A 71,450-nucleotide genomic window follows, 5' to 3' on the forward strand; every position below is an offset into this window, starting at 1 on the left:
AGTTGCATTCCTATAGGGCAAAAGTGTGGTGGGCTATAACAAGAAAAGAATTAACTCAAGCGTCCAAGGTTACAAACATTAAAGCTACTACTTACATTTCTATATACCAACTATATTAATCAATACACTCCCAGGGACACAGTAGGTAAGGGATATGGAAACTTGGCAGCAAGCATTAGCTCAACAAAGAAATCCTCTACTAGTTCTATTCTAACAATTTTAACTCTCTGAGAAGCTCTGCATTGTTAGACTATCTTAAGCTTCCCGTGCCTCTCGAGGTTGGGAGGCTGTGAACAATCACATGTGCAGCTGCAGGAATCTGAACAAACCTGTCAGGCAAGCTAGAAAGTCATCAGAATTGAATTGAATTGAATTGAATTGAAACACTCCTATTATGAAACAGTGAATTGAAACACTCCTATTATGCCCAGGAGACTTATTAACCAGAATTTTAAGTTGATTTTCTTACAGAGAAAGGTGGTCGGGGATAGCCCTCTGTTAATGTCAGAAGAGTTGGTGAAAGTTGTGAAATAGTAAAACAGACAGATTTTGGTTTTGGGGTAGATGCTCAGGCAGGTCCAGGGGGCCTCTCAAGCCCCGACTTGCCTTGCCCGTCAGGGCTCTCCCACATGACCTTGTCATGGGTAGGAACTCCCATGCTGGCTCCCGGCAGGAGACACTGCCACACCCAGCTCACTGCGATGGCAGAGATGGCAGAGATGGATCTGGACATGAAGGTGTGGAAGCGAGTGTTCCAGGAATTAATTCAGGAGGTGAAGCCATGTCACACATGGCAACTCACACTGGACAAAAGCCTTCTTCCTAACATCCTGAAGCCAGGGTGGGCACAATACCAGCAGCGGACCTTCGCCCGGTGAGTAGGGAGTGCGATGGAAATATTCCAGAAAATTCTTGCTCATTTCTTCTTACTTCATACACTCATTACTTTTCTTCTGCTCGTGCTTGTAAATTGGAGATTACAGGAAGGTGCCCATCATCCAAGATGCTTTAGCTTCATTAAAATTTTTTTCCTTATTACACTGAACCGCAAAATGAAAGCAAGACTGAGCTAATGCCCAGAGAGAGAAAAAACAAGCTGTGAGTGGTGAGAAGCAGTGAGGAAAAGAGAAGGGGAGGAAGGGAGGCTATTGCGCTCAGCCACACGAGAGCTGGATGAGCAAGGCTCAGGGCACATGTTCCCTGCTTTGGGGACACCTGGGATCCAACACAGAGTCTGTGGGGGGGAGGCCCTGTGTGCTAAGACCCCCTCAGAGAAGGGGTGGAGGGTGGTGAGGAGCTGAGCAACACACAGCAAACCTTGGCCCTCTCTACTCCGAGCTGATGGAGTCTTTTTATTTTTATTTTTTAAAACTCAGTGTTATCTATTTATTTATTTTTGCCTGCGCCGGGTCTTCACTGCTCTTGTACTGGCTTCTCACCGCAGCGGGTTCTCTTGTTGCAGAGCACAGGCTGTAGGCACACGGGCTTCAGTAGTTGCAGCACATGGACTCAGTAGTTGTGGCGCACAGGCTTTAGATACTCTGAGGCATGTGGGATCTTCCCCAACCAGGGACTGAACCCATGACCCCTGCACTGGCAGGCAGATTCCTATCCACTGCAGCACTGCAGAAGTCTGATGGAGTCTTTTAAAAATAGGACCTTCTGAGGTCATTCAAAGTCTAGCCCTCTCTTTTCCAGTTGGGAGAGTGGAACCTCAAGGGTTGGGGGTGGGGGCCTAGGGCCCCATCCCAGAACTGGGGCCGTGCTCAATCCCTTTTCTGGGAGAGGATCCAGGCAGAGGAAGCAGAGCTCTTCTCTCCTGGTGGTGTATGTTTTCCTGGGCGAGGAGCATCAGAGCAGAGTCTCAGCTCACTGCTTACAGTCTGGAGGCTGGAAGTCCAAGATCAAGGTGCCAGCTACTCTTCTGGGCCACAGGCTTCTTGTTGTGTCCTTACGTGGCAGAAGGAGCTGAGTTGCTCTGCCGGCTTGCTTCTGTAGGAGCACTAATCTGAGTCCCCAGGGCTCTGCCCTCACATCCTAATCACCTCCTAAAGGCTCCACTTTCTAACACCATCACCTTGGGTGTTAGGATCCCAACGTGGAAATTTGGGGGGTACACAAACATTCAGACTGCAGCATTTATCCACATCCACTTGTATCTATTTGTGGATTTCAGTTCAGGGTTCTTGGGGCTCTTGTACATATAGCCTCTGATCCACTTACATCTACATGTGAGGAAGCCTTGGTTTGGGGTCAAGAGACTGGAGCTCCAGTCCTGGCTCTTCCACTTGCTGGGTCTCCAGGCATGACATGTTTCCAGGGTGTGCCTCATCTCTAAAATGATTACACTGGACTTGGAATTTTCCCAAAGTCCCTTCCAGCTCCAAGGGTTTGTGATTTGCTGTTTTCATGGCAGACATACCCGTGGGTCACACTGTGTGTCGGTGGCATGATGGAGACAGGAACATGGGGCTCAGGATTTCTTCCCACTAATCCACGACCCCCATCAAATCACGTCTCTGTGTGTCCTTCCCACACAGCCCACAACTTGGTCATATTGAGCCAAGTTATGGGTCTTGTCTTCTGTCTCCATAGGTTCCAGTGTTCCTTGTGCTCTCGAAACTGGGCCTCTGCCCAAGTTCAGGTCCTTTTCCACATGCACTGGAGTGAGGGGGAATCCAGGGGGCAGGTGAAGATGAGAGTCTTTGCCCAGAGGTGTCAGAAGTGCTCCCAGCCTTCGTTTGAGGTTCCCGAGTTCACAGAAGAGAACATCTCAAGGATCCTGAACAACCTGGTGTTGCAAATTCTGAAGAAATGCTATAGAGAAGGAATTAAGTTCGTGAAGAGTCCTATGATTAAGGCCATTGCTCTCAAAGGGCCACATAACAGTGACAACTGCGAGGCATGTCTGCAGGGTGTTTGTGTCCAGAATGACATAGGTCTGGCTGTGCAGTCACCAGTAGCCCTGTCCTTTCCCACAGTAAGCTCGCCCACCCTTGGGATCACTGCTGAAATGCCTTCTCCCACGAGTGGAAGCACCAGAGGGGAAGCAGTGATGAAAAAGAAGGTATTACCCAGATCGTGGTTTCCTGAGCCCACACCAGCTGAGAGCCTCCCTACTTCGTGGAGCCCAAGAATGAACACCAGCTTCCAGAGGGAGAGAAGAGACCAGGATTCCTCCTGCGATCAGAGCTTCTATTCCCACCCAGCCCAGCATCCCAGGAGCACAGGCATTGGTTGCTGCTGTTTCATCCTCACTTTAATTGTAATTATAATCATCATCGTAGCTGTAATTGTGGTAGCAGTCACTATCAGAGCCTCAAAAGCTTGATCGGTGAGTTTATAAAATCAGACACACAGTCATCTACTGTATAATCCCACTGACGCAAAATATTCAGATTAGGTAAATCTAGAGACCGGAAGTAGATTTAGGGATGCCAATCAAAGCACAGGGAAAGGAGAAATGGTGGACAACTATATAATCTGTATGGTGTTTTGGGGGAGTGACAAAAATATTTTAGAGGTGATGGCTGCACAACACTGTGAATGCACCAAATGCCACTGCTGTGTTCACTTAAAAATGGCTAATTTAACGTAAAGCTCACCTCAATGAAAAACAAACAAAAACACTGTAATTTCATTCATTCTCTGCAGAACTGAGACTGAGGCGTTTATGGCTCATGGAACCATTTGGAAATCTCATGCAACCCGGGGGCCCTCTCACCAGAATACTTTGCACAGACCTTCTGTTGTCAGTCTGTGGAGGTGTTTGCTGTTCAAAGCATTTGCCTGAAAATCCAGGTTCTAGGTCACAGGTCTCCACTGAGGAACTAACACACGGCTGAGGGGTGAGGCAGGAAGCTCCGCCAAGGTGGGCAGTTATCCTGCCAAGGTCCATTTAACTTATTCTTTGTACTTTACTATTTCTTGTCACATGTTTTGCAATGTATGTTATTAGCAGAATGGGATAATGATGTGATAAATAAATACACACCCATTTGGTGTGTGTGTTCAGTTTCTCATTGACAGGGTTGCACAACCAAAATCATCAGGGTGGTTGGTGGTGGGGGAACCCTGCTCTGAAGGACCAAGGGTGGAAGCCTGAGCGTGGAGTCTCAGCTAGATTCTGAAATCCAGTTGTTTTTGTACAAGTTTGCTGTTCTGATTAATGAGAAGTATTTTAAGACTCATTCTCACATCTTCTTTTAAACGTAGAAATAGGAATCCTCCCATTTACGTGGCTAAAATGAAAGCAAAAGTCATTTACAGCAAATGCTCCTTTTCCCTAACCCTCGTCCCCTTCTCCATCCGTCTGCCCCCTCATCAGTGTCAGCGGTTCCCACAAGCACAGGGGTGGTCTGGTCCAACCCGGCCTGCAGGCTGCTCCCTCTGGGGCAATCTCTACAACTACATCACTTTGCAAAACTGAACCTTTGTAGCCATTAAGCAACAACTCCCCCTTTCTCCTTCCCCCTAGGCCCTGCTAAGCAACATTCTTCTGTCCGTTTCTTTAAATTTGACTTTAGATATCTCATATGTGTGGAATTATGTAGTGTTTGTCTTCTTGTAACTGGTTCATTTCACTTAGCATAATACCCTCAAGGTTCACCCATGTTGTAGTATGTGACAGGATTTCACTTCCTTTCTGGGGCTGAATAATATTCCAGTCTATGTATGCACCATATTTTGTTTATCCAGTCATCTGTTGATAGACACTTGGGTTGCTTCCATCTCTTGGATGCTGGAACTAGTGCTTCTGTGAACTTGGTGCACAAATATCTCTTGAGACTCTGCTTGCAACTCTTTGGGATATATACTCAGAAGTGGAACTGCAAGATCATATGATAATTCTATTTTAATTTTTTGAGGAACCTCCAAACTGTTCCGTAATTGCACCATGTTACAATCCCAACATAAGGATTCCAATTTCTTCACATTCTAGCCAACATTTATTTCATTTATTTTATGTTTTTTTTTAACATGTAAGCACCATATCAATGGTATAAGGTGATATCGTATTTTTGATTTGCATTTCTAGACAATGCATTTTTTTTATGATGAAAGTTTAATCTTCCAAGGCAATATCAGAAATAATATTTGTAAGAACTCAGCACAGAGATAACTACTGGGAACACAACCCAAATGTGTGGGTAAATTTTTCACAGACTTGAGCACAGTCTACATACCTGTATTAGACAAGTCGCTATTAGACTTAAAATAAATAGCAGGACAAGACAGAGAAAACACATGCCTAAGAAACAAGCACGTAGGAGAAATGGGGGGGCCCCACAGCCCATAAACACCTGGAAGCTGTGTGACCAGTGAGGTGGGAAGACATGCTGGATCATTAACATAAAAAGGGGTTCAGGGCTTCCCCGATGGCTCAGTGGTAAAGAATCCACCTGCCAGTTCAGGGCACACTGGTTCAATCCCTGGTCTGGGAAGATCCCATACGCCTCAGAGCAACTAAAACTCCTGTGCCACAACTATTGAGCCTGTGCCCCGGAGCCACAACTCCTGCACCCACGTGCCATAGCTTCTGAAGCCTGCGTGCCCTAGAGTGCATGTTCTACCACAGGAGAAGCCCCCACAGTGAGAAACCTGCACACCACACTAGAGAGTAGCCCCAGCTCACCGCAACTAGAGAGAAAGCCTGAGCAGCGACGAAGACCTAGCACAGCCAAAAACAAAAAGCAAAATCAAAAATTTTTAATTAAAATTGTTTTTAAAAAGGGGGTTCCTAGTGGAAGCAAATCATTACATCTTAAAGTGGGGATCAGCCTTAAAGATTGTCTTCTCCACCTCTATTGTTTGCAGGTGGGGAAAATGAGACTCCCCCAAAGTGAAGTGATTTTTCTCAGGATGGTAGAGTGCATTTGTAAAGGAGCTGGCCTTGCAATCCGGGCTCCTTGAGTTCCAGTGTTGACTATCGGTCCCTTCAGGAGGTTACCAAATATATTCAGAAAGTCACAAGAATAAACGTGCTCTCAGTGAGAACCAGATCTATTTTGGACCAATTCATCACTAGTACCTGAGTTACAGGAGCTACCTGGGGTTGACCAGTTACAAGTGAAAATAGATTGTGGTGTAGCAGCTGATTAGTAAAGACTGAAATCCTAACCCCAGACAGTGTCCCTCCTCCCCTCAAAGCCACACCTCTACCGCTGCAGGCTCAGCCTTGGGTCCTCTCTGTCCGCCTGGTGAATTTCACAGCCAAGGCAAATTCATCTGTGTACCATCGTATCTTCTTTGATCCCAGTACCAGGGTTCTGCTGCTTTCCTTCCTAAGAATTATGAGTTAAGGCCTACTCAGCTGTAATTTGCTTCTCCTGTAATTTATATTACACTGCAATAAAATGACAGAAGCATCTCAATTTTTCATTCTGATGACACAGCTGGAGACTCTAAGCAGAGATATTTGAGTTGCCTACGAACACTAAAGTTTGGCACCATTACAAATTTTAAAGCTCAGATGTAATTTCCTAATTTTTAGAAATAAAACCAATGTACATACCATAAAATAAGCATTTAAACCTAAGTACACCACAAAACAATAACTAAGAAGACACACATATGGCCAAAAGCACATGACAAAGTGTTCAACATCACTAATTATCAGAGAAATGCAAGTCAAAACTTCAATGAGGTATCACGTCACATGGGTCAGAAAGTGTGACATCATCAAAAAATCTACAAACAATAAATGCTGGAGAGTGTGTGGAGAAAAGGGAACCCTCCTACACTATTGATGGGCATGTAAATTGGCACAGCCACTGTGGAGAACAGTTTGTGTGTTCAGTCGCTCGGTCATGTTCGACCCTTTGTGACCCCATGGACTGTAGTCCACCGGGCCCCTCTGTCTATGGGAGTTTCCTGGCAAGAGTACTGGAGTGGGTTGCCATTTCCTTCTCTAGGGGATCTTCCCAACCCTGGGACTGAACCCACGTCTCCTGCATTGGCAGGCAGATTCTTTACCGCTGAACCACCAGGAAAGCTGGATAACAGAATGGTGTTTCCTTAAAAAATTAAAAATAGAGCTACCATATGATCCAGCAATTCCATTCCTGGACATATATCTGATGTAAAACATACTTCTAAAAGATACATGCACCCCAGTGCTCACTGCAGCACCATATGCAGTCTAAATGTCCACTGACAGAGGAAAGTATAAAGATGTGGTATGTGTATGCTGCTGCTGCTGCTAAGTCGCTTCAGTCGTGTCCGACTCTGTGCGACCCCATAGACGGCAGCCCACCAGGCCCCACCGTCCCTGGGATTCTCCAGGCAAGAACACTGGAGTGGGTTGCCATTTCCTCCTCCAATGCATGAAAGTAAAAAGTGAAAGTGAAGTCACCCAGTCGTGTCCGACCTTTAGCGACCCCATGGACTGCAGCCTACCAGGCTCCTCCATCCGTGGGATTTTCCAGGCAAGACTACTGGAGTGGGGTGCCACTGAGCCATAAAAAAAGAATGAAATGATGCCATCTGCAGCAACATGGACGGACCTAGAGATGATCACACTAAGAGAACTAAGTCAGACAGAGAGACAAACACCACATACATCACTCGTATGTGGAATCTAATTTTTAAAAATAATACAAATGCTCTTCTTTATAAAACAGAAACAGACTCTACAGACTTCAAAAACAAACTTTCAGTTACCAAAGGGGAAATGTGGGGGGAGGGATAAATTAGCAGCTTGGGATTAACATACAGACATTATAAAATAGATAACCTACCGTAGAGCACAGGAACTCTACTCAATATTCTGTAATAAGCTATAAAGAATCTGACAAAGAATGAATATATGTATAACTGAATCGCTTTGCTGTACACCTGTAACTAACACAACATCATACATCAACTACACTTCAATTAAAAAAAAAAATCACTAAAGGTATCTAAGTTTTCTTTCCATTCAAAAGTAGGGAGATGCATCAAGGCAGGAAAGAATAGGAGGGGAAGACAGTAACTGCTTTCCAGAGATTGCTCCTCACAGTCCTGAGTTACTCTAAACTGGTGTTTGGCAAGCATGTCAAATGGTCGTTCTAGACAGCTAAAGTCAAGAAATCTAGTGTAGGTCTTGTTATTAATTAAAACGCACTACTCAATGATTTCACCCAAGTGTCTTTACCCCTTTACTTTCAACATATGAAAAATGGGTATCATAATAAGCTTTTGGAACCAGGACATTTTTCTAAGAATTATATTTTCTTTCATTCATATTGCTTTAATATTTATACCTATATTCTACGTAAATTACTTTTCCAAATTATGAATCAATCCATATGCATCATGTAAAATGTTCAGATGGCTCTTATTTCCACTAAGATACTTAATCTACTTTAGAATCTTTCTGCATTTTTACATTTATATGAGTAAAGAGTATTTCTACAAGCCTCATGTTTAAGCTATATTTATTTAATTATGTTATTAAACATAATAAACATTATGGGATGTTATATAATACGAAATAATTACATATCAATGTATTCAGTACTTTTTCAGTTATTTTTATGTAACATCGATTTAAGGGGGTTTTTTTGCACAAAAGACTGGTTTTATTGAAATAAATTTTACATGAGTTATGGACAGTCAATTTATGTGAAAGCCCTCATTTCCCCCCTTTTGAGGTACATTTTCCATTTGGCTGTTATGTAACATATGCTGTGGCATGAGATAAAATTCCAAAATCATTCACATAGTACAACTGATAAATTTGCATTATATTTGTAAAGTGCTATAAATAAAAACACAACTGTTTGAGGTTCAATTAAAGTGACTTCTCATTTAATTGAGAAAAGAGACTCTCCTACTCTTTTCATCTCTTAACCTACCTCTCAGAGTTTGCCTTTAAGTTGAAGCAGTGCTCTATGGAACCATTACTATGTGGCTTTAGACTGTTCTGTCTGCTTTATATCTGTCGAGGATAAAATATTTAGAAGTATGATTAAACCTATGAAGACAAAATATTGAGTGTCAGTATTAATCCCTTGGTTCTTCAGATAAAGAAATAAAAATCATTCATTTCTAGTCCTGATTACGGAGAAGGCAATGGCACCCCACTCCAGTACTCTTGCCTGGAAAATCCCATGGATGGAGGAGCCTGGTGGGCTGCAGTCCATGGGGTCGCTAAGAGTCGGACACGACTGAAGCAACTTAGCAGCAGCAGCAGCAGCAGTCCTGATTAACTTCTGAAAAACCTAACTGACTTGACTTGTGCTGTCCAACATGGTGTTACCTTTGGCTATTTAAATTTAAGTGTAATTGAAAATTTACCAGACATTGTTCAAGAGCTCAAGAAGCACATACATTTGTCAGTTACTAAATTAGACAGCACAGATGCAGAGCACTTCCTTCACAGCAGAAAGTTCTACTGGACAGCACTTGGCTAGACCACAGAGGACTGGATTGATATTAACACATATGAATATATGCAATTTTTCCATCTTAGTCACAAAAGTTACTTGTTTAAACTTATCTTCAACATATTCACAATCTTGTTTATTTTAGCCCAAGATAATAGTATAAAAATAGATATTTGTATAATTTCTCCAAATCCTATAATGTGATACCAAAGTTCAAAGCCCCCTAACGAACTCCTTCTTTGCCCATGTAAACTCAGTCTCCTCTGCTCTCTGGACCGCAGTGGCTCACCCGTGAGCAAAGTCTTCCTCTGGCACCTCAGGGAAGCCTTGCGAGGGACTCCTCATCAGTGTGGACTAGTCATTCCTGCTACCTTATATGACGGGTATTGGAGGACGGGTCCCCGGAGGCAATGCCTCTGCTCTGTGCTCTGGCATGCATCCTGGGACCCCCAGGAGGCCCACTCGTGGCAGGCTGACCATCATGGAGGCCCCACCAGGCTTCCCATGACCGGCCAGGCCCACATGTCCTCCACTAGAGCCACCAGAGCACCACCTGAGCCCAGTGCCTGGACAGACAATCCAGCCTGTCCTTCTGCCTTCAAGGCCCAGGTTATCCCTAAAGTCTTTCCTGAAAGCCTAAACTTGGTAAAATACAACTTAAAACATACGAAAATAGCAATTTGTATAAACCCAAGGAAAACCGTCCTCAGTAAAAGAAACGATGCGTTAAAACTCTTTCAAAATAACAAAATAAACTCTCATCTGACTAGTTCAATATAAATACTCTTTTCAACACCCCTTTATCCCTGGATCTCCAAAACAATGCAGTCAGCTTCAAAATTTGGTCTTTTAAGTGATAATTTTTAAAAATAACACATTTTTTAAAACATTAAATGTGTATTATTTGGAAACAAGTAAATGCAAATGAACCTTTAAATATCAATATATAAACCCACTTATCGATTCTCCAGTCCACAGAGAGAGGTATTCACATATTTGAAATTTGAAAGTCATTTTTCCTAATAACTACGACAATGGTTTCTAGACTTTGCCTTTAAGCCCAAGCCATTACTTCTCTATGACAACCCACAGCAGGAAGATTTACAGCTCCACAGGTCAGGAAAATTCTGTAGTCTTCTGATGGATGACATCAAAGCTGAAGGCTGAAAGATACTTTGGTGGTATAGCTGGGAACAGATTCTGCAACAAAAAGAAAAATATATACTCAACCACTCCACATCTTATTATGAAGTGTAACTACAGCAAAATTCAAATTATTGCCATTTCATACTCCAAGTATAGAGATAAATGCATTTATTTATCACCATTAAGTCAATCACGACAAATGTGTAGTCATGCTTCACAGATATTTAGACCTAAGATAGAAGAATGCATTATTTAAGATTGATTTTTAATTTTTAAATTTATATATATTTTTTCTTTTTTTTTCTGTGTGTTTGTTGCAGCACGCAAGTTTAGTTGCTATGTGTCATATAGGATCTAGTTCCTCAACCAGATATCAAACCTGTATCCCCTGCCTTGGAAGGCAGATTCTTAACCACTGGACCACCAGGGAAGTCCTGAAGATTAACTTATTATTAATTTTCATTCTTTTGTAATCTTTCCAACCACCTTACACAAGCTACATCAACATACTGGAAACTGTATGAGCCTAAAATAATAAAAGTTGATAAAATAGAAATATACAGCCAAGAACTATAGATGCCAGGTAGAAGAGAATATGGTTTATAAGAGAAGTCTGGGCTATTCCTAAACCAAGCACCATCTTATTAATAATCATTTTATCATTCTTGCTCTTCCCTGGTTACTGCACACTCTTTCTCTCTTCACAGCCAAAGTTTTTCAAAGGCTGGTCTATACCAATGGTTCTCAGACTCAAAGCATCAGTATCACCTGGGAACCTCTGAGAAATGCACATTCTCAGACCCCACCCCAGACCTGATGACTCAAAGATTCTGAAAGTGGAGCCTGTAGCTGATTCTCATGTTCACTAAAGTGTGAGGACCAGGGAGAGGCCTCACTTCTTCAACATTCTTGAATCATACAAAGTTGGACATCCACACAGACTCACCAAACTACTTTTTTTTTTTTTAAATATTAACTTTTTATTGATAGCCTACAAGTCTTTTTCACATGCATTTGTGTACACCTCTTTCTATTCCAAAACTAAAATCATATCGATAAATCTACTTTTTAAAACAAATTTATTTATTTATTTATTGTGGCTGCACCCTGCGGCATGTGGGATCTTAGTTCCCTAACCAGGGATTGAACCCTCACCCCCTGCATTGGAAGGCAGAGTCTTAACCACTGGGCCGCCAAGGAAGTCCCACTAAATCTACGTTCTTTTCCTTACAGTGATGAACTCTCTAACTCAGACATTAGTCTGAAAGGGAAGGAGAGAAAAGAGAGAAGATAGCACGATGAAGAAGAAAGAAACTTAAAAAAATTCAAAGCATATGTCCAACCACATCTAGGTTGATCTATTAAGAAATCACCATTTTTGTAGGTCATACACAGCTGAATACTGGCAATATCATTTAGTGCAACCTAATATGAATATATGAAGGATGCGTGAGTGTGTGCATGCATGCTCAGTTGCTCATTCATGTCTGACTCTTTGCGACCCTGTGGACGGCAGCCCACCAGCTCCTCTGTCCATGAGATATCCCAGGCAAGAATACTGGAGTGGGTTGCCATTTCCTTTTCCAGGGGATCTTCCCTACCCAGGGATTCGAACCCACATCTTCTGCATCTCCTGCATTGCAGGCAGATTCTTTTACCACTGAGCCACCAGGAAGCCCATAAGAAGGATAGAATTATGATAATTATTTAGAAACCAATGAATGGATTCAAAACCTATTATCACTAAAGTTAACTTTTAAAATCAAACCATTTTTATTGCTGGCCACATAGATGGAAAGATTAATACCTGTTTTCTCTAATCCATTCTTACATTTTTATAATAGTACTATAACAGAATTATGAACAAATGAATAAAATACAAGAAAGTTTTCTGCAAGAGGAAAATTATACAACCCAAAGATAAATTTTGACAAATAAATGGTTCTGGTATTTCAGTTTCATGTTTAATATAAATTTCTAATTTATTTCATAACATTTCAGGATTCAGGATTAAGGATGGACAAACACATGAGAGGTAACTGTATAGAAATTTTCTTATTTTAACTGGAAAAATTTTACTTTGCCAATAAATGGTATTTTTCATTAATGTCATGAGATACCTGAATATCTGAATGTGACTTATCATCTTCAGATACCCACTAACAAGGGAGCAATAAGCTCACATGTATGATACTTTCTGAGAGTGACTGAGGGAACCTGTCCCCAAGTGCTTGTCTTCAGAGTCACGGGGCCAGGGCTACATCCTCCCTAAATCCACATGCACGACATCTTTCATTCAGGTCTGTACCCAGCTTATCAAAAAAAAGAGAACTGGAAAAATTAAGAGATAACTTGTGGGCACCCACGCTCAGAAAAGGAAAAAAAAGAAAAGAGGCAGCAAAAAAGAACAAAGACTAATTGATGCCTTTCCTTGAGTCTATGTTTCTGACAGGAGGAAGGGGTTCTAAGGCTTCTGGAACACTTTGGAAACAGCCACTGGGGAAAACACGTCACCTTTTCCTGAGCTACTGTGACTGCCCCGTTCCTCTGTATCATTTAGTTATGCAAAACCAAAACTAAATGCATCTACTTACTAATCTGCCCGGTGTTACTAGTGGTAAAGAATCAGCCTGCCAATGGAAATGTAAGGGATGTGGGTTCGATCCCTGGGTTAGGAAGATCCTCTGGAAGAGGGCATGGCAACCCACTCTAGTATTCTTGCCTGGAGAATCCCCATGGGCTGAGGAGCCTGGAGGGCTACAGTATGTAGGGTCGCAAAGGATCGGACATGACTGAAGCGACTTGGCATACACACACTAATCTGTCATTTTGTTTTTTCCTTTTGTGATATTTTACAGGTATACTTTGATTTATATAACAGATGACTTTTTTAGAAGTTAAATTTAAATGGATTTTGACACGGAAACTTCTGTTCTATTAATTAAAATACTATTTTATCAATATCATTTCATTACAATCCCACATAAAGTTAGTAATGCAACCTTCACATCTGGCATGTTTCCCGGCTTTTCTGTCACATGGTTGAGGATGTATTAAGCAGGCTAATACACTAGGAAATTTTGATTATTTAACGAAAGGAAATGTATCTCTCTCTTTTTCTTTTTTGGTAAATAGAAAATAATTTACAAAGTAACCTGCCCCTAACCAATCAAGTTTTATTTAGTTTGGCTTACAGCAATAAATGTGTTGCATGAGTGACTGGAATTCCATACACTCATTTTAAATAATTTTACATATGAATAACCTACCTCTTTCTTTAAGATCTTCAATATAGGCTTTCATAAATTCTTTATCAAAATGTTGGCGATCTCGTTCACTCTCCATCATTTCATCACCATCTTGACACTGGGTATTCTCAAGAGGATTGTCCTTAAGACTTACAAATCTATTCAAGAGAATATGGAAAATACCACCACTTTCAGCTGTGCACTTGTAATTGTGCAAAAACCTCAGAAGTCAACCTTTGTGGCACTAAATCCCAATTTCTCACTTCTTCTTGGAAGTCACAGATGACCACATAATAGTGTCACCAGTGGGATTTCACCGTGCAGAAAGCCAGTAGGATTACTGGATTCAGTTTATACCAGACTGTGCAGAGGCTTGTTGGGAAGATGAGAGGTACTTAGCCACAGACAGCGGACAGTGGGCATGAGGTGAACAATAACCTCTCCATCAGATATGATGCCTTACTATGTTTGATATTACTCCCAGTTAGTGACAGCAAACTCTTAAAATGTTGTGGCTATGTTGAAAAGGGCTCAGATGAAATCCCCATCAAAGAAATATTTAAAATATGGACTACTGTGACAAAAAAAAAAAGCTAAAGGAGACAAGCCAAAATGGCATTTGACCTAATTTCTTCACAATTTTGAAAGATCTTTTGATGTGAAAGATTCTACAAATATATCTATTCAAAATAGGAAATCTTTCAAACAGTCTTTGGTTGCAATTGTAGGCCCTACTAAGTCTTGGGGAATTTAGTCTACTTGCTTTGGTTTGTAGAAGAGATGTTACATACCTATATTACGAATATACATATATGTGTATATATATGATATCAGCCACATAGCTAGTGAAAGATTCTACAAATATTTCTATTCAAAATAGGAAATCTTTCAAACAGTCTTTGATTGCAATTGTAGGCCCTACTAAGTCTTGGGGAATTTAGTCTACTTGCTTTGGTTTGTAGAAGAGATGTTACATACCTATATTACGAATATACATATATGTGTATATTATGATATCAGCCACATAGCTGTTAGCTTTATATATATATACATATATATATATATATATACCCCAGTTAATTTTCCTTTTAACTTTATTTAATAGCTAAATATGGGGAAAGCAAAAAGGCTTTACTTCTTATGTACATAGATCCATTTAACTTTTCATTTGCAATTTCTTTCATTGAATTTTTATCACTTTTTTTAATCCAAAAATAAGACATATACCTATATTTTATCATCTTTCATTTTTTTATCAAAGTAATCACTGTACATATCTTAAAATTTGAATAGCACAATGATACTTTTTATGTAAAGCAACCCTGCCCCTTCGCTCCTCTCCCATCTCAAAGAAATTTGTCATTGGTCAATCACTGTTTTTACTGAATCTATTTGAAATTATCTTTTACCATGGAAAAATACTTGAATGTTGTTCAATCAGGTGAAGGTATTCCTCCCCTTATCTTCAACTCCCTCTATTTCCCTAACCTTCCTCCCTCCCAATTTTTACCTATACTTTTATTTTTTCAACATTTTATTATGAAACTTTTTCAAACATTCAGCAAAGTTGGAAAATGTTACAATGAACACCCCTGTACCCACTCCTAGGTTCCACATTAAACACTTTACTGTACTTGCTTTATCACATCCCCATCCACTGATCTACCCACTCCTCTAGCCACCCATCAAGCCACCTGATTTTTTGAAGCCTTTCAAAGCACATCACAGACATTGTGTAGTTTTACACTGTTAACGTCAATACCATCCACGTTCCGATCTGTAACCACATTTAACTTTTCTATCTTGTTTGCAGTTTGATTCTAGAATTGAAAACCAGTTTATAATATTTGTGTGTTTGTGACAATTATCTGGTAAGTCTTACAGATACCTTCGTATTTTGAAAATGAGACAGCAAAATGTTGTCTGGACATCTTTATATGCAGACAGCGTTTGCCCGGTGGACAGCCCTGCTGTGGCTGACCACTCAGGGAGCAAATCAGTCTCCTGGGGAATCTCCAAACACAAAAGTCCAGGGTCATTCCCTCGGGGCCTCCCTAAAGCAAACCTCACACTTTGGATCAGTGGGCTAGACTCTTGGTGCTGAGTGATCTGCCCAATGAAATCAAGGAGATCTGGAAGGCCGGGGATCACCCGTTTGTATGAAGCTTTCCTTTTGCTCTTTCTGTTTTTAGCACCGTGGCTCAGTCTACACCTTCCATACCTGAAATCCGACTACCACGCATCTTTGGAGTCCTCCAGGATATGGCTCATCTCTCGGTTTGCCCTCTGAGCTTCAGCCTATTTCATCCTGTTTCCATCAGTCACCAGTGTGCCTCTGCTGAGTATCTCCCAGAAATGTGTTGGGACCTCTCATTCTGTGAGGGCCTTAACTGCTTCTTTCATCGTTGTGGGTCTATACATTTTTTCCCCCTCATCTTAATGGGGTCTCAAGATTGACAGAGGTTAAGTACATCATCATGTATCTATTGTTGTTATCATCATTAACCTGGCAATTCTCATTCATTTTATAGCCTCCTTCCCATATTTAATTTGTGGCTTAATCCAGATTCCTTTTTATATGTTACTTATGACTTTATATGTATTTATCTATGTGTGTGTGTGTGTGTATTCGTGCCCTGGGCACATATCCCTCTGTGCCTTCAGCCAGCAGGTAGCATTTATCCAGAAATCCTTTGAGCTATACCTCCCCATGCCATTGGCCAAAGACTTCAAAATTCCATATGAAAGCGCCAGAATTTCTTGTTCTCCGAGTAGGAGAACCATTGAACATGGTTCCTGAGACGGAGGCCCAGGCTCCAGGGGCTCCTCGCTCTTACCTTGTGTCTGAATGGGTCTCTACTGGGCCGTCTACTCACTTTAAAGGAGTGGAGGAGTCACAGAGGGCTGTTGGGAGCTCCACCAAGTGGTCCCCGCTGACGACTAACAAGGTGAGCTTCTTAAGGTTAAGCAAGGCATAAGGAAGGTAGGTGAGCTTGTTCTTGTACAGGAGAAAGGTCTGCAGTCCTTCTAGCCTAAGAAGATGTGAAAGGGATTAGAACTCAAGGACTTAGCCTCACAGCCAAGAAAAGTGAATTACAGATAAATTCTAGTAGGAAATCCCTACTTAGTTTGTTTTTCATATATGACCCTTATAAGAATAAACTGGCTACAGGATTTAAATAAAGTCATACGGGGTGACACGATTTGGGTTCTTTGTTTTTTAAGTTTTTACTGAATTAATTGGCAATGGAAGATACAGATATAGCAGCAGGATAAGCAAATTACACAATATACAGTAGGCCATGATGGAACTTATAAAATCAGTGTATCTGCCATTCTATCTAGTATCTACTCTGTTCCCACAGGTAGATATGGGAAAGAAATCATATTAGAGCTGCAGTGAGAATAAACAAATTTTGGTAACGTATTTCCTCTTGTGAGAACACAGTTACTATTCTCTCATCGTACTTTAACTTTAAATAAACCTGCAGAGTAAGAAGGAAATGAGCAAAATATGGTCCAAATATGTTATTCTCTGTTTTCCATTGTCTTCTAGCTCAATGCCTGCCTCTCTAGCTTTTTATTTCACTCATCTGCAAAATTTTGACTGATCCCACAAAATATTTCACAAAGTTCCCCTTGTGTTTCAAACTAAAACAATTCCCACTTAGTCTCATAAACCAGGAAAGAATCCATATACATCACATGTCCCAGGAGTAGAGAAAGGTCATGAGATGGTGTTCAGGACCAAGCCATTTTCAGTTCCTGTGTCCCAACAGCTTACTATTCTACTTTATGATGAACACTATGGAGTCCCGGAGGCCAGAAAGTTTGTTTCATCCACACTTGAACTCAGCCCACTTCCTGGGCCTGCCGTACAGAAGCCTAGTAATATTGGCTAATTGAATAAATGAATGAATCTATCTTACATGATTCTGTACAGTAGTTATTTTTTAAAAAATGAAATAGCTGCAAGGAGAGAATTTAAAAACCTTACTAAGCATATCAATTTTGTTTGAAACATTATGTATAATAAAGCAATAAATGAAACTGATAAAAATTATCCTGATAGCCTATATAGAATGAAATGTTTCTATTCCATACATAATGAATTTACTTTTCCACTCCTAGGGAGTAAGGGAAAGCTAAGCTTCCATTCTACTGACTAAAGGACTAAAGTAAAACAAAGATGTGTTCAAATTGTGTGTGTGTATATGCGTATATATATTGCATTTAAACTGTATATATACATATGTATATATATATATATACAGTTGACCCTTGAACAACATAGGTCTGAACTGCGTGAGTCCACTCATATGCAGATATTTTTCAATGGTAAATATTACAGTATTGCATGGGTCTGTGGTTGGTTGAATCTGCAGATGCAGAGGAACCCTTGGTACAGAGACCAACAAGAAATTATATGCAGATTAAGTCCCTCATTGTTCAAGGGTCAGCTGTACATGTATCTGTATGATGTAGACTGACAACTGTCTTATTCTATAAAGAACCAAACTAATTTCTCAGAACCAAGAAACTCTGGAAAATTAGTTGATCTTGGAAAACACTCATGTGTCGGGCATGTTTGAAATGTTAGCGACTAGTTCATGTCCTGCACCTTCAGAATGCAAGTAGCTACCTGTCTATGTCTTGTGGCAGGTCACTCAGGTTATTGTTGCTGATATCCAACCACTTCAAATTAGACATCCGCAGGACGCAGATCGGGACGCTGGCAAACTTGTTTGCTGAGATATCTACGAATGAAACTTGCTTCAAATTACTTAACTAGGAAGGAATAACAAAATATTCTAATTACTTTTTAATTTTTTAATTTATTGGGGTAGCATTGATTTATTACAACGTTGTGTCTAATTAGTTTTTAACAGTGGGAATTAAGTTCAACTAATAATTTTTAGATTGACGTCTCTTACCAAAGGCATTTATGTGAACATATGCAAAACAGATAAATACAGTATATATTCTGAACACCTGTTGTGTGTTGTTCACTGTGCTACCTTCTAGGGGTAATAAGACGAATAGCTCACAGTGGCTGCCCTTGAGGTGTTTATATTTTCATAAATGAGCAAGGCTAATTTATGTAGTAAGAACTAGTGTGAAGAAGTTTCCAATTTGCAACACTCAGTAACAGAGAAAGGAGTGAGGTGAGAGTCAGGGGTCAGGAAGGAGTCACAGAGAATGGAGTGTTTGAATTGGGTCCTGAGGTTCCTTGACAGGTGGAAAGGTTGGGGAGGACACTCAGGTGGGGAACAGCACGTGCAAAGCCAGAGAAGACAGAGTGTAAGCCTCAAAGAGTAGTATGACCTAGCGAAGCCTGTTTTAATGGGTTCTGGCAAGTCTTCAGGAGACTCACACTTGAATTGGTAAAGAGACACGGCAAATGATCAGAAATCTCCACTGTTATTCGGAAGGGCATGCCCAACAGGACTTACTCATGGAGTGGACATGGGGCACGGGAGCAAGAGAGGTCAAAGGTGAGTTGGCTTGCTGCCAGCCTGCACATCTGGGAGAGGACTGGGCCTCTCTGTAAACATGGGAGCACTGGGGAACGAGAAGCTTGTGGGAAAATCTTGAGCCCTGGCTGTGCCCCTCACCAGGACCATCCCTCGGCATGTCCCGGGTCACACAGGTGCTAGAGTGGAAGCAGACACTCCCTCTCACCCAGAAGTTTCCAGGAAAGAAGAAGAATACGCCTTCCGGGACTAGACAGAGTCAGGGGCCAGGGCCTTGTCAGAGCCTCACCAGCGACACTATTTTTAGCCTATTCATTAGCAGCAGGATTTGTGAGATCCTTATTGCTCTTCAAGCACAAGAAGCTTGTTGAGTTTTATTTAACAACAAAAACTGTTGACTTTCATCTGTTTCATTTTATCAGAAAATAATTTAAAATCATTTCCCCAATGAATACAGACAAAAAAGAAACAAATGGATATTTTTTAATTAATGGACTTCTCGAATCATATCTATGGGCTATTTTACTTATCTGCATTTAAATTTTTAAAAATTTTATCCACTTTATTTATTTCCAATTGTTTCCAATTTTTTTCTACATTATGGGTAAACAAGTTGGGATCTGCATTATGGACATCAGGCATCACATATTAAATAGACATTAGATAAAAATACCTTGCATGAAAATAGGATTTATTTTGCCTAGTTTTCTTTTGATAGCGGCTCTGAAATTAAATTTGAGTTGTAGCCAAGTGTAAGCACATTTCTAAAGACTTTATATTAGCTGGTTTAGGATGATTAAAATGTCATGAAAATGTGACTTAAGTAAAGATGGATTTTATCTTCTAAAACTTGTTCCCATATTACAGACCATTCCGTGTCACAAACCAAGTAAAAGTAAATCACCATGCAAAAATGTTTCTTTCTTACTTCAAAAGGGAGCTCGGTTAATTCTAGATTTCCAGAACAATCCAGTTTCTCTAGATTTTCACAGTCTCCCAGTTCTGGAGGAATGCTCTTCAGATGGTTGAAACTCACATTGAGTTCCTTGAGGTTCTTCAAACAACCTGTTATCAGAAGAAAAAATCAACAGGCATGGTGCAGGTTCATTAAGGTCTTTTAAGGACAAAAAGCAAAACAAAGATGTAAAACATTTGTATAAATGATGGTGGCAAAGGCATGAAACATGATTTTGTGTTTGTTTTCTAAGCACTCTGATTAAATGTCTGCTCATCTTTTATCTTAAGCATTTTGGTCATAGATCAGAGCATTTTTTGCTTATTTTTTATCTGTTTAATCCTTTGTGAAACTATAGGCAAGGGGGATGTGGGGGATTTTTCCTCCACATAGACTGAGTCAGGGCCCAAAACCTGCAAACCTCTCTAAAATTGTATGATGAATGAAGTAACAGGCAATGGCTTTGAAGTGGTCCAGTTCCTAGGGGTAGACTCTGATGGGAGGCAAGCTAAGTACTGAAATACACCCAAAGCTCAATGTACATGGTAAATGACTTCAACAAGAAGACTGTTCATAGGCTGCATAGAATTCATTTATCTTTCGCTTCATATTTGCATTTATTAATTATGACATATTGTGCTTCCTAAATAATATGTGTGCTTTTAAAAAGCCTAAATCCCTTTCACAGGCAGAAAGCAAACACACTAAGAATATTAGGCAATAACAGATTGATGGAGAAACACCACATCCCACTTCTGACCAGTTTCAAATCAGAAACCAGTACAAGAGTAAATATATTTAATATTCCAAAAATCATGTCACGCATGATCTAAAGCATTACTTTAACATTCTTAATCTAAGTTTAAAAGTTAGAAAACCAAAAGTATTGTTTATTTTTGCAGAGCAGGCACTCAAAATACAAATTTTCTTGCCATTTTATAAATGAGAAAGGGAAACAAAGAAAGACAGTATATTGGCGGTAGAGCCACTTCTGAGTCAATTTTTGTGGTCTCACTGTTAGAAGATGATGATGATGTTGTGAAAATCAGTGGCCCCTCTAACTTACCCACCTGGTATACACTGCAACTGCAACCTTACAGTCAGGTATTGGTGTCAAAATAGCAGGATGGATTTGGGGGCTAATATAAAATAACAAAAGATTGTTTCTCTTATGGGGAGGGCTGGGGAGTGTGTGATCAGACTAACGCTCTCCATAGGCCCAGCTTCTGTAAGACAGGGTCACACTGCACAAACCTTCTTCAGTTTAAATAAGGAAAGTTAAGATTGGCACAGATAGTGTGAATGTTCTAAGCTATCTAGTCTCCAGATTCAGGAAAGTAAATGTGTCTATTAAAGAGTTACCTGATCTGGTTGGTGGAGGCCTTTGCTCCAGTATATTAAGGACACATTTATACCAACCGTACATGCATTTATCGCAAGGGGATGCAAAGAGAAGATGAGGTAATGGGAGAGAAAACTGTATACAAGTTCCTTCTAGCTGGTGCAGAGAAAAAGTAGCAGCTTTGGCAAGTCTACCTCAGATATAACATTTTAATAATTTACAGACATAAAGAAATTGTATGCGTATGTATTCACATTGTTGTTCTCCTTGCCACGTTTTCATGATGTCTGATCTCATTATACAAACACTACTTTTCCTCTCTCAACAAATAAGAACTTGGCATTATTCATCTGAGATGAACTCAGTAGTCCCCATCAGAGATAGCGAACAGCATTGTCATCAAGCACCATGAGCCTGAAGATCTGGGAAAAATCAGTTTTTCAGTGTGACAAGGGTCCCAAGTCACAAAAACCAAAATAAAACCTTTAAGGCACTGCTATGGTCTGAAAATTCATACGTTGAAATCCTAATGCCCAAAAGTGATGTTATTATTAGTAGGTGGGGTCTTTGGGAGCTAATTATGGTTGGGTAAGATCATGAGGGTGGAGCTCCATGAGGGATCCATGGTCTTGTAGAAAAGATCCCACAGAGCTCCCTGGCCCCTTCGACCACGTGAGGATGCAGGAAGAAGTGTGCAACCCAGAAAAAGGCCCTCCGTCCACCATGCTGGCACTCCGATCTGACTCCAGAACTGTGAGCAAAAAAATTATTTTATTTAAAAACCACCCAGTCTGTTTTTTTTTTATAGCAGTCTGAATGATCTAAGACAGGCATCATAGCTCCAGCATATTATATTTCTAAATAGCTAATGAGTCTATCCTTTCCTGCAATGTTCCAGGATCTTTTCCAACTGAAATGAAATCTCCCTACTTATATAGCCCATTCTCCCAGGGCCCTCAGACCTAATTGCCAGTGAGCAAAATATAATCTAATTGGGGTACAATTTGTTGTCCAGAGGCTTCTAGCTTCTAGAGCCCAAAGAAAGCATTAAGGAATTTACATACTTTAAATTAGTTGAGTAAACAGTTTTAAACTACTTCAATAATTAGCTATTTTAAACCCATTTAATGATTATTCCTCAGAGTTAAGAGGACCACTAACTGTCATGCTTAATTTGTCAGAAATAATTGTCCTGATAATGAGAAACAGGATACCCCATTTGGTGACCACTTCCCCTCACCCACTCTGCTCAGCCAATGCTCAGTTATTCTCTAAAATAGCTCTGTAAGAGATCCAGTTCCACCTCCTTTACAAAAGAGAGCCATTCAACACAAAAGAGCTTAAAAAAAAAAAAAACAGAAAAACACACAACTCTTCAGTCCTCTTTCTAGCCAATCACATTCTGTTGATTTTTTTTGTTTAATTTCTCTCTAGTGTGTAAGGAGTTATACCTACTCCACCAGGAAAAGACCATGTCTTGAATTAGCATATGTTTAGTTCTTTTCAGCACATTTGGAATGATTTGTCCTAAATGTCCACAATAGTTGTGCTTGAAAAGAAGGTGTATTCCAAACACTCCAAGTTAATAACTCAACTAGCATCTAAGAAGCAAGCAAGCAACAGAAAATAACTCCCTAGAATAAAACAAGGGCCAGTTACATCACCTAAAGACCCTCTTTTTATTATTTGACCCTTACTTTTCTTATGAATGCCCTATGTAATGATAAAAATGTTATACTTATCCATCACAAGAATCTTCAGACTAGGGATATGATATATTTCTCAGCCACATGAGGGGAATTTTTGTGACTCTGCCGAAGTCACAGGTGTATTTGGCTGAATTATATTCAGTTGACTTGAAATAGACTCAAAGTTACAAGGTGGATAAGATATTTATGTATGACTTATATCCAGTATAGAATGTGTAAAGTTTCTGAGATTTCTTTCCCCTCCCCTCCCACAGTGTTTTTGACATGCAAAAACACTCAACTAGGGAATTTTAAAGGTGGCAAATATTATTTAAAAAGTCTGACCCCTTATCCTACAAAGGAGGATACTAAGATGCAAAAAAATGAAAGTATTTGCCCAAGTTACTCAGACTAGAATTGTGTCTTCAGAATCTTAGATCTAGTGTCCAATTACTTAGTTTAAATGTAAAATATTCAAAGAACAAGTTAAATAAAGCATGCCATAATCATCACTCAGCCATTAGGGAGAATGAGGAAGGATAGGATATTCTGATATTGAAAAATAACATTTATGTAAAGATAACAATGATGAAGATGATGAGAGTGGGGAAGTGAAAGTCACTCAGTCAGTCGTGTCTGACTTTGTGACCCCATGGACTATAGAGTTCATGGAATTCTCTAGGCCAGAATACTGGAGTGGGTAGCCATTCCCTTCTCCAGGGGATCTTCCCAATCCAGGGATCGAACTTAGGTGTCCTGTGTTGCAGGCAGATTCTTTACCAGCTGAGCCACCAGGGAAGCCCAATGATAGTGGTGGTGGCTAGCAATTGTTGAGGGTTGATCTGTTCTAAACGCTTTCTTTGTATTAACTATTTAATCTTTACAACAACCTTGTGAAGTAGATATTATTATTATCACCATTTTACAGATAGAGAAACTGAAAACCAGTGAGTGACCTGCCTAAGGTGACCTTTCAGTAAGTGAAAGACCCAATCAGCCTGACCCTAGAGTCCATCCCCATCTTCAAGGTATGATAAGGGAAAAGAAGGCTTAGGCTGAAGAACACAGTGTGAGCTCTTCTATGGAAGTATGTTTAGTGTGCATATACGTTAACATCAGCATACATATAAATATATTTAATGGGCATATATTTTAACATATATTTATAAATATGGCTACAATGTAGAGCTCTAGAAGAACATTGGATATGTGTATAATTTTGATACCAGGAAATAATCCTTGCTGAGAGAGCTGACTTTACATTTTATGTCTTTCTAGAATGTTTAATTATTTCGCCCTGCTCATTACAGACGTTTATGGGGATGATATGTCTCCAGAAAGACTTGAGTGTCTTGGAAGAATCATAACGACTATGTGCCCAGAACAGCCATGTGCTTCACACACAAGAGAAAGAGAAGCAGTGACGATCATTATCATGGACTTCACTTACGGTGAAGCGAGTGAACAACAGAATGATTGAAAATAAAGAATCTGGACCAAAATAAAACCATAAGCTAAACTAAACTCATCAGTGGACTCTTATGTGGCAACAATATATTGTATCTTATATTTATAATAAATACATTATTGCATGTTTGTATTTCTAAAGCCAAAAGAAAAAAACCAAAAAGTTTCTAAACACAGCGCTGCTCACTCATGAGACTTGCCATTTCTAAGGAAGTGGCAGATGTCAGCACTGCTGAGTTACACAGGGAGATCCTGGCATCACTACCCAGAGGGGACACTGTGAACCAGCAGCTCTGGAGAGACATGAAACAGCCCCGAACAGCGACGTCCTGGGGCATCAGGAGAAGGAAGAGTTCTCCATGTCCCCTGCTTCCCAGACAAGGGGCCTGAAGGTTCCAGCTAAGGAACATACCAATTTCAGCTGGAAGACGGGAGATCTGGTTTTTTGGCAGATCCAGAATCCTCATGGCTTGAAACAGTTCGATATACTTAGGAATGATCTGAATCAGAGTATTGCTGACGTGCCATTCTTTCAAATGCGTCTGCTCCTTCAAAGAATCTGGGAACTCCTAGAATAGAAGGGAACCCGTCAGTCAGAACTAGCTCCTCCCTGTGTAGGAGTTCAGAGGCAGAACACAAGAAGCCAAGGAAAACATGCACTTGTTCCAAAACCCAGAGGAGAGGGAGCGTGGGTGAGAGCATTCGCCTAAACTGACTTAGCAAGCATGCACGCATGCCAGTTCTGCAGCCATGCCAAAGAGAAAGCAAGATGCTGTGGCTGGCAGTAACTCCACAGTAGCAGATGAGCCCAATTTCAAAAGGGCCATGAATTCATATTATTAAAATAAAATGCTGTGTGGACACTGACAACCAGGCTCCCACCCCAAGCCACATACATATTATTTACTTACAACATACGGATTTAACATCGTCTAAAAATAAAATCTGGCCATGACTTGGATTTTAAAACGTGTGCTCCATCTCCCTTCCTCTGTATTACTGATAGTTGCTCTTTAAAATATCTGATAAAGACTTAATATTTGCTGTGCCAAATTTCTGAATTTTTTTATGAGTCTAACAGGATAAGAGCCGAGAAGGACAGTGGGGAGACCTGGATGCTGAGCCACATCTCAAGGGCACGCCTTTTCTGGCCCTCACTTCCGAAGTGACAGAGCGCAACTCAGCTGTATCCAGGATCTTCCCTGCCTCAAGTGGTCTGGGATAAAATCGTAAAGGTGTTGAGAAATGCATTATACCTTAGAGGGGCTATTTGGCCAGCTAGAGAATTTCAGTTCATGGGCTTACGAGCGCCTACTTCAACAAGGTGTGCTGAGCACTGAGGGACATGCATGTCCCCTGACCTCACAGAGCTGACCACAGAGCACCATCAGCAAAGTGGGGCCGGAATGTACAGGGGAGAGGTGGGGCGGGGCGGAGGCAGCAATCAGAGCGTCCACAGTGACCCTTTGCTTGGTACCTGTACTTGGAACGGGCTTTAGGATCACAGCTCTTGGATATGTGGATTAAGCTTGTAACTTACAGAAGTCCTTTCATCTTTAACATGCTTTCAGATAACAGTACAAGATAGACAAAGTGGGCATGATTCAGGCCCATTTTAAAGAAGAAAACTGAGGGCTTCCCTGGTAGCTCAGTGTTAAAGAATCTGTCTGCCAATACAAGAGACAAGGGGATCGATCCCTGATCCAGGAAGATCCCACATGACGTGCAGCAACTAAGCCCACACTCCACCACTATTGAGCCTGTGCTCTAGAGCCTGGAAGCCATAACTACTGAAGCCGTGCAGCCTGGAGCCCGCACTCTGCAACAAGAAAAGCCACTGCAATGAGAAGCCCACGTACCGCAATTAGAGAGCAGCCCCTGCTCACCATAACTAGAAAAAAGCCCGAGTAGCAGTGAAGACGCAGCACAGCCAAAAAATTAATTAATTATTAAAAATAAATAAAAGAGGAACGCTGAAATCCAAAGACATTTAAACGGGTTACTTAGGGTACGTTCCAGCTACGTAGTTTCAGGAACTAGGACAAAATGAAATTGCAGGCCCCTTCTAAAAGTTATTAGGAATTTCAAGATGGAGATGGCAGAGCATTAAATCAAGCCCAGGGCCCTTCCCAGCATAGGGCCTTGAGTGACTGACCCCAGCACCCGGGCCTGGCAAATCCATCTCAGCACCTCCTCATCCTGATCCGAATGCCACCCACACCAGACCAGACGGTTTCCTTCTGCAGCTCAGACAAGACAGGAGCTGGGGCATCAGAGAGCTGACCCCAGGTCATAATCACACTCTCTTTCTTGAAGTTTCAATGGTTAAGTGCCTCATAAATAACTTCTCTCATGTTGTTCTTCCAATAACAGAATGCTTGCAAAAGTTACAATGCCTTCTAAAATTATATCCATAACCATTTTTAATAACATGGGAAAAATCTTAAGATAGCACATTAAATAAAAATAAAAGGAATGGGGTGAAGATGGCAGGTTGAACACATACATATACTTTTGCTCCTCTCTATGAAAAAAGACAGTAAAAGAATTCCTTTTTGAAAGCATAAACCTTACAAGAGGGCAAAGAGAAAGAGAAGAGAGGCAGTAGCAACAAGGTCTTGGTAGCTAGAAAGCTGAAAGATGGTAACCCAGCACCCCCTGACCTGCTCAGTCTTAGGCCAGCAGCAGGAACAATAAGACACAACCTGAGCTCCTTAGGGACCTAACAGAAGCAGAAGAGATTAAGAAGAGGTGGCAAGAATACACAGAAGAACTGTATAAAAAAGATCTTCATGACCTGGATAATCACGATGTTGTGATCACTCACCTAGAGCCAGACATCCTGGAATGTGAAGTCAAGTGGGCCTTAGGAAGCATCACTACAAACAAAGCTAGTGGAGGTGATGGAATTCCAGTTGAGCTATTTCAAATCCTGAAAGATGATGCTGTGAAAGTGCTGCACTCAGTATGCCAGAAAATATGGAAAACTCAGCAGTGGCCACAGGACTGGAAAAGGTCAGTTTTCATTCCAATCCCAAAGAAAGGCAATGCCAAAGAATGCTCAAACTACCACACAATTGCACTCATCTCACACGCTAGTAAAGTAATGCTCAAAATTCTCCAAGCCAGGCTTCAGCAATACGTGAACCATGAACTTCCAGATGTTCAAGCTGGTTTTAGAAAAGGCAGAAGAACCAGAGATCAAATTGCCAACATCTGATGGATCACTGAAAAAGCAAGAGAGTTCCAGAAAAACATCTATTTCTGCTTTATTGACTATGCCAAAGCCTATTGTGTGGATCACAATAAACTGTGGAAAATTTTGAAAGAGATGGGAATACCAGACCACCTGACCTGCCTCTTGAGAAACCTGTATGCAGGTCAGGAAGCAACAGTTAGAACTGGACATGGAACAACAGACTGGTTCCAAATAGGAAAAGGAGTACATCAAGGCTGTATATTGTCACCCTGCTTATTTAACTTCTATGCAGAGTACATCATGAGAAACGCTGGGCTGGAGGAAGCACAGGCTGGAATCAAGATTGCCGGCAGAAATATCAATAACCTCAGATACACAGATGATACCACCCTTATGGCAGAAAGTAAAGAGGAACTCAAAAGCCTCTTGATGAAAGTGAAAGAGGAGAGTGAAAAAGTTGGCTTAAAGCTCAACATTCAGAAAACGAAGATCATGGCATCTGGTCCCATCACTTCATGGCAAATAGATGGGGAAACAGTGGAAACAGTGTCAGACTTTATGTTTCTGGGCTCCAAAATCTCTGCAGATGGTGACTGCAGCCATGAAATTAAAAGACGCTTACTCCTTGGAAGGAAAGTTATGACCAACCTAGATAGCATATTCAAAAGCAGAGACATTATTTTGCCAACAAAGGTCCGTCTAGTCAAGGCTATGGTTTTTCCAGTGGTCATGTATGGATGTGAGAGTTGGACTATAAAGTAAGCTGAGCGCCAAAGAATTGATGCTTTTGAACTGTGGTGTTGGAGAAGACTCTTGAGAGTCCCTTGGACTGCAAGGAGATCCAACCAGTCCATCCTAAAGGAAATCAGTCTTGAATATTCATTGGAAGGACTGATGTTGAAGCTGAAACTCCAATATTTTGGCCACCTCATGGGAAGAGTTGACTCATTGGAAAAGACTCTGATCCTGGGAGGGATTGGGGGCAGGAGAAGGGGGCGACAGAGGATGAGATGGCTGGATGGCATCACTGACTCAATGGACGTGAGTCTGAGTGAACTCCGGAAGTTGGTGATGGACAGGGAGGCCTGGCGTGCTGTGGTTCATGGGGACGCAAAGAGTCGGAGACGACTGAGCGACTGAACTGAACTGAACTCATCTTTTCACCAGATGCCCCAGAAAGTTAGAAAGTAGAAGAGCCAGGGATGTGCGGAGGGAGGAAGGCAGAGCAGAAAGAAGGAGGTCAGGTTCGAAGTCTAGGACCAGATCTCTGCCCCTATCCACGTCACAGAGCTACTGTCCCTGTAGGAGACTGAGGCTTATCTACTGGAGGGGTTAACCGGAGTCCTGGATTGGGGACCTTGAGGCACATCTCGGAGGGGAGGCAGAAACCATAGGATGAGTGATGGATGCCAAGACTCCACCCCCAGCCCTCCTCTCTCCAGAGCACAGGCTGCCAGGCCTGTCCCTGCCTGCAGGATGAGAGAGTACTCTCTCCGTGGGCTCTCACCAGCTGCAGACAAACCATAAATATGTACTTCTGAGGCGGAGGTAGAGGGGAGCACACTGGTGATATGGGGGCTCCCTCAAAAAACAAAGCCCCTACCTGAAACACACTTGGACCTTCTAATCAGCTTCTCAGTGCTCCCGACATCCAGCGTCTCCAGAGCTCCCAGGCAGTCCCAAGATGCCAGATGCAAACACCCTAACATGCAAACCCCCTAAAACATGTAAACACCCTAAAAGAAAAAGGAGACCCTGAAAGATGGAAACTGCATCCAAAAAGCTATTGATAATCAAGATAGATAAGAAAGTCCCAAGAGGACTGCCCTGGTGGAGTAAAAGATAAGAATCCGCCTGCCAATGCAGCGGACTCGGATTGGGTCCCTGGTCCAGGAGGATCCCGCATGCCGCAGAGCAGCTAAGCTGGTGCGCCACAACTGCTGAGCCTGTGTTCTAGAGTCTGGGAGCCAAACTACTGAAGCCTGCATGCCTAGAGCCCACGCTACACAAGAGAAGCCACCACAATGAGAAGTCTGCACACCACAACTAAAGAGTAGCCCTCGCAGCAACAAAGATCCAGTGCAACCAAAACCAAATAAATTTAAAAAATGTTAAGCCCCATGAAAACAGGAAAAAAAAACTTTTAAGTTATCTTAAATTTTATACATCACAGGATGCATGCATTCACAAAACAGAGAGTTCTTGGAAATTGAAAACTTGACAGACAGTAGAAGTGAAATCTTCTATTGAAGACATGTTGAATAAAATTGGAGAAATCTTCCTGAAAGAACAGGGCCCAGGGCCTGGGTGCTTCTAGCTCACAAAGAATGACTAGCCCCCTAGTACCACCTCCAAATAGGTACCTTCAGTCACAGATCACAGCCCCACAGCCAGCTCTAAGGGACTCCAGACGAGCTCTCCCCACCCAGTCCCCAAAGCCCCAGAAGCTCCTCCACCCTGTCCATCCCATGCTGGCCTCCTGCAGGGACCAGGCCTGCTGCCCAGAGTGATGCTAGAGGCCAGAACTCCCTCGTTGCCACAAGCACTCTAATACTCATGGCAAAAATCCCTTAATGGAGCTTTTCACTCCTTATGTAGAGGCAAGACTGAAACACAAATCTCTCTGGGGAGGGAAAACAGCAACTGAAATTCATACCGATGAATGCTGGAGGCCCCAGAGTCTCTCCCGGGGCGAGTACCAGTGAGGATAGGGTACCAGCTCAGGGAGCAGAGTGGAGGGGACGGGAAGACTGTAAGTAATGAAGACACTGTCCACAGGTTCACCCTGGAGTGTCCAGAGCTGCCTGGCTCTTAACCCTCTTCCTATCCCCTTACCACTCCAGGCACTCACTAAATGCTCTGTAAACTGGTTTCCAAAGGTGCTGTGAGCTGAGAGGACTCAGCAGATTCCCCAGGGGTCTGGGGTCAGGTCTGATGATGGTACATGAGAATGACTTATGAGTGATATTTACTTAGAAATCCAGACAGGCCCTCCTTCTTGCCCCAGAAAAGGCAGCACTGATCTCAGTGATGGGGATGCAGTAGAAAGGCCACTAAAGAGGTTTCAGTCATCATCTCTCCCATTTTTATAGGGATGTGTCGCTAATGGGTCAGTGTCACAGAGTATCTGCTTATTTAACCCTCACAAGGGCCCTCAGAGGGGGTCAAGGCAAGCAGCAGCACCATTTGACAGAGAAGGAGGTGAAATGCACGCAAGTGGAGTAAACTGCCTCAGGTCATGGGGCCAATAAAGGATTACCCCCAAATACTCGGTTTCCCGTCCAAAGGCCTTTCAGCCACAAAACGGTGGCATACAGAGAGACGGAGGGCAGGTTGGGAGAAACCTGTCCCACTGAAGGGAAGAGAGCCTGAGCTCATTCCCCTACCTCATGCATACCCACCCCAGGTGCTGCCTCAACCAGGAACTGTCAGACCACAGGCAGCCTCTCCAAGCCAAGCGGCAACCTGGGCGGAGTGGGAGCAGGAAGGACCCAGGCACACTTGAGGAAAGAAACAGAAGACATTTCTGCCCTGGCCTCAGAATCTCAGAGAAAATCTGACTGCAAAATTCCTTTGCAGCCCTGCACTCCGTGACAAGTCAGCAAAGTCAGAGTTACATGTCAGAGTTAGGCAGGTTACATGCTCAGGGTTTTTAAATTAAAAAAAAAAAAAAAGGCAAACAGTTATTTTTTAATGTCAGTGGGGAAAGATGGCAGAATCAGGCATTTAAAAGACTTGCGCCAGCCTGGGGAGCCGCTGGGGTCCCAGTCCCTCACAGAGAGACCCAAGGGGATCCCGCTGCTCTTTTCAGGACTACACGGTCTTTCACGGCAGAAAAGATGCAGGAACTCAGCTTACAGCAGGCAAGGGATCCTCCGCATCCAGAGAAAAACCTCTCTAAAGACAAGAGCGCGCTGGACCAAGGTCAATGCCCTGAGCTCAGCCTAAGCAGCAGACGTCGGCCGCAGCGCGGCACCAGCCTCCACTTGCTGCGGGGACAGGAGCGCGTGGACTCACCTTCCAGTGATCTCCGGAAAGTTCAAACACAAACTCACTGCTCCGTTTGTCTCTTTCCTTGGAAAGCGCGCTCTGAGCGGCGAGAGAGCGCCTTTCGATCCGTTCCAGCAGCCTCACGCTGGTGTCTACGAAGCCGTTCTTGCAGTACTCGGCCTGGGGAATGCCTTTCCTCCTGCACTCGGCCACGAAGTTCCACTCCTCCTTTATCCTAAAACGGGGCGGCAGAGGTCGCGGTCACCTGCCTGGAGAAGTCGGCCAAGCTACCTGCGCGCATGCGCAGTCCTTCTCATCACCTGCAGTTTCCCAGCAGCCAGAGAAGAGCCCTCCCCTCCACTTCCATCCCCTCTCCCCGCCCCTCCTTTCCTGTTTCCTCTGCAGTGGGGGATCTGGGGGTGGGAAGTGGGTAAGAATCTTAAACCTTCAGAGTTGTGAATTTTTAGCAAATCTGACTTAAAAATACAGGAGTTACACAGCTGGAATTTTTACCAAAATTACCTATTCCTTTGATTAATTACAATATCTTTTGATATTATAAGGTGCTAACCCCAATTTTTTTTTAATGCAACTTTTAAAAATGCAGGAATTTGCTGATCTTCCAGGAGCCATCAACCCAGGTGGCGCTAGTGGTAAAGAACCTGCTTTAAGAGACCCGGGTTCGATCCTCGGGTTGGGAAGATCCCCTTGAGAAGGGCATGGGAACCCACTCCAGTATTCTTGCCTGGAGAATCCCACGGAGCCTGGAGGGCTGCAGTCCATAGGGTCGCACAGAGTCAGACATGATTCAAGCGACTTAGCACGCACACAGGAGCATATGGATAGAAATATACAGACAGCCCCAGTTTATAAAATATAACTTTAGAAGGTCTACCACCAGCCGCCTTAGGAAACTTCACTCCTACAGATGAACCTGTTATTCATAAACCTCAGTTTCAGTCAGACACTGGAGCTGGCCCAGGACTCCTCAGCCTCCCCATTACTCCCAGTACCTTCTCGTTGCTACCTCCCTAAAGTGAAAGTCCCCAGTCGTGTCCGACTCTTTACGACTCCATGGACTATACAGTCCATGGAATTCTCTAGGCCAGAATACTTCTCTAACCTATCACTTTATAGTTTTCTTCGTCCTCCAGCTTGGTCATCAGCTCCATGACGATGGACTACATCTCACTGCCCTTCTGATGCCCACACGGTCATTAGAACAGTGTTGGGCACCTGGGGGATCTTTCTCCATTTAGAGATTTGATATCTGCTTGGAGCATTTAATAGGTTAACCTTCTGTGTGATACAAAACAAGGTTTGATGTGGCTGTCCTTCAAATCTATCACACAGAGACACTGTCTCAAAATAAGTAGCCTGCCTTGGATAGGAACTTGGTACAAAAAACATTCAAGAAGACATCTGGGCCCTTCTTAGCCCAACTCAGGGACTTGGTGGCAGGCGGGGTCCTGGGCTTTAAAAGGGGGCTGTTTCAGAAACAGGCTGCAACTGCAGCCCTGGTGTCTACATGACCCAAGGCAACACAAATGCTGAGCGAACAAACAGATGAAAACCCTGTAGTAGAGGGTCAGTCCTAGCATGGAAACTCTCAAGCGGTACCTGAAGGAGAAATGCACTAGAATCACAGTTGGCTCTGGGGTCTCAGGCAAACCCAGGAGCCAAGGCATCAGGAAGGGCAGGAACAGAGCAAAGAGTCTGGCGTGGGAACATCTCTGAGGTCAGGGCTTTTCCCTGACTACCAAACACTGTCAATTGTAAGAAAAAAAATGGAAGGCTCAAGAAAGCAAGAGACTGGTAGATATTTGGAATGCCAGAGCCCTGGTGGATTTTATCCAATCCTATAGGGGTATGCACCTTTGTCGTTGACTAGGCTAAGCTATGTTACAATTCAGCAGGGATTGAAGTTAACTTGTAGAAAATTGATAGCGATACAGATCATCCTTGTCTGCAGACATTCTTGTCTCTTGGCATTTAATACATCTATATGCTGACAAGGCCCAATTATATCATTCCAGCCAAGGCGTCCTCAGTGAATCCAGCCTCCTTGCCTCCCAACAGCTCCCCCTGAATAAGTAAAAGGCATCCCAAAGTTGACAAGTTCCAACCCAAACTCCTATCTCCACCTGCTAAACTTGCTTCTTTCTCCATTTTAGTAAAAAGACTTCCCAGGTGCTCTGACCCCAAACCTCAGGGTCATCTTTGACTCTGTGCTTTCTTTCATCAAGCCCATCAGCAAATAAGGTCATTTTTACCAGAATCTGGCCACTCCTCACCATCTTAACTGCTCCCATCCTGGTCCAAGTCACCAGCGTCCTTAAGCAGGGAACACTCTTGCCTCCCGACAGTCTACACCCATCCAGCATTTTGAGTGGGCCTGTGACAGTGTCCGTCACACCACGTCATGCCTCTGGCCGCATCTCTCACTGGTTTCTGTTTCACCCAATAAAGCAGTTGTCTCACTATGGCCTAAGGCCCTGCAGGTCTGTGCCCTCCCCTTGCCTGTCTGACCTCATCCACTTCTGCTCCCTCCCTTACTTTTTCTGGCCCAGTCACTCTAGCCTCCTGGCTCTTCCCTGAACCACCCAGGCAAACCCCTGCCTGAGGGTGTTTGCATTTGCTATTATGGCGGCTTGGAGTTCTTGATCCCATATCTCTGCAGGGCTGGTTCCCCAGGACTATGTGCAAATGTTTCCCCCTTAATCAGACTTTTTGCTCTTCAGAAATCACTTCAGGTATCAGTGGAGTTTCATGCTTTGTCATTACTCTAGGAGAACAGGAGCATTTGAGAAAACCATCTTGCTGATGGCATTGGCTAGCACACTACTACGAAGGTCTTAGTCACAGGGAGCTGAGCGGGAGAATAGCACTGGGTAGTCAACTAGCCGGTGCTTTGGGATCTATACGTGAAGTCTATAAATAATGTCATGCGTGCTCAGTCATCTCCAACTCTTTGTGACCCCATGGACTGTAGCCTGCCAGACTCTTCTGTCCATGGAGTTTTCCAAGCAAGAACACTGCAGTGGGTTGCCATTTCTGACTCCAGAGGATCTTCCCAACCCAGGGATCAAACCCACATCCCCTGCATTGGCAGGCAGATTCTTTACCACTGCACCAAACAATGTAATAAAACAGATACATTTAAAAATACCAGCACATGGAGAGATAGGAACTTAATACCAGAAGAAAATGCTGAAAAAAGTTAGAAGTGGACTCCTCTGGGAAATACTAGCAGGGGCTTGGGGTGATTTGCTTTTCATTATTAGTTTTTCGTATAATTTAAATATTTTAATATCATCTGATAAAAATGAACTTAAATATTTGCCTGTAGCTCTAGCTCTAATAGCAGTCAGGGATTCAGGCCAGACCCTAGATACAAGATACTGGTTGAACTAACAGAAGAAGCCCTCCAGAAATTTCACAGCCAACAACACAGCCACAGCGAGGCCTTCTATGCACTGAGCACTTTTCAGACCAATGTTTCTAATTTTTCCTTCTTCATTCTTAGGCTGAACCTGAAAGTAGATTCTGGCAATGCGATGAAAAGATATCCATTCAGTCCTACCCAATACATCTTCCCTATATCACAAATTACAAATTGATGTGACTATTTCACGTATCTTGGTAGTCAACATAGAACAGAGAAAAAAAGGAAATCAGATATGCAACTTTAAAAATACTTAAATACTAAATCTTCTTTGGATTTCTTTTTTAAATGTTTATGTCTTAGTCCCTTTGAAACCTAATGATAGAAAAGTCACAATATCAACTATTTTTACAATGCCATTCTCTTCCTTGAGAGTAACTAACATAAATAAAATGTCACTGTCTTTATACTCTATCATTCATGTTAGTAACTGAATAATCTCCCCCTGGAGTCAATTTTAGTAGAACTTCAAATACAATGTAAACATACAAAATAATGTCATTAGGACTCTATTAATTAAATCAGTAAATGTGCAAATAAAAACTCTTTCCTTAGGCAAAGAGCCCACAGGCTTAGCCTAGATGGCAATAGCCTCATTGGATGAAAAATTCCTCACTTAGAGCCTAACAATAACATCTCTAGCTCTCCCTGTAAGTGACTCAGTTTCATTCATGTAGAATGATGCTCTCTATTTGATCTCTACTTATAACATTGAAGTGTGGGGACAAACACAGTTACAAAATGAAACACCACGAAGTGAGGTAACAAAGCCCCTCGCAGTGATGGTTACAGGTAGCAGCTTCATTATCCAGCATGATCAGAATAGGTATTTGTTTGGTCAAAATAGTTCAGAGAAGTGGAGAACCAAGAATAAAGAGACATTCACATCCTACACATTTTGATTTTATCCTAAAGCACCAACATATGTCACCATTTGCCAACTTGTATGGCTGTCATGGACCGCCTTTGAGAATGGATCTGCAATCAGAATCCCACTCTGCCTTTCTTATGTAAACCACACCCATAACACACCATCCAAGACTTCTAGCTTGAGTTTCTTCACAAGGAGTAAAAATTACAGACGTGCAAAGCCACCTGAATGTGCACCCTTTCTAGCTCACTGTACCTGTATCCGTCTTGCACAGTGTTAATTCAGTTGTGTGGTTCATACTGATCACACACGTAGTTTTTCCAAAGCACTCAACTTAGTTTTCACAGACACAATAACTCTCTTTTACTCATACTTCACGAGTGTGTGATAGCAGTCAAACCACATCACTCCAATCCAGGTAATAAAGGCATCGACGCAATAAGCCTTATCTAGTGTTCAGCTCAACAGGGGAGGGCTGAGGGCAGGACAGACAGCAGCCCTCACATGGCCACACAGGGGGAGAGCATCAGACAGCCTGCTGAGGTGAGGTGCGCGGTCTTCTCAGGATTCACTATGGAGACATTTATCGTGTCACTGCTGTCTTTCCATGGCTAGCACAGTGCCTGCAATGCGTGTGGGTCCTTATAGCCATGCGTATTACTATTATAGGAATCAAACGTTCATTGTGGGCAACAGATTCTGAAGCCCAGTGAGCACATGTCACTGACAGGGAGAAATCTCAGAGGAGAGGCACCCCCTCCATAGCATAACTGCAGCCTCCCTATTCGCTGAAGACAGTGCAAAGCAAATACAGAGAACACATACTTTTCCAAAGCGCTTTTCTCAAGCCTTTCTGCCTCCTTCTTCTGCCAGGCTTTGTGCTTCTTGACACGAGTTTCCCACAAGGCTCTGACGACGGAAATGTCAAATACGACCACTTTATGTCCCATTTTGGAAGCATGAAATTACCTGTTTAAGAAACATATATGTCAGCTTCATACACACAGAGAAGAAAATAGTTTTAACTTGAACTTTAAAATATGAGTGAATCAATTTTATCACTAATGGTGAAATGCCCTGTTGCTTCCAGAATGGCAGTTTCTAATGTCCTTAAGGTCTGAGAGGACTCTTGTCTGTAAGTCAAAATTCAGCACTCAACTGAGGTCATCTCCTCTAGAACATCACACTTATCTCTTTACCCCTCAGCTGAAACATAGGTTCCCAAAGCCCCCTGGGCATTCCTCAAGCTTCATGGTTCTACATTCTATTAAATTTATTGGAATCTGATCTTCCAAATACATTGTAACATGCTCAAAGATAAATTTGATGAATTAATTAAAACACACATGCCAGTTATCTGAGGCTAAACACCAACCACCATTAAGTAACAAACCAAGCATTGTACCAAACCCCACTGAGCATTTTCCTGCCTGGGACTAGCCACACAGCCTGGGCACTTGTCCTATAGGTTTTTCCTGTGACATGAACCCTCACAAGCTGCCGATCTCTGTTTATGTGGTTTTCTAAATGCAAGAAAATTCAGACTCAGGTACATCTTGGTCATCACCACCTGGCACATAGTAGGCTCTCCATAAATATTTATTGAAAGAATAAGTGAGTAAACGAAAGAATGAAAGCGAATAAAAGATTTGCACCCAGGTTGCCTTACTCTCAGCCCACTCAGTGACATTTCTCTCTTCTTTTTATTTTCCCACCTCATCTTTACTGTTTAAGTGATTATTTGCTCACTGCAAAAAAAAAAAAAAAGATCAAGGTACATTTCAATATTCATTCCATTAAGGCATATTTTCTTCCTTGTTGAAGTAACACAAGTTTCTAGATATTGTTTTAAACTTCCCCTACCTACAGCATTGAAGTCTGGCTAAATCCATTTCCTGATCTGCAAAATACACAGAGCGTCAGTTGGCAAACAGTATGGCTGTGAATATTCTCTGTTCCAATTCCAGACACTTTTTAAATAGCAGTCAGTGAGGATACGAAACCAAATATTTCCTCTTCTGCCTCAAGTGTGTGCTCTCCACAAATGGCTTGCCAACATGAGTGGGAGAATTGGCTTATGTTTGTGCAGCTGAACATCTGAGGTCCATGAGTTTAGTCTGAAGAGCTGAAAATACTGACCTCAACTGATTCCCTTCTTTCCTTTCTGACATCTGGGACTGTCTTTTGTCTCCCTTTTACCTAAAGGAAATTTTTGACAAAGGTGCAAATGATGCAAGTTTTTGTGTGGACATATGTTTTCAGTTCTCTTGGGTAAATACCCAGGAGTAGAACTGGAGAGTCCTATGTCAATTCTATGTTTAACTTTTTCAGGAACTGCCAGGCTGTTTTCCAAAGCACTTGCACCATTTTACATTCCCATCTGCAGTGTCTAAGCGTCCCAGTAGCTCCACATACTCGCTGACATGGTTAATATCTCTCTTGGTATTACAGCCATCGCAGTGGGTGTGAAGGGAGTCTTGTGGTTTGCATTTCCCTGACAGCTAATGATGCTGAACATCTTTTTATGTGCTTATTGGCCATTTGTATACCTTCTCGGGAGAAATGGCTAGTCAGATTCTCTGCTCATTTTTTAAATTGGGCTGTTCGTCTTTTTACTGTTGAGTTGTGGCCGTTCTCTACATATTCCAGATACTGGTCCTTTGCCAGATGTATGATTTGCAAAAAGCTTCCTCTTGTCTTGTAGGCCACCCACCACGAGAAAAGCAGGAAACCTCTTCCCTGGTGGCTCAGACGGTAAAGCGTCTGTCTGCAATGCAGGAGACCCGGGTTCGAACCCTGGGTTGGAAAGATCCCCTGGAGAAGGAAATGGCAGCCCACTCCAGTATTCTTGCCTGGGAAATCCCATGGACGGCGGAGCCTGGTAGGCTACTGTCCATGGGGTCGCAAAGAGTCGGACACGACTGAGCGACTTCATTTCACTCTTCCTACTACACGGTCCCTGCAGTGTCCTCTCCGGAGAAAGGTTAACATGATGTTCACTTCAGAGGACAAATACTTAGAGGAATTCCATCGTACACCACAGAATTCACACATTGAAGGATGCACTCTGAGCTGAGAGGCAATAAGGTGATAGCTCACACAGCAGGTGATCAGTTTGGTTGGGTTCAGACCTCGAATTCCAACCTGCCCCCTGAGGTTGTGAGTCACACAGCAGATCCCGCTTGACTTGGCAGCACTATTCAGCTGCTCCACGGGCGCCACCTTGTGGCCACCTGGGACGGTCTGATGGTCCATCCTGGTGGTCAGTTCTAACAGACTTGGACGTGCTGTTTAGGGTCAGATCCGAAGAGGTGCAGCTCGGGGATGAGCCCAGGAGTTCATAAGCAACCTTTCAGAGTTGTTCTCCACAGCCGCTCCCTCTTTATGTCTCTCTGGTCCTTCCAGATTCCTGGGGCTCCCTTTTCAGTCCTCTGGTCGGAGACCTGAGACTTTAGCTACCCTGCTTCACTGTGCATGTCCTACAACTGTACTGGTTCCAGCAGTAGGAGGACAGTGAGAGGGGAAACTCAATGAGAGCTCCTTCCACCCTCTGGGGACCACAGTTTCACCGATCAGAAAGGAAGGATCCTCTCTCTCATAGTCTGGGTGACTGACGTCCCCCACTACCCATTGCCCTTCACAGCTCCTGCTACACAATCCTGTGCGGGCTGAGGCATGAGAGAGTGGAGAAAAGAAAAAGGCAAAAGAGAGGGATTTACTCCCCAGTCTCTGAGCATTAGGAGCCCCATTCTCACTCCTGGAGCAAAATTAAGTACTTTGTCTTTAATTCTGGGTTTCAGGCTGCCTTGAGTCCAGGCTCGGGAATACTTGAGGGGGAAAAATGGGGAAGAGACCACAGGTTCTGTGCTACTTTGAATTCTGGTGTCCTTCCCTTCTTCTCTTGCAACTGTTTACTTTCCAGGGACTTCATATTGCTGTTCTGTGCAGGATGTCCAGGTTTTAAAGCTGCATTTAGTGGGAAGGATGGGTTAAGTGTGCTTGCTCCATCTTGGGCTTCCCTGCTGACTCAGACAGTAAAGAATCTGCCTGTTCCATCTTACTCCAAACCAGAAATCTCTGTATTTAATTTTCCTTTCACCACTTTCCCTACTCTGCTACCTTTAGCTCAGGAGCCCCTTTTTTTTTTAGAGCCACACCTTGTGGCTTGTGGTATCTTAGTTCCCCAACCAGGGATTGAACCCACATCTTCTGCAGTGAAAGCACAGAATCCTAACCGCTAGACCACTAGGGAATTCCCCTAAGCTGCAAAAGTCTTAAGGCTTTGACTTTTGACAAAAAAGCTTTCATAAAGGAATGCCAAGCATCAGCTTGAAAACAAGAAGTTAAAGACTATAGCCAGTAATGGAGAATACTTGTTAAAAGAGAAAGAATCAGGCAGCCTAGTTTCTTTGAGGAAATCTCTGTACATAATCCAAGTCTACAAATAAAAGCAAACCAGAAGGCCAAAGTAAAGTGAACTGCTTTTGAGTAGTGTAGACAGCCAGTCATCCAAGAATAACCAAAGCTGGAAGACTCGCCTGCTGTCCAGGGTGTGTGTTCTAGATCAGCCAGTCGTGGCTCCGATTCTTTTGTGGTATTTCTTTAATTTTCTTAGGTCAGTAAATCCACAAAAAGTAACCAGATCTGTACATTAATTTCTATGCATTTAGAGATATGTAATTAAAGTCCCTGAATTACAGAGATTGCCTCTTCTTTATGCCTTTGTGTTATATTTTTAAATAGTTGTAAACCTGGTGGCTCGGACAGTAAAGAATCTGCCTGCGATGCAGGAGACCCAGATTCAGTCCCTAGGTTAGGAAGATCCCTTGGAGAAGAGAATGGCCAACCCACTCCATTATTCTTGTCTGGAGAAGTCCATGAACAGAGGAGCTTGGTGGGCTACAGTTCATGTGGTCACAAAGAGTTGGATACAACTGAGTGATTAACACTTTTCACTAAACCAACATTAGTCTCAGTATTTTGGTGGGAAAGTGTCTATCCTGATTGTCATCTAACCACGTTAATTATTTTCATTTTCTGCCAAGCAGAAAAAGAGGTACTATCCTTCAACTTGGAGAAGGCAATGGCACCCCACTCCAGTACTCTTCCTGGAAAATCCCATGGACGGAGGTGCCTGGTAGGCTGCAGACCATGGGGTCACGAAGAGTCGGACACGACAGAGCGACTTCACTTTCACTTTTCCCTTTCATGCATTGGAGAAGGAAATGGCAACCGACTCCAGTGTTCTTGCCTGGAGAATCCCAGGGATGGGAGAGCCTGGTGGGCAACCGTCTATGGGGTCGCACAGAGTCGTACACGACTGAAGCGACTTAGCAGCAGCATCCTTCAACTAAGGGGGATCTGAATGTGCCAGGATTTAAGTCAAAGTTTTGCCTGTCAGATGTTCCACTTACAAATATGCATAATGAAAACTAGAGACTCTAAGTACAGTAAGTGGTGACTGTATGCTGGGGATCTACACTGTAAGAAGCAGAGATCCTGGGAAGCGGAGGAACACCAGCTCCTGAGTCCCAGGTCCAGCCCAGCTGCTGGCACCCTGTGCAGGACAGGGCTGAAGTCCAGGGGCCCCTGGACAACTGAACAGGTTTGACCTTAACCCAGGAGGTCATAGCCCTATGGGTGGGGCTGAGACTGGGAAAGTGGTTTTAAGACAAGAGCCCATGAGTCATTCCATCCAGGGATAAAAAGCCATTTGGAGCCAGGGCAGGGATGGGGAAGCCAGAGAGGAGGCAGATTCAAGGACGGACGCAGGAGCCACTTGCTTAGCAGCCTGGGGGGAATGAGAGTCCCCTGGCAAATTCACAAAGTTAATCTCTTCTTTGTACCATGACCTCCATTCAGTCCACTCTTTCAGGTAATTACATAAAATGCAATTTTCTAAGCATTAACTTTCTGTAGAGCTATAGAAATATCACCAAAGTATACTACACCAAAGGTTTCCCGGGTGGCTCAGTGGTAAAGAATCCACTATTCCTAGGTCGAGAATATCCCCGGAGAAGGAAATGGTAACCTACTCCAGTATTCTTGCCTGGAGAAACTCATGGACAGAGGAGCCTGGTGGGCTACAGTCCATGGGGTTGCAAAGAGTCGGACACTACTGAGCGACTGAACAACAGCAATAGTATACCATAGCAGAAGAGAAAAATTAACCTCTTCAGGGTCCAGTCTGCAAACCCTGAACACAAAGAAAACATTAACCTCTCAGAGAAAACACCATAACCAAGGAGACTCTCCTGAGGCAGCATAAGAAGGCAGAGCTTTAGGCTGGGCCCACAGTCAACTTAACAGCAAGGATTCATGGTTCCAAGAGGACTCTCATGCCGGCTCTCTGCTGGAGATCTGGCTTCACAAGGTGAGCACAGACTCATGAGAACAAGTCTCCCTAGATTTGGCCATAGGGTCTACAACCACAGAGCACCTTCCAGAGAAGAAAATACTTGGGACTGTGAGAGGGGAGGGATCCAATGTGTCCCTCACTATGACAGAAAAGGGCACCGGTATAAAGTGTGGTCAGGTTCACTCCCCTCCAGTGTTTCAGGCCCTGAGTGACAAGGTCAACCTTCAGAGATGCTCATAGGTTGGATTCATTGTGGAAACAAAGTTTTTTTCCCCTGGAAAAACCATTTGCTTTACTGCAAGATCAGCAAACTTTTAGAAAAGGGCACGATAGTAAATATTTTATGAAAGTACTTATATAACAAAAGAGAAAATGCCTGGTCTTCCTGCCTGTCTGGCATGGGCCTGCCCAAGCAATGAGCTCTCATCTATGCTTCCGCCCAGTTGCTGCCCACTGGACACATTCTCAGGACCAGAGCGAGCAACAGATCCAAGAGGAAAAGGCTTGGCAGGCCATGAGCATGGGGCAGAGGAGGGGGGACCCACTATAGTCAGCTTCGCTCTCTGCCCCAGTGATGCCTGTGTGTCCTCCCCTCCCACTCATCTCAGGCTGGACATCAGGCTGAAGGTCAGTGACACGCTAACTCACCAACTCTCAAGCAGAAAGTCGACTGCTTGGGGCCTGGCAGTTGCCAGCAGTAGAGTCTCAAATATGTGAATGGCAACCAGTGTGGGCCCTGGGCAGCACTGAGATATGGCTGGCCAGGTAGACAGGTGGTGAGAGCCTAGGGGGAACGGGAACAAAGGGCGTTACTCCGGTTTGGTCTCCACGGCTCACGCTGCCCTGGCAGTGCCCCTGTGCCCAGCCTGTGGGTGATCCTTTGCCGACCCCAGCTTTCGTGAACAATAAGAGAGAGCAGCTTTCATTCCCCCAGGCTGCTGACTGGGTGGCACCTGCTCCCCTGTTCCTGAATCGGCCTCCTCTCTGCTCCCAGAATGGCTTTGTTTTTCCTGGACACAAAGTTCTAGTGGATGTGAGAGCTCTAAATGACACGCACAAATGCGTCGACTTTCTTCTTTTTAAAAGGCTAGAGCTTAATTCCTCTCTCCTTGACCTTGGGCTGGTCTTCTGGACTCGCTTCTAATGACTATGATGTGGTAAAAGTGATGGTGTGTGACTTCTGAGGTGAGTCATCACCCTCTCCCTCAGCTCACTCACTCTGGGGAAAGCCAGCCACCATGTCCCGAGGTGGTCAAGCAGCCCTATGGAGAAATTCCGTGTGAGAAATTTCGTGAGAGAAATTGAGGACTCCTGCCAACGGCCACGTGAGTGGAAGCTGCCTTAGCAGCAAATCCTCAAGCCTCCGTCAAGCCTTCAGATGACTGTAGCCCTGGCCAAAATCTAGACTTCATGAGAGACCCTGAGCCAGAATCATTCAGCTAAGGCACTCCTGGTTTTGAACCCTTCAAAAGTATGGGAAAACAAATGTTTATCCTTTTAAATGTTGGGATAAGTTTTATACAGCAATAAATAAATAGTAATATAGTACAAAGGAGGCACTTATAAAAATTAGTCTAAATTTATAGTGACATCTGGTGTCTATGCTTCCTTGACATACCCACTTCTCACACATATCTCAAAAGAAACACGATTCCCTCCAAACTTACTCATCTAGAATCTATCCATCCCTGGCTGCCTTAATTCCCCAGCTTGACAATGACTTCACATTCATCTGGAGGTCATTTCTTTATGCTGTTTCCTCACCCTGATCACCCACTATGAAGACGTGCACACACACACACACACACACACTCATTTACACATCCAACCTATCCTGTAGGTCTTAGAGGGCACGCGTTTCTCACCACCAATCCATGCCACATCTGGCCCCAGTTGTGCAAAAGCCTCACAGCTGGTCTCCTGACTTCCTACTCACCCGCGTCCAATCCATTTGCTACACAATGGTGAGCATCACCATCTGAGGAGAACCAGACCATGCTGCCACCTGGCCCAAGTCCTCCAGAGACTTCCCTTTGGGCTGAGAGGGAGATCCCAGCTCCTCACAGGGCCCAATAAGACCCTGGCGTGACTTCCCCTCAGCCATACCCCCCACTCGCCCCCTCTGCTCTCCTCCACAGAGCCTGTCCACCCCCTGCCTCATCCACCCCCTGCCTTGTCCCTCCTCAGACAGCACACGCGGCTCCCTCGGCCTAGACGTTTCCCCCGTCCAAACAACTCCCCCAACCCCTACACCCTTGGACTCAGCTTCTGCTGTTCTCTCGTTAGTGTGGCCTCTTTGTCTAAGGCAGAGCCCCCTGCTGTTCTGTCTCTCAGACTATTCCTTACTTACTTCACAGCATATCATACAAGTTGAATCATTCGACCATTTGTTCAATTATACTTTATCTGCCCGTCGATGGACAGAAACATGGTTTACTGACAGGAGCTGCCACCCGAGGGGCTCCAGACTGGGGCTCAGAGCCTGACCCTTCAAGTCAGCCCTTGACGCTAAGTCACAGACACAGTAACAGACACAGGAACTAGAGAGGGCTCCAGGCTCCAGGCTCCTGCTTCTGAATCTCAACACAGAAACCCCGGGTATGCAGCCTGTTTACTTGGTGTGTATTTCTGCTCGTTGATTCCCAGGAACCCTAAATAACTGACATTTAGGAACACTCATTAAATGCAGAAAGATGGACGTCCTTGCCTCTGAGCTCTCAATCTGGAGGGATGAACAGATGTTTAAAGGGATACATTTCAGTGCAGCGTGTGGATTCGACAACACAGACTGAAGGAGCTGCTGTGGGAGCCAGAAGGGAACAGATGCCCTGAAGTATGTTGGGAGGAGGGTGGATAGTCCCACAGGGACTGTGAGAGAGAGGAAAGGACTATTCTTCTGGGTTTAGTTGAATGGTTTTCCGTGCTCCCTCCCCAAGTCAGGTATATCAGAACCACTTTACAGAATCGTCCGCTATCCCGAGCCAGAGGGTGATGGAAGAACACGTCCTTTGGCCCAGAACTCTAGTGTCCACTTAGAGTCACAGGACAGGGTTCCAGGTAGGAGGGGAGGCTTATGGGTCACCCAGTCTTCTCACTCTTGGTCAAATGACAGACTGGGCTGGAAGGTGGCAGGGCTTCATCTCAGAGAATTTAGAGTGGAGAGGATCTGGGCGAGTCTGGGAGGAGACTCAACTAACCCCACAATTCAGGTTCCAAGCCAGTCTTGATGCTGCCTCTGTGAGGCTGGGAACGGGGACAGTAGCAAACAGGGGAGGAGGGAGCAGGTATCAGGGATCACCTGGATCAGACACAGGGAGAGAGGGCTGGCTTGCCTCCTCCCCACCTGTGCCTCAGAGCCCCCAGGGACCCTCATTCCCTGGACTGACCGGCGCCAGGCCTTCCGAAGTGTTTTTCCAGGTGTATTCTCCGTGTGCAGAAAACACCTATCATCAGCCTTGCTGGACCCAAGGGGATGACTATAACCAACAGGAACTTCCAGTGACACCAAGGCACAGTGGGAGAATAACATGGCAGACGAGGGTCTTTAGTGGCTCACAAATTCTTTCCCATCCTCACATAAGGCCTGGACCCCAGAGTTGGCACACAGAGTGAGTTTTCTGATAGAAACAGTGGGGGAAATAGTGGCTAAATCTTCAAGCGAGGTCAGTCACAACAGTCACACTATTTCAGCCAAATTCTAAATTAAGTCACGTTTTATGTCCCTTGATCAGAGTTCCCCCGGGGGGACACCCATTATTTTATGGTAATTTTTTTAGGCTAGAAAATCTGGCCATGGGAGGCAGAGGCTCCAGGCAGGATCGAGAGGACAGTCTCAGAGTCAGCCTGCAGGGCTGGAGTCCTGCATCCGAGGCGGTTACCTAACCTCTCTGAACCCCAGTGTTCTCATGCGGACACACTGTAACAGCAGCACTGAGCCTACAGGATTAGTGGGAGGATCACGAGTGATCATTTGTGTCAAGTGCTTAAAACAGTACCTGGCACCTAGTAAAGCTCAAAAAGCTGTCAGTTATTTAAAGAAAAGAAGAAATTAAGACACACATTGTTCCCAATTAAACATAAGATAAGCATAAGAGATAAAATACACGAGCATCTGGGGATTTTTCTCTAACAGCCATGAAGGTTCTTTGGGAGAACACCCAGCCTCTGAGTTAACAGAGAGGATCTGGTCATTAGAAGAGCCACCAGGACAGTGGAACTGCTTACAAAACTAGACAATTCTCTGGGTTTCCAGTCTCTTTCCCACCCTCATCCCCAGCCTCTCCTGCAGGACAGACTTCCCCGGCCACTTGATCATCCCCTCCCCGGCACTTAAGAAGCACAAACAAAGATGATTTATCTCCCCTGGACAGCACTTTGGACCAGCAGGCTTTGAGTTCACCCTTGGGTACAAGGATGACGCTGGGAGTAACTCACTAAGCAGGAGCAGGAATGTGTGGAGCCGGTGCCAACAGACCCGCGCCCTGGACAGGCCCGCCCACAGGCTCTCCTTCAATTCCAGGCCATGCCCTAAAACGCAGATAGATGCGGAATCTTTTGCCTGCATCCACGTTCAAGCCTTGGCACAGCAGGAACAGACATAAACAAGGAGGCACTGACCCCCACCTCCGCAGGTGCCACACACCCCCTCCCTCGCTTTCCCCACAGTTCCCCCCAGGTTCAGGAGCTGCCGCGCACTGACCCCCCCCGCCCCACGCCCACCTACCCGTGATCACGCTGCAAACCTGAACCCCTGCCGCGCTCTCTGAGCGGAATCCGAGCCTGCCTGTTGACACCGCAGCAGCCACACGCTGCGGCCGGAAACGCTCCGACCACGGAGCCTGCCCGCCTGTGCGCTAACGGGCTATATTTGTAAGCTGATAATATGATCTGTAGGACATGTGCTGATAAACTATCTATCTATTCTATGTGACTCAGCCCGGCATGAGACAAAACAGACTTGGGAGGGGAGGGTTTGGCACAGGGCAGCAGGCCAATCTGAGCCCTACAACCCGGGATTATCTGCACCTCCCTGCAGGCGGCCGGGCCTTTTGACATTGGAAATCCTGAAGCGTGTTAAACAAAACAGGCCAGAGAAGGCCAAGGGTGCCGCGTTCTTAGCCCGCCAAACTAGGAACCAAACAAAAACCAAGATAAGAAAGCCATATGACCAAGGAAATGTAAGGGCTGGTTCCCCCTCTACCCCGCCCCAGTATTTGAAGCAACAGATGTCTAAAATCTTGGTTTCACGGTACATTTTTTTCTTAATTTAATTAAGAAATTAATTTCCTAAAACATATGTGAGTTTAGGTTCTGTCTAGAGATTTTACTAATTTGGCAAATATGTTTTCCTGATATCCAACATTGGGACGATGTGATAGTCACTTAATAAGCAGTAATCATGTCCAAGACAACCTCTCTCAGTGCCTCTTCATGGCACCAGTTCCTCATACACTTCACCCTAAAACAGCAAAATACCTTTGTCTAGTATATACATAAAAACTCTAATTAGAAAATAGTTTGATTTCTGAGGGACTATTTTCTATATGGAACATTTTCTATTTATTGACATTTTAATTAAGCTACCATTTAAAATGGTATACTAAGTTGACATTGACATAGTCACTCAGTCCTGCCTGAGCTCAACGCCCTGGGTTCAGGAAGGCTGCACTAGTTACTGAATCCAAGTGATCTACTGATTATTAAGCCAGATTTTCAAAATTATTTTGTCCAACTTTCTAATTGTTTTCTGCAGATTTGATTTACCTTTTCTATCATTACCGAAAGTGGAAACTACAATCATAAAACTAACTGAAAGAAATCTCTCATACATACTTATTTTCTTCCACAGGGATTCATCTATTAATTTACCAAATATTTATTAAGCGCCTACTATATTCCTGGAAATATGTTTGGTATTAAGGATTTGGTAGTGAATTAAACAGGATCTTGCCCTTTGGAATGTCACAGTTTGTTGGAAGAGTGTCCTCTAAACAAGCATTTAAATATCCAATGGTAAACTGTGGTTAATGCAATGAATCAAAAAAACTGAGAGTTATGAAAAAGAATAATGAAATAATCACTGATGATCTGACCTCTCATATCGGTCAGATTTCTTAGTTTGTAAAATTTCTGGGAGACACAGCAAAAAGATGGCCATGTGCATACCAAGAAGAGAGGACTCAGAAGAAATCAAACCTCGTAATATCTTGATCTTGGACTTCTAGTCCCCAGAACTGTGAGAAAATAAAGTTCTGTTGTTTAAGACCCTTGGTCTGTGGTATTTATTATGGCAGTGCTAGCTAATTAATAAGTAAATTTCTTAAGAGCACTAGATACAAGATCAATACAAAAATTAGTGCCACAAAAATGGAAGTAAAAGATACCATTCACTTTAACATTAAAAGAATAAATATTTAGGAATGATCCAACAAAACTCTATAATATCTCTATATAGAAATTATTAATAAAAAATTTTTTAAAGAAATTAAACAGCACCTAAACAGATCTTCATAGACTGAAAGACTCAATATGACACAGATAGTAATTCTAAAGGATCAATGTGCTTTTATCAAAATCCTGGCAGAAATTTTTAGAAATTTGGAAAATGTTCTAAAAATTAATTGGAAATGTAAAAGGTCAAGAAAAGGTCAGTTTTCATTCCAATCCCAAAGAAAGGCAATGCCAAAGAATGCTCAAACTACCACACAATTGCACTCATTTCACATGCTAGTAAAGTAATGCTCAAAATTCTCCAAGCCAGGCTTCAGCAATACGTGAACCATGAACTTCCTGATGTTCAAGCTGGTTTTAGAAAAGGCATAGGAACCAGAGATCAAATTGCCAATATCCGCTGGATCATCGAAAAAGCAAGAGAGTTCCAGAAAAACATCTATTTCTGCTTTATTGACTATGCCAAAGCCTTGACTGTGTGGATCACAATAAACTGTGGAAAATTCTTAAAGAGATGGGAATACCAGACCACCTGACCTGTCTCTTGAGAAATCTGTATGCAGGTCAGGAAGCAAGAGTTAGAACTGGACATGGAACAACAGACTGGTTCCAAATAGGAAAAGGAGCACATCAAGGCTGTATATCGTCACCCTGCTTATTTAACTTATATGCAGAGTACATCATGAGAAACACTGGACTGGAAGAAGCATAAGCTGGAATCAAGATTGCCGGGAGAAACATCAATAACCTAGATATGCAGATGACACCACCCTTTTGGCAGAAGGTGAAGAAGAACTAAAAAGCCTCTTGATGAAAGTGAAAGTGGAGAGTGAAAAAGTTGGCTTAAAGCTCAACATTCAGAAAACAAAGATCATGGCATCTGGTCCCATCACTTCATGGGAAATAGATAGGGAAACAGTGGAAACAGTGTCAGACTTTATTTTGGGGGGCTCCAAAATCACTACAGATGGTGACTGCAGCCATGAAATTAAAAAACGCTTACTCCTTGGAAGGAAAATTATGACCAACCTAGATAGCATATTCAAAAGCAGAGACATTATTTTGCCAACAAAGGTCTGTCTAGTCAAGGCTATGGTTTTTCCTGTGGTCATGTATGGATGTGAGAGTTGGACTGTGAAGAAGGCTGATCGTGGAAGAATTGATGCTTTTGAACTGTGGTGTTGGAGAAGATTCTTGAGAGTCCCTTGGACTGCAAGGAGATCCAACCAGTCCATTCTGAAGGAGATCAGCCCTGGGATTTCTTTGGAAGGCATGATGCTAAAGCTGAAACTCCAGTACTTTGGCCACCTCATGCGAAGAGTTGACTCATTGGAAAAGACTCTGATGCTGGGAGAGATTAGAGGCAGGAGGAGAAGGGGACGACAGAGGTTGAGATGGCTGGATGGCATCACTGACTCGATGGACGTGAGTCTGGGTGAACTCCAGGAGTTGGTGATGGACAGGAAGGCCTGGTGTGCTGCAATTCATGGGGTTGCAAAGAGTCGGACATGACTGAGCTACTAAACTGAACTGAACTGAAAAGGTCAAGAATAGTTGCTATAAAAAAAAAAAAAAAGAATAGTTGATATAAGCTGAAGTATGAAAGGGAGATAACTTACTATTCTGAATATCAAGGACTTTTTAATTATAAAGTATAAAGCTACAGTATTAAAGACAGAATGATATTGGTATAAGAAGAAAGAATAAGGCATTAGAAAAGAAAAAAAACCACTTCACACAAACACATGAACAACTGATTGCTAATGAAATAACCTGATAGATCAGTATTATAGGAATGATCTTTTCAATTGGTGGTGCTGCAGTGGAATACTATACAGCAATTGAATATGAACAAGCTTCTACAAACAATATGGATTACTCTCACCAAGGAAGAGCAAAAAGAAGCAGATATACATACACGCTGATGGTTATAAAAAGGTCAAAACCATGCAAACCCAACCTTTGGGATTAGAAATTTAAAACATAAAAGCTCTGAGGAAGAGGGAGTGAGTGGTGGTTGTGAAAAAGCAGGAAGTGGACTTTTGGGGTTCTAGTAATATTCTTCTTCTTGACCTGGGTTGTGGTTCCATGGTTCTGACTTTGGAATAATTCACTAACCTGTAACCCTAATTACTTGTAGACTTTTATCAAAGTAAAACATACTTCATTAAAAAAATTTTACCTATTCATCTTATATTGCTGTATCAAATTCTCACAAATTCAGTGGCTTAATAGAATATCATTTATTCACAGTTCCCGTACTTCAGATATCTATCCTGGATCAACTGTTTCCAGAGTAGGGAGCACCTCAAAGTGCCCAGGGTCATTTGCATACAGGAAATCTTCTCCCTGGAGCACAGTAACCCATCTCTGATACAGCCTGGGTTTTGCACTTTGGCCTCCCTCCGTCCCTCCACTTGCATTTCATCCATTTCAAAACCATTAAGAGCTGTGAAGAATGCCTGAATGCAATCTGATACAAAATCCACTTAAGAAGCACTTTAAAATGAGATCCTCCACGTCTTGTGAAACCAAGTGGGACCCCAGCTCACCTTCCCAAGTCCCTTCAAAGAGTCTGTCTGCCCATCTATCTGTCTGTCTGTCCGGGGCCACTGACCTTGACCTGGTCACCGGGCCATCAGGAAATGATGGCTCCTTCGCCGTCAGCAGTTTTTTTGATAACACTAAAATGGTACTTGGAATACATTACTGGCTCGTCTTTTCTGGGGGAAGTGGGAAAGGAACAGGAGTGCAATCTAGGAGATCCTGTCTCCTCTAGTGTGCTCAGCAGAGTAACTATTGGACTAATTTGATTGAAAAGAGAAAAATTTTGGTGAGAATTCTAAACCATAGCCATGTTTAGAAGTCTAAATCAGAAGTCCCCTACCCTAACATGGTTTCTGGTAACCGCATCGAGACTATTTCGCCTTGGACATTGTGACCTCTCTTGAATAGGCTGCCCAGAATTCAGCACTGCTTAGAGTACTCAAGAGTCACTTATTTTTTCCTTCACTGTTGTCGGCAGGGAGTATTTTTTGTTGTATTTCCTAGCTCAGGCTAGGGGGCGCAAGTTGTTTTCCTTTGGAGCTTCTCAAAGACCTAGTCCACGCCCACCCCACCTTCTCATTTAGAAAGTAAGGCGGAAAGGTGATGTGTCAGCCACAGAGGCGGCACACAAGATTCAGCCAAAAGGAAACCAGCACAGACAGACAGACACTGCTCTAGAGGTTGCAGAGGTGAGATTTCCAGAAGACCAGGTTTCCGGATCTCCTGGTGTGGAGGATAAGGCATAAGGAGAGGGGCTGGTGAAAGACAAGAAAACTGGTTGTTAACAATAGGGTTGACAAAATGAAGGGAAACTCCAGTTCAAACGCCCTCTCAGAACCACCTGCCAGTTCATAGGAAGAGACATACAAGCATCCAGTAAACATAACAATGCAAATCCAAACAACAATGGGATACTATTTTCACAAACAGATTCAGCAAAAAGTAAGATACTTGTTGTGGGATTTCCCTGGTGGTCCAGTGGGTAAGATACTGTGCTTCTGCGGCAGGGGTGTGGGTCTGACCCTCAGTCAGGAAGCAGATCCTGCCAGCCAGGTGGCGCTAGTAGTAAAGTACTCACCTGTCAATGCAGGACACGTAAGAGACCTGGGTTCAGTCCCTGGGTCAGGAAGATCCCCTGGAGGAGGGCATGGCAATCCACTCCAGTAGTCCTGCCTGGAGAATCCCATGGACAGAGGAGCCTGGTGGGCTATGGTCCATTGGGCCGCAAAGAGTCGGACACAACTGAAGTGACTCAGCATCCTCGTACAAGATGCTTGTTGCAGCCAGCTGTTAAGGACCTGGGGGATGTGTGGGGAAGGGAGGAAAAGGGAGGGAGAGGAAACCAGCGCAAACTTCTTGGAAAATAAATTTGGAAATGTTCTCCCTTTAACCAAACAATTCCAGTGCTAGAAGTTAACTGGCTAGATATATTCCCCAAAAGTCACCAGGATATACATTCAAGGGAGCTCACTGAAAATGTAGAAACACACCAAGTATTTCTTGGTAAGATAGTTTATGTCTATATAGAAATTGATATGATATACCCTCCACCCCAGGCACATACACACACACACACACACACACACACACACACACACACACACACAAGGAGTCTCCTCCTAAGGCCTTCTCTGTCCCTCTTACCCAATTTCTATAACAGTATAGCATTAAATTGGCTCGTTTGAACAGTCTTCCCTTCTGAGACTGCAGAGTTTTGAGAGCAAGAATCTATTCTTCTAAACCCCACATAGAGGTCTCTGCAAATACAGAAGAGGTTTCCAGTGGCTATTTGCTAAGTTAACTGGTGAAAAGAGAAAGCCATTTACTCGTTGATGAATGGGTAAGGGCTCCATTTCTGCCAGAGTGTCACTTGGGTTTTATTAGAAGCCATTGGGTGCTGAGCTTGGTAGCATCTACATTCTTCAGCTGAAGTTCCCCAGCCTGGCTCATTGTTCTTCTGGCCTGAGGAGACAATGAGAGAGGTGCCACACAACTGTCCCTAGGAGTCTTATGAAAAAAGTAGGCTTTGACTTTAAACCTCATCATCGTGCTGCAGAAATGGCTATTCTTTTTATTAACTATTTGAACTTCCCTGGTGGCTCAGATGGTAAAGCCATCTGAGATGGCTTTAAAGATGGTGGCTCCTGCCTGCAATACAGGAGACCCGGATTCTATCCCTGGGTTGGGAAGATCTCGGAAATGGCACCCCACTCCAGTATTCCTGCCTGGAGAATCCCAGGGACGGAGGAGCCTGGTAGGCTATAGTCCATGGCGCCGCAAAGAGTCGGACACGACTGAGCAACTTCACTTCAGTTGAGGTTTAACTCTAAACGGTCGCAACCACTGAAACGCTGAATTGACTTTTTAAAGTTAAAAACTTATCCTATCTCCAAAGGTATTTTCTTCCTTGAAATTGAGACAGACACTGGAAATCTCTGTTGGGAATTTTTTTTTTTTTTTGCTTTGACTCTTCTTGGTTGGTTGATTGATTTTAAGTCAAATTCTTACTTGTGTATTTTAAACACACACAACTCTCTTTTGCCCCAGTTTTTAATGCAAGACAACTCAGAGTGTTGTCGAACCCAAGTTCACGTGCCCAATACTCGTTTAGGTTTGTTTGGCCTCCTTGTGCATGGCACAATGACTTGGGTTGGACGACAAGAGGGTGGTAGCGAACCATCCTGAGACCAAGACCATCTGTCAGCGCCCTCCATAAGGGAGAATGTGGGCTGCCAGTGACTGGGAACCCCCCCATTCCAGGGTCTCCTAACCCCAGACCGTCCATGGGTCTCTAACACAGTAATTACTGGCCAGAGGCTGGGTGGCCTCTGTCAATTTCAGCAGTGACCGAGCAGAGGTGTCCAGTGGCTGTCTCAGAGATGTCAATCAACTCCCCACCCAGAGACAGCAGCACAACTACAATCATGACTGTCCTCTCTCCCCCACTGAGCGGTGGGGTCACCTCTCAGCACTGTGTCCCCAGAGCGCACCCCTTGACCAGCAACACAGTAGCCTCATTAAAAACTTGTTGAATGAACAGCCTGTGGGTCCCCAGCCCAATACCAAATATCTAGCCAAACACTTCAGCCCTCCCCTCCCCTTATCCTCTTCCTATCTTAAAACTTAGCCCAGATTCTATCTACTGCATACACTAGACTTTCTCTGCCCTCTGTCCCTGTGGGGAACACAGATCTTTTCAGTGAGCTCCTGTTTTGGGGTATGCAGAGATCCTGTGTGGGCTGCAGGCTGAACTCACACCAGTCATGCAAACGTCACCAGACTCAGGGTCTTGATCCTCTCCTGAAAATGAGGAGGTGATTTCCAGGGGTTCTATTCCAAGTTCCAAAAGTTCCACAAGAGCCCCTTTAAACAAGGAAGTGTCGGGCAGGGGCGGTGCCCCTCTGCCAGTTCTGCCACAGACCTGCCCAGCCTCTGTGGAAAAGACCTGTAAGTCCACAGATGGGAGCCATTGTTTCATCCAAAAAGTGAGACTAACGTTGCCAATGCTGTTATCTGCTTAGCACATTGGATTGTTGAAGACTGTGAAGCACAAGCTGTGCTAAGAATGTACTGTTCTTTCTTTAGGCCTCCATGCAGTTCCTGAGTTAGATGATTAGCCTTCTCTTCTGCACTGCCCTCCCCCACATCCAGCTTCTAGAGCTTCAGGCCAAGTTCCTCATTCCCTCTGAATCTCAGAGTGACACATGAAGCTTTTTAACAAGTTGGACAGCCACACAGGGAGCTGAAGCACAGCAGGAATTAGTCAGCCACAGTGGAGTAACTACCAGCTTTAAGTAAATAGGCTGCATCCCATTCCACCATTGCTCTGATGGGGACCTACCTTCCAATAAAAATCATTTAAAATTTAATTCCCCCAAGAATTAAACTGCTGGTGTAGAAGCAAATAACCACTCTTCTTTACACCTATGGACTCGTCACACTCACACGGTAGACAGGGATGCTGAAATGGTCTCAGATGCTGTGATTTGTTCTGCCGTGGGAAGGGGGCAGAGCACAGTCCTTAAAAAATGACACAGCCGTTGACAAAAACTGCAGACAACAGAAACTGGCTAGAGCTGACTAGGCTCAAGATGGTGGAAGATTTGACTTCCAGTAGCCTCATTAAGAGCTCATTGAAATATATTAGCATATTCGAAATGACACATCCTGTGGCACCATGACTGTTCTGAGAGGGAAGGCCAAAAAGGCGGCAGTGGTCTAATTCCTCAAAATAAATGAAATAATCCTCCCACTAACCACCCCAACAATTCGGTGCTGCTCTTGCCTTCTGAGATGGACCACATTCTGCCTGTGGAATATGTATTTCTGCTTTCACTTTCCTATGGCTCACTCTTGAATTCCTTCCTACTCAAAGCCAAGCACCTTCATTTGGTGGCCCATCCCAGGAACTCACCTGAGACCTGGGGCATGACCATCCTTTCGGGCTCCATTTTCCTGCAACTTCATTACAAAGTATATTAATAAATCTATACTTCTTACCTATCACTTTGCCTGTTACTGAATTCCTTCTGCACCAAGACATAAAGAACCTGAGTTTCATTAAGTCCTCAGATGAGTTGGGCCATTTCAGCACTAGATAAAAGTTTCACATTTGTGTGCCTGGCAATATTAGGTAAATGGAGGGCTTTTACCTTAGAAATTAGGCATAGATGATTTTTAAAAACTACTCATGACTTTAGGGGCTTCCCTGGTGGCTCAGACAGTAAAGAATCTGCCTGCAATGCAGGGGACTCAGGTTTAATCCCTAGGTCAGGAAGATTTCCTGGAGAAGAGAATGGTTACCTACTCCAGCATTCTTCCCAGAATTCTGGGAAATTCCATGGACTGAGGAGCCTGGCAGGCTACAGTCTATGGGGTTGCAAAAAGTCGGACACAAATGGGTGAGTAACACTTTAACTTTCACTCATGACTTAGGATGTATTTAATAACAAATTAAATTATCTGGAGCACTCAGATATTAGGTGAAAGTGTTACCAAACCCACTCTCAGCGGCTCTTTGCTCTAGAGTCCAATACCGAGAGACAAGTGTTAGGTAAAAGGAAAGATAACCTTATTAAGGAAGCCAGCAACCCTGGAGAGACAGAGACTCAGGTCACAAAGAACCAAATCCCCAGGTTTGCTCAGAGATTACCCAGGGAAAAGAGGAAGGGGCTCTGTGCAGGGGAGGGGGCAGTCTTTTATATCCAGAGATGACTGTCCCCATCACAAGGTTCCAAGTAGCCATCAGGTCTTGCTTGCGATTGGAACAAATCTTTGGTCAGCTAATCCTGGAGAGTAGGGAACAGAAGTGAGACCTATAGAAAAACTAATCCTCAATCTTGATATGCATCAACAGCTTTCTCTATCTGTAGCAAGCTAAGCCAAGCTAATGGTAGAAGTCAGGCATAGTAAACAATGAAGAAATAGATTTGGAGGAGTGCCCTGATGGTTCAGTGGTTAGAACGTCACACTTCTACTGTTGGGGCACAGTTTTGATCCCTGATCGGGAACTAAGGCCCCAAAGCTGCACAGTGCAGCCAAAGAAAAGAAAGAAAGGGAAAGAAAGAGACTTGGAATGCTGAGTTGCTGACAGTCCCTAGTTAGAGTCTTACTTCCTCAGTGACAACCCCCACTGTCAGATTCTCCTTCCACGTCTAGGGAAAAAGGGTGAAGAAGTCTTCTGTAATTTCAAGCAGAACATGGGCAACGAAGAACTGTTAGAGTGGAAGGATCTGACCTGGTATAAGAAATATTCTCTGCTTCCCTCACATGCCCACTGAGACTCCAAAAGATGCATCTCATTATTAACATTTTAAGTAATCATTTTGCAAAGACTCGTCATGCCAATTATGATCCCCTTGACTAGAAGATAAAATTCCAATTTAAGGATTCCTTCAAGCATTGACCCACTCCCAGAGGAAATTCAAGAAAGTAGGTTAGTAAACCAATCTCATCCACCTTGAAATAGGGAAGTTTTGTGGGCTAAGGTCTGTTGGAGCCAAGTAGCAGGTTGTGTCAGTGTCATCTTGATTGTTTCAAGCCCAGTTAATCCTCAACTCCAGGGTCAGTTTTTTTCCCCATTCTCTTGAGGCCAATTCTTGGAATTGTGCTGGCCAGACATACGGCTTCCTTGGTAGCTCAGCTGGTAAAGAATCCACCTGCAATGTGGGTGACCTGGGTTCAATCCCTGGATTGGGAAGATCTCCTGGAGAAGGGAACTGCTATTCACTCCAGTATTCTGGCCTGGAGAATTCCATGGACTGTATAGACTATGGGGTCACAAAGAGTCGGACACGACTGAGCCACTTTCACTTTCAGAGAATCATTGCGGCTCAAGATGGAGCAACTTACGTCATGGCTATAGTCCAGTCATCATGCAGTTAGCCTTTTCCCTTTGGTGGCAATTTAGGTATCTGCAATACAGCTCAGGAATGTGCATCAGACACTTATCTGCCTCCTTCAGGGAGGAACTAAAGATTCTGTGACTCTATTGTCCCAATCATTAACTGCTTGAGCCTGCTCCTGTGTGACTTACAGGAGACAAGGGACACGGAGGGACTTTTTATATCTGGGAGGGCCCCAAAGGGTCCTGTTCTGTTTCAAGAGGCCTCGGGGCTCAGGGACAGGCCTCTCCAGCAGCAGCGTCTGGAGCTTACTGACATCACCAAATAAATACTTTTAGGGTAATACAGGACACAGCTAAATCGGGTTAATTTCTGTGTCGTCGGGGGAGTGGGGGACAGGGCAGACTAAGGGGATGGAAGAGACTGCACACTGAGCGCTGGGAGACTGTTAAAATGCAATGAAACCCAGTGGCAAAGCTGAAATGGCCTCCCAGGCTAGACGGCCGTGTTTCTACATCCTTTTCCTGGAGCAGGCCTGGCACCCGGTGCGCAGACCGCTAGCGGCTGCGCCCCGGCCTGCGGTCCAGCAGAAGGCGCAGGCCCGGGCCGGCCGGACTCTCCGCCTCGCTGCTCGCCTCCCCTAGCCCACCCACCCGCCTGGCGCCGGCTGCGCTTCCTTCCAGCCTCGCTTGCAATTCAGGTGCGCCTGGAATTTACACCCATTCACTCCAGCGGGGGCAGGAACCCCTTCCTGACCCTGAACTTCTGTCCTAACCCTAACTTTCCCTGAGTCCTCACCTTTCCCTTCCACCCGCGGAGACACACCCTTCTCGGAGCACGGGCTCAACACACCTTTCCTGGGAAAACCAAAAATGAAAGCAAATTTCGGGAAATAAAACTTATAAAACATCAACTCCTTGGGAGACCCAAACTTGTTTCGGTTTTCCTGATTAAAGCAATACTTTTCCACCACCTCGATACAGTAATTGGTTTGCCCCTCCCCCCTTTTTTTAAACAGCAAATCTGATATTTTTAACCCGAAACTAATGATACAGACATTAGGGCTAATTAGCAACAGTTTTACAAGAATGGCCTTTTCCACTCTCTCTTTGTTTGGCCGCCTCGCAGCCTCTCACCTCCACCCCGGAGTGTTTAAGCATTGTAATGCGAACGGGCCGCCGCCTCCCCGCCCACCGGAGGGTTGTCCCCACAACCCCCGGGCTTGCGACTGAGGAAAGTGAATCTCCCTAAAGGTTATAGTCCAAGCGTTTGTTAGGACAGACCCGTGAGGAGTCCCCTAGTTTGGCCGGACCGCCCGACTTCTGCTTCTAAGAACTTTGGGGGAAAGCATATTTCTCATCTGGGATATTTTTCTTTTAAAATGCTCTTTTTCACGTCAAGAAATTAACATTTTCCTTTGGGTATTTTGGCAATGACTGTGAATTAAAGCCGGGTTAATTTTTTTTTTTTCTTCTAAATTGTTAGGGGCCACAGACCAGAGGAAGATGGAGCGCTTCTCTTACAGGTATGAACCGATCTTGAGTGTGAACCTTTTATTACTAGAGTTTGCCAGCTTAGGAAACATGTTCTGTACCTCTGCGTTGTTCTATTCATCTCATTCAAACCTTAAAGAGCTGCCAACCGTGCTGCTGTTTTTCCAAAAGACCTGGAACTTACAGTTGCATCTACCTGCGTTATTGGCTTTTAACATCTCCAGTCAGGTTACTGGCTCTGCCTATGACATGACTAGTGGTTTCCTCCTCTTTTGTAAGAACAAGTCAATATTACAACGAAATTTAAAATATACTTCTGAGAAGGTTGAAGTTATAGACAGGTTTTCAATATTTGGAAACCGTTAAGAATAATGGGAAATGTTTTTTAACCTTGAACATCTTTTAAATGGTGTAAATGAAATAGTTTGTGAAATGTGATTTGTCAATAACATTGAATGTCATCCAGCCATTTAAAATTGCTATGAAAACTAGGTGCAGGAGAAAACTATGTGACATAGAAAGCAGAATCCTCATATGCATATGAGGGTACGTATTGGAAAGAGTTGGAAATTAGTTGGACTTTATTCTCATCATCTTTCTTTGGGTTGTTACATAAATTAATTATGTAAAAAGAAAAGAGGTGGGGAGGAAAGTGCTGCTGTAGGATTTCTCTCCCTAGTGGCCTGTGGTGTTAACTCAAAGGGATTTTATTTGCTTTGTTTTGCTAATGGAGGTCTGATTTCCTCTTCCTAGTGTGATTTTGATCATGGCCTTTTCCAGAGCACTTGAACTGGGATTAGTCGCTGGTAAGAGACTTTGTTCTTTTGATCACTGGCAATTTTCAAGTGGCCTGGAACATAGACTCAAGGAGTTAATTTTGTCATTCAGGATTGGGTGACCTTGAACTTGCCCGTCCATCACAGGGAGAGCTGGCCTTCAGAGATGATGGCCTTTGGTCCCAAGAGGAGCCTGCAATTCGTCACCAGCCTTCCCAATTTGTAGCATCCATGGGAATCCAAAAGAGTAAGACGTACCCGCCTTAGATGTACAGTGTGGTATCTTTATCGTGGTCCTTTATGTGTTTTCTGAGTATCTTTTTGACACTTTCGCCTAAAAGAGTGAGCATCTGATTCTGGAGCTGGGTTTGATTCTGGGGACAATACAGGCATGCACTTCACACTGCCCTCCACCCCACCACAGAACACAGTTTCTCTCGAAGAACACAAGTTTCCCTCACCTGATCCCACGTCACTCTGGGGATTCCAGGTACCACCACTGGCTGGTGCATGAAAAAAGATTTCTCTGCTCAAAAGCACAGGTGGTCAAAGGAACACTAAAAAGCAGAGTCTTGTTCAGTGAGATTTACAATGTTTAGACATCTGCAAACACTTTGGGGAGATTAAGTCCTTACCGCCATATTAACCTTTTAAGAGAACTCACTTTTCAGTCCCTCCACCCCTCTCAGCCACCTCTTCTTACATTTCAGGTAAGGAGCTGAACAGAACCTGCTGTTTGAATGGGGGAACCTGCATGCTGGGATCCTTTTGTGCCTGCCCTCCCTCTTTCTATGGACGCAACTGTGAGCATGACTCTCGCAAAGAGTAAGTCCTTGAAAGGGGCTGGGGGTGGAGAGGGGAGGAGAAGTGGGGATTTAAAATCTGCATGTCCATTCATCCTCAGGAACTGTGGGTCTGTGCCCCATGACACCTGGCTGCCCAGGAAGTGTTCCATGTGTAAATGCTGGCATGGCCAGCTTCGCTGCTTTCCTCAGTCATTCCTACCTGGTTGTGGTAAGCAGAGGGTCCCCTCTTTTGCCTTCTCAGGTTAGTTAGTGGCCTGTGGACACTTAGTTAATAGGGTCTTTCCTCTTACCACATGGCTTGCTGGAAACTGTCAGTCAAGGTCTGCTTGTAAAAGCATCGAGGACTCCAGATTGGATGTTCATCCTGGCACCCTTGATATTAACTTCCTCAGTATGAGGCTAGTTGTGCCACCTTTCAGGTGGAGAGTTACTTTGAGTCTACCTGACACTTTATAGGATGTGAAACTCTGTAGAGGAAAATAAACAAGAAAAGCCTTGGCCTCTTAAATACCAAGAGATGCTCTCTGGTGTTTCTTTGGGCAGGGAGACCCAGACAGACTCCAGAGGGGCAGCTCAGTTTGTGCTCACCCCAGAGTGGGATTGCAAGTGAAGGCAGCCATCTGCTAATTAATTTGCAAGTGAAAGTCGCTCAGTCGTGTTGGACTCTTTGCAACCCCATGGACTATACAGTCCATGGAATTTTCCAGGCCAGAATACTGGAGTAGGTAGCCTTTCCCTTCTCCAGGGGATCTTCCCAACCCAGGGATCAAACCCAGGTCTCCTGCATTGCAGGCGGATTCTTTACCAGCTGAGCCACAAGGGCAGCCCAGAGTGGGCATGGGAAAACCCAACTTCAAGTATTATACTTAAATTCCACGGGAGGATCTGAGCCCCCTTCTCCTTTCATAGGAGCTTCTTCATGGATCCTAAAAGGTCCCTGTACAGCACTCCCTGGTGATTGGTCTCAGAACCCGTTCACCTTATTGGTTTTTACTGATTTGAGGAAAACAATGACAGGAAGGGCAGGAACATAAAGGAAAACAAGAAGAGAGGGTTTGCTCCCTACCCCAACCTGAGCCAGATTTCAGAGGCCACCCTAGTTCAGAGGCCTCTCCTAGTCCTGACCCTGCAGACGTTAGAAATTGAAAATATTCAACAAATTGAAAATGAAAACAAATGCTTCATTGAGCACAAGATGGGACACCGATCCAGGCAGGGATTGTCTTTTCTATTTGCATTGGGTATCAGACCCAGTTGGGCTTTCCTGGTGCCTCACACGGTAAAGAATCCGCCTGCAATGCTGGAGATCTGGGTTTGATTCCTGGGTTGGGAAGATTTCCTGGAGAAGTCCATGGACAGAGGAGCCTGGCAGGCAATAGTCCATGGGATTATAAAAAGCTGGACATGACTGACTGACGAACACACACACACAAATACACATACACATCAGACCCAGGGTAGGTGATTGGAAGGTGTGGTGGAATAGTTGGATAGGTAGGGACCATATTTTCTCCCCAGAACTTGGGGCCCAAAACGTGCTGTCTCCTTATCATCAGATCCCAACCAAGTTCTGCCACACGCCAGCAATTATAGGCTTCACTGGCAAGCTTGGATTACCAGGTCTGAGAAAGACCAAGTTAACAGTGGGCCTGTGGCATCTTCTGTCAAAATATTTTTTCAGGGGAGTCTGACTACACGTAATTGGTAGGTACTGTTGATCCCATAAACACATTGTACTCAATCCTGGACCCTAACTGCTTTGGGGCTCATGTAGATGAGTCACCCGTGTGGGCAACAGGATAAAGTGCCAGAGGAATCTTCTTTAATGACCAAGTGTCTCTATCTTCCAGACGGCCATGTGATAGATGAGCACCTCACAGCTTCCAGGACTCCAGAATTAACACTGTCTGCGTGTGCTCTTGTGCTACCTGGCATCTGCCTTGCTATACAAAGTTATTATTAACCCACATTTGTTTTCAACATTTGTCATGCAGATTTCATGACCTGTAAAGGCTGTCTCTCTAATGTCCCAACTGAGAGATGATAATTTGTTAGTTGCCTTGAAATAGTGAATAGATTTCCCTGTGGTCCCTAAAAAGATTTCCTTGAAGCACCAATTACTTTCCTCTGCCCTGCCCTCTCCAAAAAACTAATTAAAAAAAAAAAAGAGTAAGCCATATCTTGTGCCCAACTCCTGTGTTTCTGATACAGGTAACTGCCAAGGGCTTACAGATAACTTCCTTTAAACAATTGAATTCTATATTTAGACTATTAAAGGTTACTCTCAATGTGGAACTGAGCATAAAGCTTTGAGTGGAGTTGATTGACATCAGTTAAGATAGTATCTTGGAAAGGAGGGACCTGTAAAGGGAGCAGAGGAAAAGGGAGGGGGCAGATATCCATGGTGAGAGACGGGCTGCTAGAGTAATGGAGGTGTGCGTGTATCCTGGGTGACTAGGTAGAAAAGTGGGAGCAAATGGGAGAGATTTGAGAAAATAAAATGAATGTCTTGGTTGATCTGGTGGCTACAGAGAAGCAAATTAAAAGGCTAAGTTGAAGGGCAAGTTTCTATCATCTATAGGAAGCTGTATGAGACAAGGGCACCTGTTTTCTGAAGGATTTGTAAAAAGAATAAAGTCTCCTTTAAAAAAACTATCTAAATTCCCCTGATATATAAAGATTGATTAATACATTATGATTTCTCTATACTATGCAATTATTTCAATGGTGATAAAATGTTCACAGTATGTTTAGTTGTAAGCCAGTGATAAAACCATATATTGTAAAGCCAGTTTTAAAAATATGTATCTGATCTGTCCAGTAAAAGTGGGAAGTGCGTTGACCAATGTGTGAACTGTGGTTATTTCTAGGTGGTAGCATTTTTCCTCTCACTTCTCTGTTTTCCACAGTGAGGGTGTATTATTTTGTTTTCGTATGGACCGTGATGACTACGACAGGCTTAAAGCCAAGGGAACTGGAAAGGCCCAGAGCACAAGTGCCCAGTTTTGTCTGTGGCTTTGGTGTGTGTGCTCTGCTGTGAGGGACAAGATCTGTTTCCATTATTTACATACTGTTGGATCCATAATTCGTGGTTTTCCAAATGAATGCCCTACAGATGCAAAATTCCAGAAGAGTGGAATTTTCTTTTGTTTTTTGCAATGTCCAGTGACAGAAGGTGAAATGGGATAAGCAAGGAAGCAGTGAGAGATCCCACCAAGAGAGCTCAGAGCTGGAGAGGGGGCTGCCCAGTGCGGAGGGCTGGTCTGGCCACTCACTGGAATGGGGCCCAGTTTCCTAGTCTGAACCATGTTGGTCACTACACCACCGTGTTAGAATGAAGTGAACCAACTAAAACTCTAGCACAAGTTCCTCAACAAATGTCACAGTTCTTCTCTACCTTCCTATTTACCACAAATTGCTTTAAAACATTTTTAGCCCAGAAATGAAAAAATTAAAAAAGAACCTCAGAGTATTGAAATAAGGCTTTGTCTCATTTCATGAAACTGCTGTGATCCCTAACCATAATGTGAACACGGTTGGGACTGTGTTCTCCAAACTTGGACATTCACATTCCACCTTATTTGGGCCACATCACCTGTGCTTAAAATTGTAATTTATATTCACTCATTATCATTTCAACCATTTTTAAAGAGTAAAGTTCAGTGACATTAAGTACATTCACACTACTGGGCAACCATCACCACCATCCATTGTCACAACTTTTTCATCTTTTCAAACTGAAACTCAATAACAACTCATTTTTCCTCCCCACAGCCCCTGGCAGCCACTAGTCTATTTTGTGTCCATGAGTTTATTCTAGACACCTCACATAAGTAGTCAACACATCCTTTTGTGACTGGCACGTTTTACTTAGTATACTGTCTTCAAGATTCACCCATGTGTCAGAACTTCATTTCTTTTAAAAGGCCAAATAAATATTCCATTATACGTATATACCACATTTGGTTATCCATCCATTAATGGCATTTGGTTTCTACCTTTTGGCTATTATTAATAATGTGGTATGAACATTGGTGTATAAATACTATCTTCCAGTCCCTGCTTTCAGTTCTTTGATGTATAGACTCACAAGTGGAATTGCTGGATCATATCATAATTCTGTTTTAATTTTGTAAAGAACTACTGTACGTTTCCCACAACAGCTTCACCATTTTACACGCCCATCAGCAATGCATAAATATTCCACTTTTCCTGCACCCTATTGCTTTCTGGGCATGGCTTTTATCTTTTTTCATAATAGCTATCCTAGTGGGTATGAAGTAGTATCTTATGTGGTTTTGATTTGCATTTCCCTAGTCATTGGTGATCTTGAGTATCTATCCACTTTTTTTTTAAGTGCTTTTAACTGTCTAAAACAATAGCATTTGTGAAGCCTGAATAATTTATACCAGTTCCTAAATTTTAAAGAACAAAAATGAATAGTAATAATGTTCACCTGTATGCTATCTAAAATCATGAACAAAAAGTATATTCTCAGAAATGGTGTTCAAGGGGATGCAAAAGACTCTAGATTCTACCCTCAAAAGCCTTCCAGACTTCTTGAAGTGTCCACATGGGAAACTATAAAGACACGCCTGGGTCCACACTAGCTGGAAAGCATGTTGCCCTCTGGCCCTGTTACTCCAAGTGGGTGGATTCGCCCTGGTTCACTCAAAACACTGTTGCTGACCCAGAGGCCTGACATCAGAGAAGGGTTTCTTGCATAAGAACTCAACCTTAACCTTGGAATATGACCACCTTTAAAGTACCATCTTTAGAATATTTAATGACTTGAAATGTGTAAAACACAATGTCAGATGAGAAAGCAGAGTATAGTGTAGCTTCAACTAGAGTTCATAAAAGGTAAGAAACATGAAAATATTGAAATGGTCATTTCCAAGTAGAGGGATTATGGGTAGATTTTCATCTTGTTTTCTAAGCTAACTACAATTGCACAGAATTGATTTTATAACGGGAAGTTAAGAATTTGTAAAGAGTAAAGGCAAGAATTAGTTATAATGTTTATATTTGTGAGGTTACAAATTTGTGAGGTCCATGGAAGTGTTCATGGGAGAGCAAGGCAGTTAGCCAGGGACAACTATGAAATTACAGGGGGAAAAAAAATCGACTTCAAGATGAGTGGTTAGATGGAGAAGGGTTGTCTCTATTTCAGTGAAAATAATGACAGATTTATGTGATGATAATGTCAATAAATAAAAGGAAGCTGGAGGAAACCACAGCACAGAGGAAAATGGCCATCTCTAGGATGAGTCCTAGTCAGGTTCCCACGAAGCTGAGCTGTGGGTGTTCAGAAGGAGCTTCCTGGGAGGAGCTCCTGAAAACAGCACTTTCAGGGAGCTGCCTTCGGGAAGAAGTTAACTGCACGGTTGCTGTGCAGCAGAGATGCTATGTGTAACAGGCCTCTACGGAGGCCGTGGGAGCTCCAGGGCTGGGATGGCCTTCAGAGCTGTCTCCCGTTGAGGTAAGAGACCAGATCTTTGGACTCCTGAGTCAAAAAGTCACTAGGGAGGTTCCCCAAAAAGCTAAAAATAGAGTTGCCATATGATCCAGCAATCCCACTCCTGGGCCTATATTTGGACAAAATTTGAAAAGATACATGCACCTCTATGTTCATAGCAGCACTATTTACAATAGCCAAGACATGGAAGCAACCAAAATGCCCAACAGCTGAATAGATAAAGATGTGGTACATATCTATATACTCATAAATACAATGGGATGTTAGCCATAAAAATGAAACAATACCATTTGCAGCAATATGGATGGACCCAGAGATGATCATACAAAGTGAAATAATTTAGAAGGAGACAAATACCATAGCATATCTCCTATATAGGGAATTTAAAATATAACACAAATGAACTTATCTATAAAACAGGCTCACAGACATTCAGAAGACTTGTATGATGCAAGTAGATGCATCTTCATACAGAAGATGCCAAGGGGGATGGGTAGGGGAGGGAAAGATTGAGAGTTGGAACTAGCAGATACAAACTATTACATACAGGATGTGCTACTGTACAGCACAAGGAATTATAGTCAATATCCTGAAATAAACCACAAATGGAAAAGAAAAAAATGCAATATCCACCTTGGCAGAGGTACAGCTGGGCCTGTATAATACAAGCATCTCACAAGGGTAGGGTGATAAATATGATCTGTGCCTCCACCCCTCCTTCCCCTTCTACTTTTCCTGTCTCCCCACCCCTACTCCAACTACTGTGGGGGAAGGACCACTTTGTGAGCTGAATCCCCCCACAGGTCTCTCATAGATCCCATAACACTCCAACACCCTGATTTGTTTTCCTGTCTGTCTCACTGGTCTGTCAGCATTCTCAGCCCCTGGATGCCAAACCTCCAGGGACCCTAGAGCTGCTCTGTAGATACTGTAGATGGAAGAGGGAGGGAAGGAGGGAGGGAGGGAAGAAGAGGGGGAGGAAGGCAGGAAGGGGACTGGTTCTTTATCATCTCCTTTCTCATTAACAGCTGCATTAAAGACAATTAACACTTCTGGAGACCATCTCCTACATCCCCATTGGGAGGGAAGATAATAAAGACAGGAAGAACAGGCAGCATGCTGTGTGACAAAACTGACCTCAGTATGGTCTGTGGCTCCTTCAGAGAAGAAGGCCCTCCCCAGCTGTGGTCACTTCCAGGAGCCTCTGCAACTCCCAGGAGAATTGGCCCACCTCACCCACTAGGTCAACTCTGATGGGGGGGAGGGGGGATAAATGAAGAAAAGAAAGCAGAAGAGGGAGGTCACAATTCTTCTCCTAAGTGATATAGCACTTCTAAGCCACAAAATTATTTCTTATGTTGAATGCATGATGTAAATTAACCCATCACAGATTAACCCCAGTTGTACAGGGAGCCCTCATGCAGTAGGAATCAGAAGACAAGTGTGATATTATCTAATTCCAGATCACTCTAGTTTATTTTTATTCAGAAAAAAAAAAAAAAAAGCCAAGGACTACATACTAGATACATCAGCATGTAATCAATGTCAATCAGAAATGTCAGTCAGATTTTCCAGACTAGCCCATCAAAACAAAACCCGTGTGCTATGAGAAGAAAATCAAATTTTGTCTGGAATCATGAAAAGTAAGATGTTCATTTTTCTATGGTACTTGGAGATATTTGGATAAAAGGTGTTTCCCACTTTGAAGTGTGTCCCAGTTATACAAACACATCCCAGTTACAAACAGAAATGTCAAATGCCCCATCCAACAAAAAACAGCCTTGGTTAGATTCTTCGCCTAAGACCTTTCTCTCAAAGCTTTGGCTCTGTCTCCACTCAGAGTTGTTGATGGTCTTGGCTTCATCTCTGCCAGCCTAGGCATAGCCTAACCAAGGGTCAGAGTCACCCCAAGTCCAAGATTCCTTCCTCTCTGGGCAGGGGAAGGAGGGAAGTCCACGAAGGAAGATAAAACTAATTACCTTGTAACTCCATGAGCTTCTAAAAGCCCCAAGTTAGAAGCACCAGGTAATATAGCAATAGGTGATGTGCACTCCAGCCAAGTGAGAGAGTCAATTTCTAGGCTCTGCCCCCTTCTGATGTCTATGTCAGAAGCTTTCTTTATCTTTTTTATACTTTAATAAAACCTTATTACACAAAAGCTCTGAGTGATCAAGCCTCATCTCTGGCCCCAGATTGATTTCATCCCCTCTGGAGGCCAAGAATCCTGGCATCTTTCGTGGTTCAGCAACAACCTTTCACAGGAAAATATAGGAAGCTCATTGTTTTCTCTGCAAGAGTCACTCTGCACAGCTATCTGGAGCTAGTTCTGAGTTCAGCCGTGCCTCATTTCACTTCTTAGGAGAAGTAATAACAGCTGCCTGGTGCACGCTAGTCTGCAGGGCCAGCAACCACATCTAGAGTGTGGATTTGGGAAGACAGCACCGTCTCCGTGTATGGCCATGTTACTGGTCCCCAGCTTCTTTCCAACTTGAAACTGTTAGGTGGGCAGACCTGACTGATGTTCTTCGAAATGGATGTGGCCCTTCCCCTGGTGTCTATCAATCACTGAGGCATGTGCTCTCACTGGGAAGTGAGTTGTTACAACCGCCCATTGAAAAATGGCCAAAAGGAGGCTCAGAGCCATAGGTACTCAATAGATACACATGCTCCTGGAGATCATGCAGTAGATAGGATAATTCTTATTGAAGAGCCACTTTTCCCTTTGGCCCTGGAAGAAGCCAAGAAAGCTCTTTCCTGCACATAGGGGAGAAAAGCCTCCTCCTTGGATGGGGCCTCTGCTGGGAAGAGGTGGAGTGATGAGAAAGAAGGGGCTTTAAAGAGGATGGAGAAGAGCAGGAAACCTCAGACACACCTTTTCAGGCTGCCGAGCGCTGGCCATCCAAAGCTTGGTCTTTTTCCCAGCACAGTGGATTTGGACTCCAACGGCCTAGGAGAAAGTCTCACCCCCTCCATTGCCAGCAAGTGGTCTCAAGGCCTGAGCCTCCATGTGCTGTGGGCAGAATGAGGGCCCGGGCAGGCTGCTCATCGTCATCCCCACCGGCACCAGTGCCAGCATGTGAGTGGTGCTCAAGAAAGGTTTTGGAAGGGAGGCGGGGAGGTCCCACCACCAGGCTTCCCAGGAATCAGCTCTTTTCCTGTAAGTCTCTTCCAAACAGTTTTCCCTCTGGCTGCCTCACTGCAGCGTGTGCTAAACACCCCTGGCCAAACATAAACAGAGCTGAGCACGTGGCCTGGTTCTAAAACAATGGCTTTAGAAAGTTGGTAGATGAGGTTCCCATTTTAATGGGATCATTAAGAGGAGTGTATCCCTTTCTTCTTTCTTTCTCTTTATTTTTTCTTCTGCAAATGGCAAAACATTTCAGAGTTCAACCCCCACACAGCAGTACTGAGTAATTTGAGTTCACACTTGAGGGCATTTCCTTCAGCTCCCAGCACCCTTCTGCTCCACTCCTGGGCAAGACACCTGGCATGATCAGAGGTGGCCAGACTCCCCTAAGCCTTTTTGTGCACAGCCTCCACCTTGGGAGACATTTGGACTAAAATCCAATAGATGATTTCCCTGAATACATCAGGAGTAGAGCATTTTTTGTTGCTCTTGCCTGAAAACAATGTTTACACTTGCCCGAGGTGGCAGCCCCAGCAGGTAGAGGGGTCCATCCTTCCCCAAGGTGAGGGCAAAGACCAGGCCCATCTCCTGGCTCCCAGGCTGGAGGGGAAGGAACAGCAGCTGCCTGGGACTCAGCTCTCTGCCCTAGCTAGCCTCTTCATCATCTTCTTTTTTTTTCCATAGGGTTTTTTGGTTTTGGCTGAGCTGGGTCTTCATTGCTCCAGGCAGACTTCTCTCTAGTTATGGCAAGCAGGGGCTATTCTCAAGGCTTCTCATTGCAGTGGCTTCTTTTGTTGGAACCTGAAGAAGGGAGTGGCTACCCATCCCAGTATTCTTGCTTGGAGAATCCCATGGACAGAAGAGCCTGGCAGGCTACAGTCCAGGGGGTCACAAAGAGTCAGATATGACTAAGTACGCATATCCCACACTGTAGTGTAATTGAATAAATAGTACTCATTGTATTAATTGGGACAATTCATTTAACCCCTTTGGTTCTTAATGTTTTCATAACAGTTTCCAAGACTCATCCATCTATCGTGGACTTGCTTTGCCAGGAACTTTGCTAGAAAATGTGTACATGCTTGTGATCCCATTTGATGCTTTCAACAATAGTGTTGAGTAACTATCACTACCTCCATTTCACAGCGAAAGAAACTGAGACTCAGAGAAGGTGACTAACCTGCCCAAGGCCAAATAGCTGGTAGGTGAAGACAGATTCCAACACTGACTCCACATTCCAGGTCCTTAAGCCCCATCCTCCATCCCTAGCCCCATCTCATCCCCCAAATATGGGTTTGAATCAAATTAAATCTACTGTTACTGATTTTCTTGAGCTAACAAACATTTAGTACGGGAAAAAATGCTTGCTGTATGCAAATTGTGAAAGGAGTATGACAAGGCTGAATATTGTCACCCTGCTTATTTAACTTATCTGCAGAGTACATCATGCAAAATGTCAGGCTAGATGAATCACAACCCCACAGACTGCCAGGAGAAATATCAACAACCTCAGGTATGTAGATGATACTACTCTAATGGCAGAAAGCGAAGAGGAACTAAAGAGCCTCTTGAAGAGGGAGAAAGAGGAAAGTGAAAGAGCTGGCTTAAAACTCAACATTCAAAAAACGAAGATTCATGGCATCCAGTCCCATCACTTCACAGCAAATAGAAGGGGAAAAGTGGAAGGAGGGACAGATTTTATTGTCTTGGGCTCCAAAATCACTGCAGATGGTGACTGCAGCCATGAAATTAAAAGACGCTTGCTCCTTGGAAGGAAAACTATGACAAACCTAGATACTGTATTAAAAAGCAGAGACATCACTTTGTTAACAAAGGTTCATATAGTCAAAGCTATGATTTTTCCAGTGATCATGTAT

At 43.7% G+C, this 71,450-nt stretch overlaps 3 protein-coding genes across 6 annotated transcripts; 2 read left to right on the forward strand and 1 right to left on the reverse strand.

Moving 5' to 3' along the window:
- Positions 1 to 711: 711 nt before the first annotated feature.
- On the forward strand, positions 712 to 24,749 carry RTP3 (receptor transporter protein 3). 4 transcript variants are annotated; one of them, XM_027522605.1, is made up of 3 exons: positions 712 to 874; positions 2,596 to 3,334; positions 24,532 to 24,749. In XM_027522605.1, the coding sequence occupies exons 1-2, from the start codon at positions 720 to 722 to the stop codon at positions 3,329 to 3,331; spliced, it is 891 nt and encodes a 296-aa protein (XP_027378406.1). In that variant the 5' UTR covers positions 712 to 719; the 3' UTR covers positions 3,332 to 3,334; positions 24,532 to 24,749. The 4 variants fall into 4 exon arrangements, with proteins under 4 accessions (XP_027378406.1, XP_027378407.1, XP_027378405.1 ...); XM_027522606.1 differs by lacking the exon at positions 24,532 to 24,749 and adding an exon at positions 15,955 to 16,043; XM_027522604.1 differs by lacking the exon at positions 24,532 to 24,749 and adding an exon at positions 3,655 to 4,008.
- LRRC2 (leucine rich repeat containing 2) lies at positions 8,401 to 47,411 on the reverse strand. The gene is made up of 9 exons (XM_027522602.1): positions 47,275 to 47,411; positions 37,019 to 37,162; positions 31,905 to 32,112; positions 25,101 to 25,257; positions 20,165 to 20,301; positions 18,405 to 18,550; positions 16,639 to 16,794; positions 13,784 to 13,920; positions 8,401 to 10,568 (listed from the first exon to the last, which is right to left on the reverse strand). The coding sequence occupies exons 2-9, from the start codon at positions 37,141 to 37,143 to the stop codon at positions 10,519 to 10,521; spliced, it is 1,116 nt and encodes a 371-aa protein (XP_027378403.1). The 5' UTR covers positions 37,144 to 37,162; positions 47,275 to 47,411; the 3' UTR covers positions 8,401 to 10,518.
- An 11,648-nt stretch (positions 47,412 to 59,059) lies between these two features.
- Positions 59,060 to 63,809, forward strand: TDGF1 (teratocarcinoma-derived growth factor 1). The gene is made up of 6 exons (XM_027523286.1): positions 59,060 to 59,417; positions 60,139 to 60,191; positions 60,274 to 60,408; positions 60,872 to 60,986; positions 61,066 to 61,175; positions 62,818 to 63,809. Exons 1-6 carry the CDS (start codon positions 59,398 to 59,400, stop codon positions 62,928 to 62,930), a joined length of 546 nt encoding a protein of 181 aa, XP_027379087.1. The 5' UTR covers positions 59,060 to 59,397; the 3' UTR covers positions 62,931 to 63,809.
- The last annotated feature ends 7,641 nt before the right edge of the window (positions 63,810 to 71,450 follow it).

Source organism: Bos indicus x Bos taurus, chromosome 22, assembly GCF_003369695.1.
Source record: "Bos indicus x Bos taurus breed Angus x Brahman F1 hybrid chromosome 22, Bos_hybrid_MaternalHap_v2.0, whole genome shotgun sequence".
Classification (NCBI taxonomy): domain Eukaryota; kingdom Metazoa; phylum Chordata; class Mammalia; order Artiodactyla; family Bovidae; genus Bos; species Bos indicus x Bos taurus.

What these genes read in the sequence shown, in the direction of transcription:
- TDGF1 (XM_027523286.1), top strand. Translation starts at nt 59,398, where the DNA reads ATGGAGCGCTTCTCTTACAG. An exon ending in ATGGAGCGCTTCTCTTACAG is followed by an intron (nt 59,418 to 60,138) that starts GTATGAACCGAT and finishes TCCTCTTCCTAG; the next exon opens with TGTGATTTTGATCATGGCCT. An exon ending in TGAACTGGGATTAGTCGCTG is followed by an intron (nt 60,192 to 60,273) that starts GTAAGAGACTTT and finishes TTTGTCATTCAG; the next exon opens with GATTGGGTGACCTTGAACTT.
- LRRC2 (XM_027522602.1), bottom strand. Translation starts at nt 37,143, where the DNA reads ATGGGACATAAAGTGGTCGTATTTGACATTTCCGTCGTCAGAGCCTTG. An exon ending in CCGTCTTCCAGCTGAAATTG is followed by an intron (nt 20,302 to 25,100) that starts GTATGTTCCTTA and finishes TTCTGATAACAG; the next exon opens with GTTGTTTGAAGAACCTCAAG. An exon ending in TAACCGAGCTCCCTTTTGAA is followed by an intron (nt 18,551 to 20,164) that starts GTAAGAAAGAAA and finishes ATTCCTTCCTAG; the next exon opens with TTAAGTAATTTGAAGCAAGT.
- RTP3 (XM_027522605.1), top strand. Translation starts at nt 720, where the DNA reads ATGGATCTGGACATGAAGGTGTGGAAGCGAGTGTTCCAGGAATTAATT. An exon ending in CAGCAGCGGACCTTCGCCCG is followed by an intron (nt 875 to 2,595) that starts GTGAGTAGGGAG and finishes CTGTCTCCATAG; the next exon opens with GTTCCAGTGTTCCTTGTGCT.